This window comes from Peromyscus eremicus, chromosome 12, assembly GCF_949786415.1.
Source record: "Peromyscus eremicus chromosome 12, PerEre_H2_v1, whole genome shotgun sequence".
Taxonomy (NCBI): Eukaryota; Metazoa; Chordata; class Mammalia; order Rodentia; family Cricetidae; genus Peromyscus; species Peromyscus eremicus.
This window is the reverse complement of record NC_081428.1, coordinates 3,082,295-3,154,383: the sequence shown is the minus strand read 5'-3', so window position 1 is coordinate 3,154,383 and position 72,089 is coordinate 3,082,295. Positions and strand designations below refer to the sequence as shown.

Genomic DNA, 72,089 nt, shown 5'->3' with positions numbered 1-72,089 from the left:
TCTGGCCTCTAGTGGCTGTTCTGTTCTCTGACCCCAGATAAGTTTATTGGGGTACACAATATATTGGGGAACACAATATCACCACCTACCCCCTTTTTTCCTTCTCATGAAAAGGCCATCAAGGACCACAGAGTTTGGGGAGATGGCTCAGTCAGAGAAATGCTCGCCATATAAACAACAAGCACCCGCGTCCCAATCCTTAACACCCATGGAAACAGCTGGGCATGTGCACCTGTGCCTCCAGCATCAGAGAGGCTGAGACGGGAGGATCCCTGGGACTTGCTGAACTCAGTCTAGCTGAATAGGCAAACTGGGCTTAATGAGAGACTCTGTCTCTAAAAATGGGGAGAATTTGAGGAAGATGCCCATCCTTGACCTCTGCCCCCTCCACATGTACATGCAAACACACAAATGCACACACACACACACACACACACACACACACACACACACGCACGCAATATGGACTTTGACCGAGGCATTGCAGATGGTCTCTCTCAGCCTCTGAACTTGTCAAAGTCTGCAAAGGACACAAACAAGGAGGAATTTGCTGGATTCTCAAGTTGAGACCTTCCGTAGGGGCAGACGACCGGATGCCAGTTCACCCGTCCAGTTTCCTGGTCTGAAATGGTTAAAGAGTAGCTCGGCAGGTCCAAGAAGCCAAAGTGGCTGTGGTAACAAGTTAAGCATTAGGGAGAAGCAGCACTTGAGCTTGAGTGCCCAGGACTGTCTGCTCCCAGGAGAGACCTACACTGTTGTGGACTTTCCTATCTGAGATGAACGGAAAGTTATTTTCAAACGCATCCGAGCTGCTGAAGATTCATTCTGCCAGGGGAAACCATTCCTTTCTGAAGCAGTGTCCGTGTTTACAGACTCTGACTTTAAACAGAAACATTTATTTTCTCACTAGCTAAGTTCCTGGCACCCTCTATGAGGGAAGTTTAGTTACATTTTTTTTATCAACTAACACTTGACTAAACATGAATTTCAAAACTGACTTTTCATTTTTATTTAAAAAAATATATTTCTTTTGCTAGGGAACATCATATTTACGTGTTTGGTTCATAAAACTCAGTTTATCTGAGCTGTCTTTCAACTGTAGCTTTTATAAATGGCTTCCACAATCAACAGGTGGGACCAGCCACGCAAGTTCTGCTTACTAAAAACATCCTACATGTGTATTATCACTGCTATTGAATTTAATGATCACCCCAAACCTGATGTATTCATTTATATGATTGATGGATTCTCTGCAATTTACTGGAATTAATGAGGATAGAGACACAATTTTTTTAAGTGCCCAGGATCTGGAACATCATGGAACATATTGTACCTTATTGTAAAACAAAAATAGCCTTGGACAGACCGTGGAATGTGCTCTCGCAGGATAATCAGTTCTTTACTGCGGCTTTCCTGCCAGCCGGGGAGCCCTGCGTCACACAGAGAGGATGCCAAGTGTCTGGTTTGCACTTTGGTAAGACATGTTTTTCTTGCTGTGAGTTTTCAGGTTTGCAGTTTCCCCCTGAGTGAGCACAGAGCCCTCGGATCACCTTCCCATGCACTGGGTGCTTTGCTTTCGTTCCAGGTATTTAAAAAAATGGTCGGTGTATTGGAGTTCCAAACACAGGTGGGCAGGAGGCGCACCCAGACTTGGGGTGTTGCCTGCTGGACGCTGTCGATCTGTGGGCGGACATGGAAGTCTGGGGCAGCTTGGCGGAAGTGAACTTTCTCCTGGCTGAGTCCTCTTCTATCAAAAACAAATTTGTTAACATCTTAAATGAAGTGTTGGAATGACGCCTTTGATGAACTTGGGTGGAGACATGTTTCTGATCTAATAGTGGGTTTTTCATCCTCCACAGATGGGATGATACCTCCTTGGAGTCAAAAGATTTGAGTGAAAAATTTGCTCTCTGAACCCCTTGTCCGCTTGGTGCCCATGGTTGCTGTTTAGTAACCTATCTGCAGACAGAGATTGCAGGACAGTGCAGCCGGTTGATGACTGGCAGGAGCCCTCTGGGGTCTGGTGACCTCTCACTCACTCTGTTCACTCCTCACGCTGCTTAGTGCAGGCAAGACCGTGGCGCACTTTCCTAGTTTCTCTTGGATGTTTACCCAAGCAGAAAATGCAGTCAAAGACCGCATTAGGCATCAGGTCGTGATGGGCTTTCCAGACTGATTTGAGGTTGTTCCCAAATATACACTCTTCTCACACATCCTTCTCTGATGCTGGTTTCTGCCACATTAGCGCTAGTCCAGGTCACTCGTGAGCCAGGATTTCGCATGTGGTCACTTGTGGAAAAGCACTCTACAATCACTGTTTCACATACACAGTTATTTCCTCATCCAAGGCCAAGCTGGGAAGACACCTGGGCTGAAAGGAAGGACTTTGATAAGGAGAGGATTTGGGGTGGGGAAGTGGCTCAGAAAAAGTCAGAAAAAGGCTTGTCACACCAGCTTGAGGATCCACATCTGATGTCCCCCGAATGTTTAAAAAAAAAAGCATAGCCACATTCCTATAATCTCAGTGCTGGGGAGGCAGAGACAGGAGGATTCCTGGGTGTGTTGTCCAGCCTGTCCAGCTGGATCTGTGGACTCCAGGGTCTCTGACAGACCTTGTCCCAAAAAAAAGGTTAGAAGTGACTATGGAAGACACCAATGGCAACCAATGGCTACTCTAGCCTCTGAATACACATACATATACATATTCACATACACACACACACATACACACACATACACACACACACACATACACACACATATACACATACACACACACATACACACACACATACACACACACATACACACACATACACACACACACACATACACACACATACACACACACATATACACACACATACACACACATACACACACACACATACACACACACATATACACACACACACATACACACACATACACACACACATATACACACACATACACACACATACACACACATACACACACACATACACACACACATACACACACACACATACACACACACATATATATCTCCACATACTCTTACTTACATATACAAATTCACACATACATTCACATCCACAGACATGTTCACACACACACACTCTTTTGCTGAAAGCCCTCCCGACTCACACAGTCCAGTCCCCACATCAGGCTTCCCCACTAAGGCTTTCTCTATGTCTGCTGGTTAACTGCTCCACCTTGCAGGGCTCTGACAGGTCTCCAAGCAAAGGCGACTGGATACCTGGTTGGTTTTATTTACTGCTGTCACCGTAACACAGGAAGAGTGTCCATAGATGCCTGACTAAAGCTTGGTGGATGCTAAGTCAATAAAATTATGTAATCAAACATTACAGTGCCCAGGAAGAGGCAAGCTATGAAGACTCCATCCTTGTCTTCCTTGTTTAGACTCCATTGACAGCTGAGAACAATGCATTTTATGCTCTCTTGGCAAACTTTTATCTAAAAAAGGCCAGCTTGCAAATATTTTTAGCTTGTGATACTGTTTCTTTGTCAAAACCATGTAATTGTGCCATTTTACCAGGAGAGTCTCAGTAAACAATCTGTAAATATATGAACATGGTCACTGTTGCGATAAAACTTTACTGAAACAGGTGGCAGGTTGCATTTGGCCTGGAGAGTGGGGTTTTCTGGTCCTTTGACTAGACTTTCATTCCCACCCAAGAGCCATTTCCTAAGAGCTGGAGTGTGCTGTTTCTGAATCAGGAACACGCGACCACTTCCGTTTAGACTGTTGGTCCTCAGTCCTCAGATAAAGACTTGCTAAGTGGCTCTCGGTCTTGACTCTTTTTCATTCTGTCTTTAGATTTGATACCAAATTTAAAGCCCGACCCACATAAGAAATGGTCTAAGCATTCTCTTCTTTTTCCTCATTCCTCCTTCCCGCTCTCCTCAACTCACCCTCTAGCAGACAGGCCATGGCCCATGCCAGCCTTAAACTCCTGTAGAGCTAAGAAGGACAGTGAAGCTCAGATCCCTCCCTTGGCCTACACCCCTGGAGTGCTGGGATGACAGGCATGCTTCTGGCAGTGCTGGGGACTGAACCCCGGGCTTCAGCATGCTGAGCAAGCACCCTGACCAACTGAATGCCAACTCTGGCCTTTGTTTTCCCTTTCTGCCTCATCTTTTAAAAATAACACCCATCTTTGTGAGCATCTTGTTTACTTAAACTACAGAGACAGGGCCTGTGGTGTAGAGTTCCTGAGCTCTTTGTGGTCAAACTGGTTTTTCAACCACCAGATTCTAGACAGGAAAAGAAAGGCCTAGGGCGGATTAGAGACCTTTGCCAAGGGACCTGTGTGTGGAAGCCAGGTTGTGCCTCCTTCAGCATTCCCTAGCCTAGAGTAAGTGTTCTCTGTGGAAGTCTAAAGGCATTGACCCCCACCCCTGCTGCCAATTGGCTGGGCAAGGGTTCTTTTCCTTTATGTGGACAGGGCTAAGCTCTTCAAACACTGGCCACAGCACTCTCCTCCCCTGCAGTGCCTGACAGCAGACAGAAGCAGCCCTGGGGAGACAGAAGCAGCTGCCTATGCTGCTGTCCTGTGCAGACCTCAGCCTCACAAATGTCAGAGTTTCACCTTGCAGGCCTCGGGTGTCAGGACTTTTTGATCTGGGCCAGTGGCCAGTGTAACATCTCTGGGACTGAGGACTGAGATCTTCAACACTGAAGAGCTGACAGTTCCCTGCAACTCTTCAGGCGACCAGCACCTGCTGGTTCTCCTCGCTGGCTCCTCAGACTTTCATGGGTTCCCCGCTGTCCCCAATCATCTCTCTACCTCCCCTTCCTTTCTTCCACCCTGGCACCTTCAGACTATTTAGCTCCTCTTTTGGTTGTCAGCTAACAGGCAGCTAACAGGCCTGGGGCACTGCCTCTGTTGGAGCAACATGGGAGTGACAGACTGCAACTTGGGTACCTGCTGTTGCTAAGGGTTAGGGTACCCAGGGGGCGAGTCAAGGTGCAGGTGGTTATTTGAGAGTTAAGGCTGCAAACAGCTGGTCTAAACTGTTTCCAACAGCACTGACTGGGGCTGAACCTTCAAGATCCAGGACAACCAATCACAGGTTTTTATATAGTTGTCTCAAGGTGTGTCTAAGGAGCATTGGATACCTGGTGCTAGCAGAGCATGGTCTGACTGTTAAACTGTAGTCCTTTTGCTCAGGGCAGCTTGGGCAGTTCAGGTGAGCGCAGCAGCTGCCGATTAGGCATTATTTATTGCCTCTGCTTAAAGAAAAATGAACAGCAGAAAGAGTGCTTACAATCTGAATTTACAGAACTTTTGTTAACAGGGGCATTGATTTTAGCAGATCTTCACAGCGCTTTAACAATGCTCTATCCAGGGACCAGAGACACACGGCCCTCTCTATCTCACCGCCACTGATGCTAAAGTGAGCAAGGGAGCAGAGTCCGTACTCCAGGCTGAACACAGACACCGAAGCAGAACTGGACCTTAGGACCCCAGCATAGACATGCTGTCTGTCCTTAGTCTGTGCTGATCTCAGGTTTCCTCTACAAGAACAGGAGTAGATTTCCCTGGCAGTATGGGACGCCTTGAATCTCTCCAACTTTCCAGCTGTTCTTGCTAGGCAGAACAGAGTCTAACAGAGATCGCTATCTCTGGTTCCATCCTTGCCTCTGTATTTTGCCGAGTTCAGAATTTCCTGGGAAAAACTGTTCATTTCAGGTACTGGGGGCAGCAGTACAAGTGGGAAATGACAGTGGTGGTCAGCCTTGTGCTGCTTTTTATTTTAAAGGTGTGTGTGTGTGTGTGTGTGTGTGTGTGTGTGTGTGTGTGTGCCACTGTGCATGGTATCAGATGTCCTCTTCTACTACACTGTGACAATTCAGTTCAGACAGGGGTTCTTCTGGCCCTGAAACTGACATTTCATTATTTTTCTCAGCTGGTCTGGAAGCCAGCAAAACCCCAAGATCCACTACCCTTGGACCTGGACTACAGACATCTGCAGGATGCCAGGCTCAGATACTGGTATCCAAATTCTGATCCTCATGATGGCTTAGCAAGCATTCTTAACCTTTGAGCCAACTCTCTGGTCCCAGGCTTGTGACTTTTAAGGTATTTATTTTGTAGAATAGATAGCTCTAAGTCCTCTGGACCAATGATAATCTTTTTCTTCTTAAGAAAAGATATTCTAAGTAATTGGATTGTGTGTTGGATGCAGTCCAGATGGCTAGCTCAGGAAATGGGACATATCCTGATACAGATAACCACATGGGCACTGTTGGCCTAATACGCTCTTTAAAGGGTGGTAACTGGCCCAGAGCCGACAGGAAAAAGCAGAGTGACCTCCATGGCCACAAGAGGTTGCTATAGGTACCATCATCACAGAGTCTGAAGACAGCAGAAAGGCCAGGGAAGGGCATAAGGGGCCCAAGACCATGAGAAGGCTTGGGGACAGGGGTAAAGCAGTCAGAGACTGAAATCCAATTTCACCCTATCCCTGTTGCTGGTCACTGTCAGTATACGATGATAGATATTAATGGCATCTTTCTACAATGTGAGGCAGATCATTCTGGGCCTGCCTTTGATTTCCTTGGAGCTCTTGGCCATTTGTATGAGGGCTGTGGTTCCTCTTAGGTTTCCTACTCTGCACTAAAGGTTTCCACAGATGACCTGGAGGGAGTACATTAAAAGTCCAGTAAGGAAGGGAGACGAGGCTATGAGTGTTATACCTGATAATCAGAATGAGAGTATAAGCCTCAGTCTACAAAGTTAACATCTGAAGTTCGTTCTTTATAATACCATAAATGCACTCTTGGGACCCAACTGGAATAGAGACCTTCTGATAGGAGGTTTACACGTCCGACATCATCCTTAGCTATAATTTTAAGAGCAAGGCCAAGTCAGATGATAAAACTAGAAAATGAAAGATATATGATGTCTACATGAATGCTGTCATAATTTGAATAGGAAACACTCTTGACAGATTCATGCTTTGAAGACTTGATTCTCCTGCGAGTGGTACATTTAGAAGGTTCTGGAAACTTTAGATGGGACCTAATTATAGGAAGTAGGCCACTGGGGCTAAGGATAGATCCTCGGAGACCTCTTGTCCGTGGCCCCTCATGGTATCATTCTCTACTTTCTGCCTATGGAGAGCTGAAGGGGTTCCTGGGCACACATTCCCTTTGCCATAATGTTCTGCTCAAGTGCATGAGACAACAACTTGGATTGACCTGTCTAAAACCATGAGCCAAAAGTCTTTCTCCTTCAGATCGGTTCTGTTGGGTATTCAGTCACAGTGGTATATAAGTACATACAGGTAGACAGACAGAAGGAAAGACGGAGACATTGATGGAATGATTAATGAGAGACAGTCACTGGCAGGAAAGTCAGCTCTGAGTGCTCCTGTACTCTTCATGGCCACTTGTCAAGTCCACCTTATGATGGAAAGTTGACTCTCCTCTTATCATTTCCAGTTCATCTTCTACCTGAGCTCTTTGTTCTCTCACAGGCACATGGCCAGCACGTAGAACCGAGAAAAGTACTTTCCACTTCCTGCCTCCTTCACCCTCTCTGCTCCCTGAATTCTGAGGAAGAAACTCAATACCCAGCAAACACTCGAAAGTGCTCTGCTGACGCAGACTACTCTCTTAACTAAAAATTCCATCTCTAGGACTCAGTGAACTGTCAAATGTCATTACTCATAAATGTGGGCCATGCTGGCTCTACCCATGTGAATTTCTGTAATTCAAATGGCAGTTTGGACGCAGAGAACAGCAAACAGCATTATATATACACACACCCCACTTGCTCAGATCAGCACACTGTTTCTATCTGTTGGCTGACTCAAGGTTGGACCGCATAAGCACTCTGTCAGCAAATGCACAGAAAGGCTGTTCCAAGCACCATCAAATATTATTTTAGATTCTACAATTATGATAGGAGATAGATTCTCACACTTGATTTCTGGAAATGCAAGCACATGATCAAAGTCAGAAAATAATGCTAAATAAACCAAGTGGCATAAACCCTACAAATTACTGTCACAGCACAAGGCACTCCAGGAAAATTAGCTTGATTAAATCCAGTTTCCTAGGAACAAGTTAATGAAATCTATTTATTTGAGTAATATAACTTATTTAAACACTCAAATGATTTTACCCTCCCCTCACCAAAAGAAACAGAGTAAGACACAGGAACCCGCAGGGCTCCCCACTACTCTTTTTGGAGAAGCTCTAGTTCTTTGAAAGAATGCAGATTTTTTTGGAAGTATTTTAAGGTAGCTCAGAGTCACAGAGTACAAATGGTGAACACACAGATCTTGAAGGTACTGGGGTGTGCACAAATGAAGAAAAACCTGTAGATTTGCACAGGGAGGTTCCTAGGCATGAGCTCAGGTAAACACATAGCAAAGGACTTGCTGTGGTGATGAACAGATGAAAAGCAAGGAGTGTAACTTGATTTTAGCCACTTTCACTATAGAACTCTGATTCTTCATGTCTTCTGACAGAAGACACACAGCATGGGGTCACCCCCACGCTCTCCTCCATGTGCATCCTGCAGGAACCCTGGAGGTGAATTTGTTGTACTCAGTTGACTAGTGCAAAAAGCAGTTCGGATAAGGGGTTAACTTTTCCCAGGCCACAATTCACAAGCAGCATCTCCAGACTCTGATCCAACGGCTAAGAGGAAACCATATTCCCCTCCACTCTCCCGTGTCTACTCAACTTCTTGTCAAAAAGGACTAGTGTGTCCGTGATCTGGGCGAGGACCGTAGCGCTGCTCTGTGCACTATAGCCGAGACTTGACTCATAAGACAAGCCACTGAGCAACTCAGAAGTCTTGCTTGCCCAAGACATTAAAATGAGGTGAAATTGGTAATCCAAGTACTCTGGTTGGAGTGCATTCTTCATGGAGTACTATGAATCCTTCACTCATTCATAAATCAGAGCCCTAGACCCTTGGAAATACCACTGCCTACCAAATACACACAGATTTCAGAAAGGAAGTCAGCTGAGCTGAGGCAGTCAGAGATTAGTGGAAGTTCCTCAATGAAAGTCATTTGAAGAAGGGAAAGTCATCACTGAACTCCCACTGTGGGTTAGGGTGACCGCAACAGCAAAGCCACGCCAGTGGGAAGACACGAATGACAGAGGCAGAAACTTTCCCCCTGCGGGTGACCAGGAATGAACACAGCAAAGAGGCTGGGGGGATGGCTCTGTGGGTAAAGTGCTCGTCATACAAGCGTGAGGACCTGGTCTCAACCCCCAACATCCAAGTAAAAAGCCAGGCCTGGTAGCACATACTCGTAATCCCAGCACCCAGGAGGCAGAGACAGGCAGATCCCTGGGGCTTGCTGGCCAGCAAGTTTGGACTAACTCGTGAGCCCAATATCTCAATGAGAGACCCCATTTCAAAAATCAAAGTGGATGGTCTGAGAAAGGATCCCTAAAGTTGACTTCTGGCAACCACTCACACACGTGCCTGTACACATAGGAACACATGTGGACAGACAGAGAGAGAGAGAGAGAGAGAGAGAGAGAGAGAGAGAGAGAGAGAGAGAGAGAGAGAGAGAGAGAGAAGAGAGAATTAACACAAGGTGATCTCTTTCTTAATGGAGAAGCTAAATAAATCCACTGATTTCCCCTTTTCAGTCTGTATGAGTGTCAAACACTGAGATCAATGGAGTCTGATTAGTTTTTGGGAGCTTGACCCTGGGTCATTTGTAACTGTTTAGCTGCTTTAACATTCCACCATGGCTTCTAGAGGAAAAGGACAGTCCAAATGTATCTCCAGGGTGTCTCCATGTGCTCTTCATTCAGATGGACATGTGGGAGTGAGTCCAGTGAGGTGACCATGGATTTGGCCCCAGAGCAAACAGCCAGGTTCAGCCTTGCTTTCAGCTCACCTTTTCATTTGCCGTGTGGGCATGGCTTTCTAGATAATGTCCCACCAGTCCCCATCGTGACTTAGCTAAAGAAGATAAGAAGTGGGTAGGGCTTGCAGCCAGGGATCTAGAGTCAGAGGCACCCGCTTTTCCAACTCCTATTTCTTCTTCAGCGCATTCTTGGAGACCTTAATGACAGCTTGGCTGAGCGCTGTCATTTGACATCGTTTAGCTAATTTTCATTGCTCAGTTTTTCCACAATAACTGGAATATTTGGCAAGAAGTGACAGTTGTGCAATGGGAAAATTTCCAACATCAAAACCCAAAAGGCACAGGTGTTCTCCCTTTCCTGCTCATAATAATGCTGAAGGTGTGCTTGGGGGCGTCTAAGCTTTCCTGCCCATGTGCAGGGTGGGCACAGGGTGCTTATGAAGAATTGGGGTTACTACAGGGAATCTATTAGGGTGTTTCAGTGAAGCTCGCAACATAGTTGTACCACTAAGTGCTATAGTTAGATAAAATAATGGCCCCCAAATTGCAATATGAACCCATAGTCTCTGCTGGAAGCCAAGCACTAACTCTGAAAAAGTAGTAAAGAGGCCTTGTCTGTGTTCAGGAGTGGAAGTATCATCAAAAGGCATATAAGAATTGGTGAGACCTAAAGGAAGGAGTCTTGGTCAACGTGATGATTGGAGGTGACAGAGGACAGTAACTGCACTCAGCAGACAGAACCAAGTGCCTCCCCTGATGATGGCTCTCACCAACCCCAAAGAGAGGTGCCCCAACACAACATCCGGTTTATCACCAAGTAAGGACCCCTGGGGAAAGAGCAGAACAATCTACACTCGTCTTCTCCAGTTGTCTTTTAAGTTTCCCAGGCTGACCATCACAAGGTCTGCAATGTTCCATTGCAATATGTGAAAAATAGTCCTTGGAGTGTTGGGCTGAGAACCAGCCTGCTGTGCATAAAATTCTCTGCTAGGCCATCTGGTGGAGACATGCCAGGGCATCTCACTGTCTGGCTTAGGTAGTTGCCCATCTATTAGATGCAGTTAGATAACAATAAGACAGACTATAAGAATTAACATAAGCCAGCCCGCCTTCAAGCACATCTTCAGATGAATGCCCAGGTTAGGATATCAAAGGAAGGAAGGGTGGATATGGTTGCAATGGGCCAGACCTGGTCATTCTACCCTGCAGGCAATGCTCAGCTATTTACCAGCTCACAGTGTCAACAGTGAAAACTTGTCTTTCACCTATTTTTATGAGAACTGCTAGGAAACGGTTCCATTGCTGAAATGTGTTTGAGGTGAGCAAACTGTACATTGAACATAAGTTGTAAGGTTGCCCCAACAGAAGCTACAATGATAAAGTCTAACTTGATTGAGACAAAAGGAAACATGGCCACCACCCAGCCGGGCCAGCGGGAACTAGAATCACCAAACAACTCAGGAGGGGGTTGAAGAGTGAGCAGTTTCTGAGCAGAGGCCCACGTATCATGAACTTAACATTTTAAGAACTGGCCACTGTCTACTTAGTGTGACCATATTAGACTATTAGAATAACAATTTTTATTTTCAAATTAATTTTTAATATTAAGTAGGTAACTTCAAAAAAGAGAGAGGGTGACCGGGTGTAGTCATGTATAGTTTTGATCACAGTTATCTAGGTTTATCTCTGTAAGTTCAAGGCTGACCAGGGCTACATAGTGAGACCCTGACTGAAAAAAACAAAGGAAAAGAAAAAAAAAACAAAGATTCACCCTGGAATAGGGTGACTCACGGTGGGAGTTTGCCTGGGACTAAGGGGGTTTCTTAGCATTTTCAGTGCTAAGCCCAGGGTTGTCCATCACCCCACAGAGAAGAGCTTGGAGGCACTGTTTCCACTGAGTCTCTTTCCTGTTGTTGATTTCATGCCATTTGGCCAAAGGAGAGTTGGAATGAGCCCTGAGGTTGCCTTGCTCCTTCTTTCCAGAGGGGAATCCTTCCTGCTGCAGATGGTGCTGGGACCTCAGCAAGCCTTCTCTAAGAGGCCAGTGGTTGCCATCAGTCCAGACAGGGTGTTCTGTAAATAAAGCCACTGTGTGTGTGTGTGTGTGTGTGTGTGTGTGTGTGTGTGTGTGTGTGTGTGAGAGAGAGAGAGAGAGAGAGAGAGAGAGAGAGAGAGTCCTGCTCTGCTCCACGTCTAACCTGACTCCCAGAAGCTGTTCACAGGTAAACAGATATTTGTCTCTCTCATCACACTTCAAGGCTCTTCATGCTTTGATCCAAGTCAAGAGGATCGAAAGCAGCGAAGCTTTATTCCGCCCTTTTCAGGATGACTCTGGGGAGCTGGAGCTCTTGAAAAAGCCAGGTACAAATGCAGATTTTAGATTATACTCTATGCAAATTAGACACATCTATTGCCTTCATTTAACAGAAAGGAAAGAAGAAAGGAAGGGGGAGGGAGGGAGGGGGGAGGAAGGGAGGGAGGGAGGGAGGGAGGGAGGGAGGGGGAGGGAGGGAGGGAGGGGAGGATGGATAAGGAGATTATTGACAAATCACTCTTCTTGGGTTTTAGGCTAGCAGACCAATTACTTTAACCCACTCGGATGACAACAACCAGTTGTGTTGTACCGTGCAGCCAATCCCAGGCCCCGCCATTTAAAACTCTGCACCTTAACCCCAGGACGGGGAGCAGATTTTATTCACTGGATAAAGAAAGAGACAGAGTGACACAAGGTTTTTTTTTTTTTTTTTTTTTTGGCCAGGATTAAAATGTTTTCCTACTAACTTCAGCCTCCAAAATTTCCAGAAATACCTAGCCGAGTCACTCAGCTATTAAGTCATGCAAAACAGTGTCTGTTTCCGGTGACTGAAGTCTCGTGGAGGGTTCTTCTAGAATTTTCTTACTTCCCCTGTGAGCACTCAGTTGTGTATTTTTAATGCCTCACTTTATTTGGTGAGTTCTTGTCAGATCTGCAACCACAGAATCTAATTATTGATACATTACCATTACAAAGAATGAAAAGGTAAACATTACCACAATGAAGAATATTGTCTTAGAATTTAACTTTTCAAAGGTGTTTGTACCACTTTTGACTAATTTTCTTCTTTCATTGTCATTATTATTATTTTATAAATTATTATCATTTTCTTCATTTATATAAATGAAGTTTGGCTCTACTAAACATGAACCTGCAAGAAACCAAACTTCCAACTATTTAAAACTGCATGGGGTATATTATATGCTGCTCAAAGGAACCTCTGTACACGCATGTGAATATCCCTAGTAGACAAACAAGGAAAATGCAGAGCAATGAAATACACACAGGCTGAGGGTGCGGAAAGGGCTGTCTTGGGAGTTCTTCTGCACCGTGTAGATCTGGCTTTGGGCAGATCAGCAGCTCTGGCTTTCCTTTTCTTCCCCATAAGCAACAACTAATCATCTGCTATCCTGGTCTAAGCATTGAACAGGTAAAATTTTTGTAAGAGTTTTATACTTTTGGGTAAGAATATTCAAATAATTGATGCCAATGCTGGAAATATGCATCAAATCCAGAACTGAAGCTGTGTTGTGTTAACTATACCCTCCAGTCATGGCCTTTCAATCTACTTGGCAAATACATATGGATTATATATCCTGATACATATAATAATACCAGTAACATGTAAATATGTGTAAAATCATACAAGGAGTAAGGATACTTATATGGACTTACGCTGTGTTAGATGCTCCTGGAAAGTCACATCTAATATCCAAGACAAGTGAGGAACTTGAAAATGGAACACAGACAGTAAATGCTGGAGTCAGGGCAGTTTCCAGTGGTGATAATTGGCATATTAAATGTCAAGGAAAATGGAGAGCCAGAGTTGGGATAGGACTACATTAGGTACGATCACCCTGGGGACGCATGCCATGTGGGCCTAGACCCGACTAATGGTAATGACATGGGTCTTGAACAAATACAGAGGTGTAGGCACCTGGCAAAACAGGGGTGGGGGCGGGGCAAGTATGGCATCATGTTCTTTGTGACTAAGAGCCTTTGCTCCTTCTGGTACTTCCTTTGGACCAGCAAAAGGCATCTCTACTCAGGAAGCTCCATGGGAAGCTCATCCCTCTCTATATACACTGCTATAAGGCGGCCGAAGGGTACCGAGGCTGTGGACTTCCCTCCCTGGACTTAGGGGAAGTGTAGGAAGGACGCAGACCCACAGATGGGTTCTAGAGTACACTCACTCTGTTTTCACATCCCAGAGCTCTCCCTTCAGGGGTTGCTCCCAGTATAACTGACTATTTCTTAATAATAATAATAATAATAATAATAATAATAATAATAATAATAATAAACAAGACTCTGAGCAAGAATGCTAAAACCCTAATTCTAACCCAGAACCACAGCCCAGCTCCCACAATCTTGTCCTGAAGAACCCAGCTTTACTCTTATCTTTCTAACTACTTGACAGGAAAACAAAATCCGTCCGAAGAAAAAAAAAATCACTGTGGCCACAGAGGGCAGGACTACAAGCAGCAGTTCCCTCCTCATGGTGACATTCTCCTTGGGCATAATCTGGGGTAGATATGCTCTGAGTGTGTTTGCTGTCCCCTGCTTTCCCGGCAGCCAGGGTGCTGATTAGTTTTCACTTGGGGTGGGGAGAGGGAAGAGGGAGGGAGGGAGACAGGAGATTCAGGCAGGCTCCTTAAGAAAGATAATCTGTTTGTTTATAGTTTACTTAGGCAAAGAGACCTTCGAGAAGGACTTTGATAAGAGTGGACAAAGTTTCTCCAGAAATGAACTGGTGTTCTTTAGTAAGGACTTCAGTTTCTCTTACACACAGGTGCCTGGAGAGCCCGGGAGTCAGTGCCATTCCCAGCCGCCCTGGGCTGGTCTGTATGTTTCCTTAAGACCTTAAGTCACGCTGACGTCATGGGATCCTTTCTCAGATTCCTCTCTCTCTCTCTCTCTCTCTCTCTCTCTCTCTCTCTCTCTCTCTCTCTCTCTCTCCCTCCCTCTCTCTCCCTCTCTCTCTCTTCTCTCTCCCCCTTCTCTCCCCCTTCTCTTGTCTTCCCTCCCTCCTTCTCTGTCCCTCCTTCCCCACTCAGCCTCTTCCAATCTCTTTCTTTCTCTCTTCATTTCCCTCAGGTAATTCCTACAGAAACTTGTACCAACTTGTTTTTGACTGACAGCGAACAGCGAGAGTGTTTCTTCACTTTGAAAAACCTTCAGCACCTATCTTTCCAAGGCACCCTGCATGGACTGATCATTTCCTTGCCTGGTCATAATTTCCCATCCACCCAGGAGCCTGCACTGGGCACTCTCTGCAGGTAAGAGGCAGGCGCCTATGTCAACATGGGGGCTCTCAGCTTTCTGGAGATGTTTCTGAAAAACTTGACTTCTAAAGGTAATGAAAACGTTGTCATTCTTTTAAAACTTTCTTAAATCGTTCAAGCCGGCCAAGCTTATCTGGGGAAATTTACAAGTGCTGTTTACATGCGGGAAAAGGGTTTTTCCTTAATGATGGGGCAAAGTCGGGGGAGAGTGCCTTATCCTTGTTTGCAGGAAATAAAGTAAAATAAAACACGCAGATGCTGCCCAGCATGCCGAGGGTGTAAGGGGTCTAGAGTGTGAGAATTACTGAGTGCTCCTAGGAACGTTTTCCTGATCTGTGTCAGAGCGAGCGTGTTACTGATTTTCAGTGACTACATAGTTCTTTTTAAGTCCCCTGGCTGTCACTTTCTTCTGTCACCGGAGAAGTCAGTTTAGGTAGAAGTAAGACAAGTCCTCAAGCACACATTTAAGTCTGTCACCCACCCTAAAAAAGAGAAAGGTCTCTGTTAGTTTCTGTGGTAGGTCCAGGAGGGGAAGGGGTCTGATGTGAGGAACCGCTCTGTTCACGGCCCATGGAGAAAGCTTCTCTCCCGCATGGACATACAATTTCATGTGGATTCAGACTGTTTTGAGCTAATGAGCGCATTGCCGGGTGACGTCTCCCACCGGCCCCTGCAAAGCTTTCTTTTGTCTACACTTCCGCGTTCAGTCACCTGAAGGAAGTAAGAATTTGTTTCTTAGACATTTCATGACCCCACGGATGCTTGAAGTCACAGGTTTAGAAAACTCACAGGAAATGCAGAAATTAAGTTTGGAAAACTGCAGTCCAAACCTTGCCCCGCACAATCCAAATGTTCAGCTTCCCTTCTTTTTATCTGAATGTGTACACCCCTCCACCCCAAACCCCAGCTTACTGTCAAGGTTATTAATGAACCTCCAAGTTCCTTTTTGGCAATCTCAGATCACAGGGTCACACTCACAGAGCAGCCTCTGTGACTTCAGACCCTTCTCTGCTCTGCCCTTTCTCCTGGAGGTTTAAACAAACAGGTCACCATCAGTAACAGCCTTGGGTGACAAATTCTCTCCAATTTACAACTGTGCTTTAAAAAAAAATCAAAGGAAAGTGTCACATAAAACTGGAATGTGCGTTTAAATGCCATCCACGTGTGAACACAGCACATGGGGGTAACTTAAGATGAGGAATTAATTACAGACTCACCTCACACGTGGGTCCCAGGGCAATGCTCTTTCCAAACCTTCCTGGGGCTTGATTTCCCCACAGCTCCCCCCTCCTGAAGTAGAATAAATGATCATGGACCGTGACCCAGAGGTCACGTGTGGGGCTTCCACACAAGGCTGGAGACTGACAAACTTTAGCCGGATCGCCTGGAGTCCTAACCTCAGAAACATGAGTCAGTAACAGATCGAAGCCTTCTCCTGGGTTACACACGTAAGTACTGTGAGGGTCTTAGGGAAACAGATGTAGCTAAAGCATGTGATTCCGCTGGCTTCGGGAAAATGCATTTCTAAGAAGCCTTCTCTCTTACCGCTCCTTCCTCCCGCCAACATCCGTGGCCACTTTACACAAAGTGCCATTCCCCCCATTTCCTACCTCACACTTGAAACCAGTGTGGACAGCTCACATTTCGGGGGGCAGAAGAGTGAGTCCACGGCCATCTCATGCCAGCAGGCTCAGAGCTAACAAAAACAGGGTTTTTTTTCTGGCTTCTTTCCTCGGGGCTGAGGGCATGCCTCCTCCCTCTCTTCAAGGAAGAAATCTCTAAAGGCTTCTGTGCTTGTTGTATGTATGTTGCATGTACATGTATCTATGTGTTTGTGTGTGGATGCATATATGTGTGTTCTTGTATATGCACATGTGGATATGTGTGTATGTATGTGTGCATGTGTGTTCATGTGTATGTTTTATTATATTTACCCGAATGACAGAAAGTGCTGAGGACCAGAAAGCCCACCCATGTGGCTTTAGGCAGCACAGAGGAGTCTTTCTCTACTTTACACAATCAATGTCAGACACCGCCTTTCCTAGGCAGTGAGCCCACCCGCTTGAGCCCGTGCATCCCTTGAATGTGCCCCTTTAGAGTGAGGCTGGAATGAATGTGTACACAGTCCCAGGATGAACACAGCAGCAGCGGTGAGGGGAGGAGGTCAGAGCGAACTCCAGTGCTAGCCCCGGGAGCATCTGTAGGAGGCTGTAGATGCCTCTGGGGGTTGCCCTCTGGTTTTCTTACAGAAGCAACAGTTTTCACTCTCCTCTGTGCAACATGCAAGGGCCTGGTTTACATCCTCTCCAGTGAAAACAGTTACTCTCTCGACTGCAAACATAGTCAAGAGGTTCCTGTAAGGATTAATACTGGTTTTTACACCGGCAAAGAGGAGTGGCTTGTGGGTCGTCAAAGGCTCTTAAAGAAGCAACGCAGAAGGAGGTTATCACCTGCTCTCCCAGCCACTCCGCCCTTCACATTTCTCTCCTCAGAGCTACTAACTCCATTTTCCTGGAAGGAGGGGGTGGCAGAGAGAGCACAAGAGTGAGGCACAGACAGGCCCGGCCCTGTGCTTCTCAAGGGCACGGTGCCCTGCAAAGAGGCAGATGTGACTCAACACTCCTAGCTCCTTGCTGCTGCTCAGGTAGCTTCCTGGTGCCAGTAGGTAAGAGAGAGCTTTGCGATCAGAAGTTCAAAGCCAAGCAACTCCAAGAAAGCAGATTCCTAGAGTCCTCACTCTTAGGGGAACGGAGGGAATCAGCCTTTTCCTTACTTTCAAAGGGCACACTGAGAGCAGCAGAAAACAGCTAATGTGTGTAAGGAAAGGACGCCCGGGCAGAAGTGTTATTGACTAAATGGTGCTTTTTTTGGGTAAAGCATGTGCTTAGCAGGCACAAAGCCCTGGGTTCTGCCTCCTGCATGGAGGAAAAGTCAGGAGAGAGTTAAACTTGAGAAAGGCAATTGCGCCAATGTGTTCTCTGGATTCATTAAGACAACTCCAGGTGACTGTCCTCTTGCAGTGCGGCTAAGACCCTTGCAGATGGTTACACACATCCCCAGGATGTCGAGTCACACACATCTGTGCCTTTCTTTAACAAGCGGGCCAGACAAATGTAGCAACCTGCATTCCCTCTGATAGTGGAAGGCTTCAGCAAACCAAGGGTTAACGAAAACCCAAGCACAGAGCCCTGTGTGCTTCTCTACCCGATGCTCTGTACCACAAATCCCAGCTATTTCAGTCACACTGAGACAATGAATCAAGGTTGCCTGGTCATGCTTACATCAGAAGACACACAAGAAGAAAACAGGGTTCTGATTTCGGGCATTAAAGCACACAGGTACCAGGAGCTGGTCTGTGCCCAGTAAGAAACAGTTCAATAGAAATGCATGTGTGTGCCCCATCCCAGCTGAGGACATAGAGAGAAAACCATGGGGAGAATTAGGGGCAGAAGGATCTGGGTCTTCTTGGATGCTCAACCTATGACCCCACAGTTCGCACACCCTAGGCTGCCATCATCCACACCAGCAGAGCCACCTTTGATACTAGGATGCTCAAAAATCTCAGTGACAGCCCTGGATGCTTCCGCTTTGTTCAGGAGTCAGGGGTTGGTCAGGGCAAATAGTATCTCAAGTCTACCGAGCTCTGCGGTGCTCAACCATACGGATCCACTTAAGTTCAAGGTGGGTGAATTTGACACAGAGAAGGAGCAGGCCAGTGAGGAATGTTCAGAGGACCTTGGAGGTCTGGCTTGAGTTCATCCTGTTTCAGTCAGAGCCATCTTGGTGTCAGGCTGACTGTTACAGAATTCTTGTGCATTTTTCCCCACTGCTCCAAACAGGGGCTGGTCAAGACTTCACAGAGCTCAAAGATGATACAGTACAGGGCTTCCTTTAAAGAGCATAAACTCAAAACCATGACTGTAAAACCAGAAGGAGGTTTTGGAGAGGGTTTGTGCATGTAAGGAACCACACAGCCAGAGTCCCATCAACTCATGATAAGTCCACTCTGGGTCTTATGTCATGAAGCCTCAGTGTGATTCCTGGGTGAAGGGACAGAAGAGTGTATGCAAATGGTAGTCGCTAGCTGCCTGATGAGGAACTCTGGGAAACAGGCAGAAGTATGGACCTGTGCCTCTACATATCTACTCACCAGTGAGATATGAAAATTCAATCTCATGATGTCTGGAATGCTTCTTATGTCACTGGCAAATGACCACGGACAGATTTCCATATGTCTGGCCCTCTTGGTCACATTTAGGCCTCAGGGTAAGATGCAATCAGTGTATTCATTCCTCTTACTATAGAGTACATGCATCGAGTCCATGATGTACAGTTTCTACCCAGAAAGCCCTGACTTACGACATAAAGAACAGTTTTCGGGTCATGAGCCTAGAACCCAGAATGAAGCCAGATTCATCAACAAGGCATGTCTTTTCCAAACAACTCTGAATAGCTGCCTCAGTGAAGGCCTGTGTGTCGGGCTAGGGCCCTCCTTCCCCTCCCTAGTTTCTGTGAAGGGGTGCTGTTTCTGATTTCTTATATAGTTAACTATCATTTCTTGGGATGAATGCTTGCTAAGCTCATGCTGACCAACAGTGCTCTTCCTCGTTGACGTTTGTGCTTGCTGGTATTTGTTGGTCCATATCTGCTCTGTCCGTATCCCCTTCACTAAAGAACACAAGGTCAAGGTCCACACCTTGCTGTCTTCATTTACCTTTTCTATATATTCCTGTACTTAAAAAAAAAAAAAAACCCAAGTTCACATCTGCTGAACCCACCTGGCCATCATTTCCACAGACCTGCTGGGAGTTAGGAACATAAGAGTCTGGACACACCTGGCTGTTATGTAGTGTCAGACCTGCTGGAATACTATGTAAGGGTCCTCCTGGGTTCCTTGCATTTCATGAAGTCTGTGGAAAGAATTCATAAATGGCTAGCAGGCTGCACCACACACACGCGTATAGATGCAGGTGACACACTGTGGGGGCTTTTAGCAGAACATTAGTAATAAAACTAAAATTGTGCAGGTCTGGTCTATTCTGATGCCAGACATGTCAACACAGCCACACGTTTTTCAATAACTTGTTCAAGACACTTCAAATCTGAATTTTAAAAAGATTTTGTTTTTATTTTATACTTAGGTGTACTCAGAGGCCAGAAAATGGCATCAGATCCCTTGGATGTAGAGGTTCAGATAGCTAATATAGGGGCTGGAACTTAACTCTGGTTCTCTGCAAGTGCTTTTAACCACTGAGCTGCCCCTCCAGTTTCTGTATTCTAAGAGGTCTGTCCTAAAGGCTAACTGTAGCTGATATCAGTTGATAGAGTGCTTGTCTAGCAAACACAAATCCTTGAGATGTATCCCCAGCCCCACACAAACTGTGTGTGGTAGCCTAAGCCTGTAATCCTACCTTTCAGGAAGCAGAGACAGGAAAATCAGGAGTTCAAGGTCATCTTCAGCAACACAGTGAGTTCAAGGCCAGTCTGGGAAACACAGGACTTGTCTCAAAAATAATCAATAAATAAAGTATCAAGGTTACCTGTGAAGAGCCAAGTCCTCTCTGCTGATTTTTAAGTTCTCCTATTGCATATGTGTGGTACTAAATGATTCCAGCCCAAACAGTGCTGTGACCCTCCAACCAACAGATACTCAGGAACCCAGGTTCTGGCCCTACGCACTGAAGTTTCACTCCCCTGGGATATTGAGAACACTCTTAGATACTAGTTCTGTTTCATCTACTATCACATAAGGAGGTTCCTGGTCTGTTACACTGGTGTGCAGAGTCCAAGGAGGGTCCCATGCCACTCCAACTCTACAGGAAACAAGAGAGTCTTGCTCTTCCAAGCCCTTCCAAGCCTGCAGGTCCCAGGCATTAACACATTAAACCTCCAAGCTCCACAGCGGAGCGGCCTTTAACGGGGACACCCTGCTGTACACCTGTGCTAGGCAGAAAACTCACCTCACCTGTGACTGTTTACTCTTCTGACTCATTTTCATATGGCTTCACTGGAGATTAGGGGGACAGTGATTAGTGTGGAATGTCAAGGAGTCATGTGATCCCTCTGAGAACATCGTGTAATGACCTCACAGTAAGTTGTGTCATAGCGGCCTACGTTGTCCCTGCCGGTGACTGCAAGTGATGTGCACCAGGGTACAGAGTGGATCTGTTCAGTCAGCCCTAGAAAACGTATTCTACCTTTGTCTCAAAGCCAAATGTCATTCACTTCTCTTTAGCCACTTGGTTCCAAAGTTTCAAAGAAGCCGTTTGGTTGAATCTCTTACACAGACATTTTTTACAAATCACAGCTAAATGCACTAACATCCACAGTGGCAGAATCTTGTTAGCAACTTTGAAATTAAACATAGCTTTTAAACATGCTTTGTGTTTGAATCCGGGAATACACTGGGTATTCGCTAGAGCTAGTTTTCTGTTTTGTTTTGGTGGCTCTTCCTTTTCCTTCCTTCCTTCTTTCTTTTGGGTATGAATGTGTGCGTGTGTATACATGCATGTATGTGTGCACACACACGTGTGTGTACCATGTGATGTGTGTGAAGGTCAAAGGTCAACTTGCAGGAGATGGTCTATTCTTTCTTTTCTTTTTTTGGTTTTGTTTTTGTTTGTTTGTTTCGAGACAGGGTTTCTCTGTGTAGTTTTGGTGCCTATCCTGGATCTTGCTTTGTAGACCAGGCTGGTTCTTACAGAGATCCGCCTGGCTCTGCCTCCCGAGTGCTGGGATTAAAGGTGTGCACCACCGCCTGGCCTGGTCTATTCTTTCAAGTGGTCTCTGGGGATCAAACTTACGTCTTCAGGCTTGGTGGCAAGTACCTTTACCTGAGCCATCTTGCAGGCCCCGTGAAGAATTGGTTTTGTGTTCACTATTTTATAACCCTTCTGAAGACACTTTCCATTCTTTGCTGTGCGTGTTTTAACTTTACCCACTTCTTTACATTCCTCTATGTATCGTTCAGTTGCTGACACTGATGTTGTGAACTTTCCCCACTGGTTTACACTCAGATCTAGCCTCAGCATGAGGATGCCATCTCTGGCTCACAAGACTGGGGTTAGAACCTTCCAGAATTTCCTCCCATTCCTGGATATAGGTATTCCATTGACATTATAATAGCCTAGTTACTCCTCCCTGCAGTCCTAAAGCCCCTTTGGCAATGGAGATTTTACAGCTCCTCCTCTGTGCTGCCCACCTTTCATGGGGAAAACCCTCAAGCTGAGCTGATTGCATCTGCATGTGCACCCACAGGAAGGTAGAATTTCTCATGTCTTCCTCTTTGCTGGCCTTCCACATCTATCCCAGCACAGACCTCTCCATTGAAATGTTTTGAAACACATTTCTGAAAACTAGTAAGTGAAACTTGATCTCCTTTGGTGAACAGTGCAGTACAATGGCCTAGCTGCTGGAACTGGACTGGTGGGGGACGTGGGAGGAAGGTGTTTTTCATAAGTGAGAGGACACCAACATCATGTGACTACAATGCAGGGATGCTCCACATCCAGAAAGGGGAACTGGGAAACACTCAGAGCGTTTTGGGAGGGAGAACCTGGAGAGACTTGAGGAAGAGCAGAAAAGAGCTCAGAGCCAGGAAGGCACAGCATGGAACTGAGGGCTGCACATCTGACCTCAGGGAGCCAAGAGGAGCAAGGTGCAGCCTGGGGTGTGGAAGGGTGATTCGATCCACAGCAAGGCACACTCAGGAGCCTGCTGAAGTAGCATGTGTTGGCCTCCCTCAGATGCTCTGTTTGATAAGGGCAGTGCTGGGTACATGGCATTAAAGGTATTTGATTCTCAGAGGTTTTCAGGTTTTAAGTCAAAAAGAATTTTCTAGGTTTTCCCATTGAGAGCATGAAATACTCTTTCAGACCCAAAGTCTGAAGAGCTGTACTGTGGGTACAATCAAATGCATCTTGTTCCAGCTCGGAGAGGCCCGGCCTCTCTAAGCCTTCGTGAGAGTATGCATATTTAAACATGAATTCTTGTAATTATGGATATTAACTTGTCTAGTCCAATATCCTGGGGAGGTTTCTTAAACTATGCTTTCCATGCAGCCGTTTGTTTACTTTTCAGTATCTGTAACTCCTATGGTTGGTAGAAATGTTTGCTAAATGAGATTGAAATCAACTTCCCTTTGTATCTCGACTACTTAGGCCCTGACCTTCAGTTACCTTTCCCCAGCGGGTTCTTGCTGAGAGCTTTCTCTATTGGAAGTTAAGCAATCTTTTTTATGTAGCCAGATGATAGGATTTAGCCCTTTCAATTAATATTTTAAAATTGCGTTTATTTGGGGTGTGTGTTCCTATACGTGTGTACCCCTGTGTTCATATTGAAGTTGAAGGACAGCTTGTAGGAGTCAGGTCTCTCCTCTACCATGTGTCTTCTGGGGATCAAACTCAGACTGTCAGCCTTGGTGCCAAGTGCACTACCCACCAAGCTCTCTAGCTGTCCCCACAACTTAGGTCTTGAACTTAGAGAAATTCTGGCTGTTGCTGAGGGCAGGTGTGGGTGGGAGGGGGATGAGAGAAGTGCAGACACTCAGGCCTGGGAACAGCTGTGGTGCCCGGCAGAACATGAGAACTGAATGAGGGACCTTTGCAGGGGGCTGGGGAAGTCAAGGGGGAAAGAGTGTGGAGAAGGTATTAGGGCATTTGAGACAAGGCACGAAGAACAGAATGGACTCCAAAAGTGAAGGTAGGAAGGCACCATCAGAGGCCAGAGAGCAATGGGAATGAAATAAGGCTAGCCAGGCAGTGCAGGGTGGCTGCCATATGCCCAAGGTTTGGGTTTGTTGTGGGGAAGGGGCAGGAAAGAGATGCTACAGTTAGCGTGCCTGACAGACTTACCACGCACAGAAGACTGGACACCGGGCTGAGCACCTCCAACCCGAACAGAGAACCTTATCATCAGCCCCATGGAGGTCAGGGGAGCATCGGACAGAGGGTCAGGGGAGCAGGGACAGAGAGTCAGGGGAGCATCGGACAGAGGGTCAGGGGAGCAGGGACAGAGGGTCAGGGAGCATCGGACAGAGGGTCAGGGGAGCATCGGACAGAGGGTCAGGGGAGCAGGGACAGAGAGTCAGGGTAGCAGGAACAGAGGGTCAGGGGAGCATCGGACAGAGGGTCAGGGGAGCATCGGACAGAGAGTCAGGGGAGCATCGGACAGAGGGTCAGGGGAGCAGGGACAGAGGGTCAGGGAGCATCGGACAGAGGGTCAGGGGGGCAGGGACAGAGGGTCAGGGGGGCAGGGACAGAGGGTCAGGGGGGCATCGGACAGAGGGTCAGGGGAGCAGGGACAGAGGGTCAGGGGGGCAGGGACAGAGGGTCAGGGGAGCAGGGACAGAGGGTCAAGGGGCAGGGACAGAGGGTCAGGGGAGCAGGGACAGTGGGTCAGGGGGGCAGGGACAGAGGGTCAGGGGGGCAGGGACAGAGGGTCAGGGGGCAGGGACAGAGGGTCAGGGAGCATCGGACAGAGGGTCAGGGGAGCAGGGACAGAGGGTCAGGGGAGCAGGGACAGAGGGTCAGGGGAGCAGGGACAGAGGGTCAGGGGAGCAGGGACAGAGGGTCAGGGGAGCATCGGACAGAGGGTCAGGGGAGCAGGGACAGAGGGTCAGGGGAGCAGGGACAGAGGGTCAGGGGGGCAGGGACAGAGGGTCAGGGGAGCATCGGACAGAGGGTCAGGGGAGCAGGGACAGAGGGTCAGGGGAGCATCGGACAGAGGGTCAGGGGGGCAGGGACAGAGGGTCAGGGGAGCAGGGACAGAGGGTCAGGGGAGCATCGGACAGAGGGTCAGGGGGGCAGGGACAGAGGGTCAGGGGAGCATCGGACAGAGGGTCAGGGGAGCAGGGACAGAGGGTCAGGGAGCAGGGACAGAGGGTCAGGGGGGCAGGGACAGAGGGTCAGGGGGGCAGGGACAGAGGGTCAGGGGGGCAGGGACAGAGGGTCAGGGGAGCATCGGACAGAGGGTCAGGGGGGCAGGGACAGAGGGTCAGGGGGGCAGGGACAGAGGGTCAGGGGGGCAGGGACAGAGGGTCAGGGGGGCAGGGACAGAGGGTCAGGGGAGCAGGGACAGAGGGTCAGGGGAGCAGGGACAGAGGGTCAGGGGGGCAGGGACAGAGGGTCAGGGGGGCAGGGACAGAGGGTCAGGGGAGCAGGGACAGAGGGTCAGGGGAGCAGGGACAGAGGGTCAGGGGAGCAGGGACAGAGGGTCAGGGGAGCAGGGACAGAGGGTCAGGGGGGCAGGAACAGAGGGTCAGGGGAGCAGGGACAGAGGGTCAGGGGGGCAGGGACAGAGGGTCAGGGGAGCATCGGACAGAGGGTCAGGGGAGCAGGGACAGAGGGTCAGGGGAGCATCGGACAGAGGGTCAGGGGAGCAGGGACAGAGGGTCAGGGGAGCATCGGACAGAGGGTCAGGGGAGCAGGGACAGAGGGTCAGGGGGGCAGGAACAGAGGGTCAGGGGAGCAGGGACAGAGGGTCAGGGGGGCAGGAACAGAGGGTCAGGGGAGCAGGGACAGAGGGTCAGGGGAGCAGGGACAGAGGGTCAGGGGAGCAGGGACAGAGGGTCAGGGGAGCATCGGACAGAGGGTCAGGGGAGCATCGGACAGAGGGTCAGGGGAGCAGGGACAGAGGGTCAGGGGAGCATCGGACAGAGGGTCAGGGGGGCAGGGACAGAGGGTCAGGGGAGCAGGGACAGAGGGTCAGGGGAGCAGGGACAGAGGGTCAGGGGAGCAGGGACAGAGGGTCAGGGGAGCATCGGACAGAGGGTCAGGGGAGCAGGGACAGAGGGTCAGGGGAGCATCGGACAGAGGGTCAGGGGAGCATCGGACAGAGGGTCAGGGGAGCAGGGACAGAGGGTCAGGGGGGCATCGGACAGAGGGTCAGGGGAGCATCGGACAGAGGGTCAGGGGAGCATCGGACAGAGGGTCAGGGGAGCAGGGACAGAGGGTCAGGGGGGCATCGGACAGAGGGTCAGGGGAGCATCGGACAGAGGGTCAGGGAGCAGGGACAGAGGGTCAGGGGGCAGGGACAGAGGGTCAGGGGGGCAGGGACAGAGGGTCAGGGGAGCAGGGACAGAGGGTCAGGGGGGCATCGGACAGAGGGTCAGGGGGCAGGGACAGAGGGTCAGGGGGGCATCGGACAGAGGGTCAGGCAGGCAGGGACAGAGAGTAAGTCTTAGTTGCAGACTCCAGGAGGGGCAGTTGACTTGGGAAAGGCGACGCCCGGGAGAAGTGAGTGAGTACCTGGCTTTTGCCAGGGATGTGCTTCAGTTTTCCAAGACATCGAACAAACTACAAGCCCGTTCTTGAACGCGTTTCCAATAAACTAAAAACAAAACAAAAAAGACGAGGAAAGGTACTGCCGGGTCCAAATTTGCTAATTACTGCCGAGATCAAAGCAAGGCCTTTCATGTCAATTCTTTCATAAGATCTGAGACCTTGGAACACAGACAGGACCTGAAAGTCAGTAATGCCAAGACAGCGCGAACAAGAAAGCCACACCAGTTTCCCATGGGCCCCGGGCCTTCTTACCGCTCCCAGTTCCTGTTTCCGGGTCTGTCTTCGGGGTTTTCGGAACTGTGCTGTGACGACGCAGAACCGCAGGAGAAGTTGTGGTAGTAAAGTTGAAAACTCCATCCGTCACTTGAAAAAGTCATCACAGCTTGTTTGTTTTAGAAAGAGTGGAATGAGATCCAGGTGTGGTCCAGAACCTTCCCCAGCTCTTGGGAGACAGAGACAGGTCTGTAGGTTCAAGGTGTGCCTGGGCCACATGCTGATGGGCACCTGAAGGAAGGGGAGCAAGAAAGAAAGGGAGGAGGGAAGGACAGAAGCTAATCCAAGGAGCAGCACACACCTTGGACGTTTGTGTGACAGGACAGAGACTGCAACGGCATGATAGGAGTGTCTAGAATTGTGAAGAGATGAGATGAGAGAGGTGGAGAGAAGAGAGAGAGGTGGAGAGATGAGAGAGAGGTGGAGAGATAGAGAGAGGTGGAGAGATGGGAGAGAGGTGGAGAGATGAGAGAGAGGAGGAGAGATAGAGAGAGGTGGAGAGATAGAGAGAGGTGGAGAGATGAGAGAGAGGTGGAGAGATGAGAGAGAGGTGGAGAGATAGAGAGAGGTGGAGAGATGGGAGAGAGGTGGAGAGATGAGAGAGAGGAGGAGAGATAGAGAGAGGTGGAGAGATAGAGAGAGGTGGAGAGATAGAGAGAGGAGGAGAGATGGGAGAGAGGAGGAGAGAAGAGAGAGAGGTGGAGAGATAGAGAGAGGAGGAGAGATAGAGAGAGGTGGAGAGATAGAGAGAGGTGGAGAGATGAGAGAGAGGTGGAGAGATGAGAGAGAGGTGGAGAGATAGAGAGAGGTGGAGAGATGGGAGAGAGGAGGAGAGAAGAGAGAGAGGTGGAGAGATAGAGAGAGGTGGAGAGATGGGAGAGAGGTGGAGAGATGGGAGAGAGGTGGAGAGATAGAGAGAGGTGGAGAGATAGAGAGAGGTGGAGAGATAGAGAGAGGTGGAGAGATAGAGAGAGGTGGAGAGATAGAGAGAGGTGGAGAGATGGGAGAGAGGTGGAGAGATAGAGAGAGGTGGAGAGATAGAGAGAGATGGAGAGATGGGAGAGAGGCAGCCCCCTAGGGTGTGGAGGAGGAACTGCTGAGGGTCACTCTGATGAGACAGCAGCCTGGCCCCACGCCGTTTCTGGTCCTTGGAGTCCAGGCATCCCTGATGTGAATTCCAGGTGTCAGAACTGCAGGCACCAGTCAGGTGTTTCAGACATGGTGGAAGTGGTCCACGAGGATGGATTTCCCTCAGCACTCTGGGCCCCACCCTTCCCTTTACCCTCATCCTCTTCCTTCCCAGCAAGCAGAGTGCATGCTCCTTCCTTGGGTTAGTGTCAGAGAGAAGGTGTGACTTGGAGAAAGAAGGCCTGGATGGGGTCTCCACCCACAGGACAGCTTCGTCGGGGTGAGTTATCTAACTTTCCCTACTGGAAAATGCCAGAGAAATGTCCAGCCCAGGGGTGACGAGAGGCGCATGGGATGATTTTAGTTGAAAGTGTTGGTATAAGTCTTGTGTTATATGAACTGATAGGGAACAAATGTCCTCACATGACCGGAAAAATAATTGCTAACTCCCCCCTCTTAGGACCCAATTCCCTTATTAAACAGTTCTGCCTTTTTTTTTAAAAAAAGTATTACACAAAGAAATTCTAAATTATTACTCTTACAAAATGTTTAAGACGTGTCCTTTAACCTGTAAAGGGTATCACAAAGCTGGGGACATTAACCTGTAAAGGATATCACAGGGCTGGGGACATGGCGTTTTGGTAAAGTGCATGCTTTGCAACATGAAGACCTAAGTTTTACCCTCAGAATCCATGTTAAAACAGTGGGAGACCCTGTTTCAAATGATAATAATAACGATGAGCCCGAGGAAGGACACCCAAGTTTGTCACACACACACAAGGTATCATGGCCACATCGCCACCGAAACCGACAAACAAGACTGGAGATGGGAGAGAACTGATTAGCTGGCTTCTTTCCGGAAGCGCTGTTGTTTTCCATGCAAAAAATGAGTTAGCTATTGTTCTTCTAATTCTTCGGGAGCCTTCTCTCTTGTCTGCGAAGAACACACAGAGGCCTTCGGAAGGTAACGCGCCTGTGTTTTAGTTGGAGAAAGGAGTGACAAAGAGTAAAAGTCTGAACTTGGCACGCAAGTGAGCCGTGCTCTGGAATCCGGGTGGGTCTAGGAAAAAGCACAGACCTCAGTGGAAAACAGAGATGGGTGTGCAGGAAACCCCCATAAACTATAAACTGGCTGCATTCTGCTCGCGCTGGGATGGAGAGAAACCTCAAGGCTGTTAGAAATGAGGAGAAAGAACACCACGTACCTCCTGCTCTCCAGGAGCCTCTCTGCTACCCTGGGAATCAGAACGAGGCTAACCACCAACAGTTTAGACACATCCCTTGAACCTGAGCACCCAAGGCACCTACCATTTTAGCCTAAGCAGCTGGGAGTATGGGGGAGGGGAAGCTGGCCCTTGAACTCACCCTCACACCGGTCTCACTTCTCCCTGTGAGGTCCTACTCATTGCAATGCCCCTTCCTTCCGGGAAAGCCAGTCTTTGCTTTTCCTATTAGCACCCCATTATCCACTTCCCCAAGACTCCGATTTCCCCAGACTCTGATTCTCCAACCCCATAAAGCATGACCAAGTCTGTGTTCCCCAAACCTCATCTTCTCGAGGCCGAGCAAGATCTCAATATGTCTGTGATGTATCTGTGACTACTGGTCACTGGTCTGCATCTGAGTGTGTGTTTGGGGTAGATACCTTTACATTCTCAGGAGACGACAGGCCCTAGAGGACTGATGACATCTTGTGCTTGGCTACATACAGGGCCTGCTATTCTTTGCAGGGACTAGCTCTGCATCAGAGTTAGGTGCACATCAATGTTTACCAACAGGTCTATTTGGCTTACAGATAATCCATCATGAAGGGAAGCTAAGACAGAAACCTGGAAGCAGGAACTGAGGGCCACCTGCTGGCTGGGTCATCCTAAAAATGGAGAGACCTACTGGGAAGGGGCTGGGGTAGTGACTCTGGACAAGTCTGGCTTTCCTTCTGCTCCATCCTTTGTATACAGTGCAGTGGGGAAGGTTTACTTTCACTGAATGGAGTGAGCATACTGCCTGTATGCTATCCATGCAGGACACTGTGGGACTAGACATGTAGAGCTCATGAGAGCCTGGTTAGCTTTTATTTCCTATTTTAGTGTTTATAAAGATATTTTATTCTATATGCTTGGGTTTTGTGATGGTTTGAAAGGAAATGGCCCCCAGAGGGAGTGGCACTATTAGGAGATGTGACTTTGTTGGAGGAAGTGTATCACTGTGGAGGTAGGCTTTGAGGTCTCATATATGCTCAAGCCATGCCCAGTGTCTCAGACCACTTCCTATTGCCTGCACACTCTCAGCTACCTCTCCAGCACCATGTCTGCCTGCACACTGCCGTGTCCCACCATGATGATAATGGACTGAACTTCTGAACTGTAAGCCACCCAATTAAATGTTTTCCTTTATAAGAAATGCCATGGTCATGGTGTCTCTTCACAGCAATAGAAACCCTAAGACAGATTTCTTGCCTGAATGTGTGTGTAGTGCCTATGGAGGCCAGAAGAGATGTTGGATCCACTTGAAATGAAAGCACTCACAATTATCAGCTACCACATGGGTTTAATAATTGGAATTGAACCTGTGTTCTCTAGAAGGGCAGCCAATGCTCTTAATTGCCAGGCCATCTCTCCAGCCCTTATTTCCAATATTTGAGAGAAATAGAGGAGGAGGTCTGCATATTGCTCTGAGTCCATCTGAGCCCCTGGGGAAGAGGCACATTACCATAGCATCCTAACTCTAGAGAAGCCCAATTTGCTCTCAGTTTTCATCAAGAAATCAGCCACTTTGCAAGTACTGGGGACTTAAAACATTCTTAATCATTTTCTAGATAGTCTGTGTCAATGTCCAATCCATCGTCTACCAATTACCAGGAACAATTCTCCAGACCCCTGGAGATTCCTCCCAGCAGAATTTAGATTGTGTATTTTCAGAGGGCAATTTCTTTTAAAATCAGGTAGGTTCCTAAAACCCAGAGCTTTGAGGGTATAGATCTGGCACTGCATTTTTGAATATGGATAGCTAAACATTCGAAACAACCGTTAAAGATGCCAGTGGACGCTCAGACTTTTCACCTTCTCCATTCACCAGGCTGGAAGAGAACCCTGAGGTCATTTCACCCAAACCTCTCATTTTACAGATGAGGAAAACGGGGCTAATTGATAGCCAGCAATGCTAAATTACAGCTCTTCTCTAGCCAGATCGCAGAGCCAGCGGGCTCCTCCGTGTGTTCCGTTAGTTTAGAGATTGCACAAGCTGGCGAGTGAGCTATGACCCTAAGAATCCACCTTCTGTGGCTTGCAAGTGTTTATGTTTCTAACGTGGGGCTTGCAATCTCCTGCTGCGGTGACCTTTTGGGGCCTCCAGTCAGAGTGACTCATTTCTTCCATACTCAGGCAGCATTTTCAGGCTCCTCAGTATCTATGAAGTATTACAGGTGGAACAAAACACAAGTTCACGCTTGGGACCATTACAAGACCCTGATCTTGGCCAAAGCCTTTCTTCACACTTGTTGCCTCCTACCTGTGATTCAGGGAGCAGCCTGTTTGTCCAACGTCCTGGTTCCCTTGGCCCTCTTCCACCAAAGTACCTGTGTTCACACCCTGGAGTGTGAGTTGTTGTCCTCCTTGTTTGTTTCTGGGCAGGATCTCAAGTAGCCTAGGCTGCCCTCAAACTAGCTATGTAGTCAAGGATGACGTTGAACCTCTGAACTTCTTCCCTCCACCACTCACGTCCCAGAACCAGAGACATGGTACCAAGCCCAGTTTCTGTGGCATTAGGAAGGAAAGCCAGGGCTTTGTTATGCTGGGTTAGGACTCTACTAGTTGAGCTATGTTCCATCCCCATCCCTCTTCAACGTGATCCCATCATTTCACATGAACAGAAACCCCATGAGAGCAAACATCTTGCCAGTGACTAAGCTGTACACCACTGTGCACGCAGTGGGTTTATTCTTTGAAGCAGGTGACTCTTCCTGTCCAACACTTACCTCTGTGAGCATTAGTGCCTCTTCATCTTCCATCAAACCCTCAACCAAGTAGCCTTCTTAGTTAGCTATTTGGGTAAACTTTCTAACCATCTGGTGGCTTCCGTTCTGATCCCTTTCTGGATAGTTCTCCTTCCTGTTGGTACAGCTGATCACTGGGCTTGTCTCACCCTCAGTACCCTTTCTCTGTGTTTCTTCCTGGTTTCTCCATCAGATCAGCAAGTCCAGAATCCTTCCCACTTCCAGTCACCCATCACCTCTTCATGTATAATATTCTGTGTGAATTTTACCTGATGGCAAACCAAGGGGAGGGTCTACCTGGGCTCCTGCACTGTTCATCCAAGTTCAGAATCCTCCAGATGATCTCCCAAGGGCACTCTCCTGGCCCTCAGTCCACCCAGCTGTGAAAACTATTCTTTCTGCCTGTTGAATGATCAAACTCCCCAGTCTGGCCTCCATCTCCTTAGAAAGGCCATTACTAGTGTGCCATGCCCATAACCTGGCCTTGTTCTACCTTTGCTTGTGGTACCCCAGTGATTCTCAACCATGGATGCACATTAAAAACAAATAAGAGCTTTTTTTAAAAAATGAGCAAGACTCAGGTCCAACCACATGCTCCCTCCAGGGGATTCTGATTTGATTGGCTTGTGATGGTGTTTGATGAGCCCCCTTACCAGCCAATGGAGAACACTCAGCACATTCTTCACCAACCCCAATGTTTGCCTGGGTGATCTCTTCCTTGTGGCAAAGCTCTTTCTCCTATTTCTTCTTTGCTGTAAGAAATTTGCCTACACTTCTTTGACTCTTTGAGTTGAAACTAATCTGACTTTTTCCTGGAAATCCCCACTCTTTTTTACTGATCACATTCATTCAATCGTACACAGCCAACTCTGTGTCAGATATAGGCAATGTGGAGGTGAAGACCAGATCCTTATCCTTGTTCACAACCTTTTGAAATGAGTGAGACATGTGAACCAGGGAATGTTGAATTTTATCATAGAAATGGATAAGCATCCATGAGTAAATGGGAACTATTTAGAATGAAGGGTCTGTTGTGCTAGGTATAAAAACAATGTCATACAGGGCATCTCCTCTACCTGATGGTGTATGTTTGAGTGTTTGAACCTTATCACATTCATCTTTAAGTACTTGAAAGACCAAAAAACTGTTAAATGCTTGCAGAATGAATGAGCAAACAAATGAATAATGTTTTGGAGGTGAGGCCTAACTGGGAAAGAAAGGAATTTATGAGAAAATAGCACCATAGTTCAGAGTTTAAGGCAGGGGTAAGACGTTCCACCAAGGCTCAAAGATTCATACCATACTTTGCAGTCCTAAATCGTTATAAGATTTCTACTACCCTCCAACCTTCTTACAGTGTTTTTAAAGTGAGAATGAGAATAGCACATTTAAAACTAGGTCCCATTTCTAATGACTAAGAAGTCAAAACCCCCCTTGACATTAGGAAATAAATACTGGAGATGAAAAGTGATACTTAGGTGGATAGTGGAAAGAATTGAGGAGCAGTAAGAGAAACCCACCAAACAGACCCACAGGCCTTCCCTCCTTCTCCCTTGACCTTGACATGATTCCCAAGTTGAACTCTTGGGCTTCTTAAAAGTGTTATTGATAAGGCTATTTTAATGGTCACCTATGAGTGGAGCAGTATTTTCGGTGCTAATTTTCTGTAGGTGTGCTTTTTGATTCAGCATGCAAAGTAAGTGAGTGATGAGCTGGTGTGCACGTAAAGGTTGATGTTTTCCTCAGTCAAAAGCCCTGATCAAACACACCCTAAGAAAGTACTACATTCTTAGGGAGAGAAGCTGCCTCTAAATGTTCCTGTGCTCACTCTTTCAGAACACCAATGACACCTTCAAGAGTGTCCAAGTCAAGATGGATAAAAATACATGCTTCTTAACTCAGAGGATATTGGCACCATGAAAACTCATTTCTCAGAGAGACATAGCAATATGCAAGCACAGGACATTTCAAAGTCAGAAATTTAGAAAACTTTGCACGCAGTGATAAGGGCATAGGAACCACTCATGTGTTCTTTGTCATGCTTTCGATGGTAATTTATGTTTCATCTTATGAATTGACTAATAATCCATTTCCTGGTTCATGTGTTGACACATTTCTAGAGTCATGAGTCATAAAAACAGTTTTGGAGACCAATCCTATGCCAGGGTCTGCTACTGAGAGCACAGGATGAACTCAGCCTAACCCATGTCCTTGAAGGGTGGGTCCCCAGTCATCCAAAAGGAGGAGCACAAAGCCCTAGAGCATTAGGCTGCAAGAGTGATGGTGGTGATGTCACACTCCCTGGCGGTGAATGGGAAGAGAACTCTTTACTGAGTCTGCACTGGGAGCCAGGGGAAACAAGCCCTGATGACAGCTGGAAGGGACTTGATATCAGAATGGTTGTCATTTCACACGGGGAGACTGCAGGCGACACAGCAGGATGAAAGAGATAAGGTGACTTGGACTGCGAGAGGCAACTCCAGAGATATGGCCAAAATGGTAGGGGGCTAGATGAAAGAGATCTGTAATATGGGTTCAGAAGTTGAGAGTTCATAAAGTAGGATATGAGGAACAATGAGGTTGAACCAGGGTAGAATGGGATGGGAGGCTACAGGTCCTTATCCACACAGAGATTCTCATTTTTGAAAAACTGTTTTTGCATTTTAGAAAAATTAACTATAAAAGGGGGATGCCATGAAGAGGATCAGTTGAAGCCAGAGGAATAGCAGGCAACATGCTAAAATAATTAGCAGAGAAGACACATGGGGTCTGCACCAGGATAGTCTCAAAAGAACAGAGAATCAGGGATGGAAACAAGATTATGCAGGAGGTAAAACAAGATTATAGGGGACCCTAAGGAGGGGAGATAAAGATGAACTTCTGCTTCTGGCTTGTATGACCACGGGGCCGTTCAAAGAACATGGAACAATAGTAGGTTCAAGGGAAAGGTTGATGACTTCACACCGTAGCCTCCAGGGAATGCTGACATCTTCCATCAGCAAAGAGTACGTATGGTACAGAAACAGATATCAGTCGTTCCCTTGTCTCAGCTCCTAACTGTAGTTGATATGTAGACGCATTCATTATGAGACTCTGAGCTACTTCTCCACAACTGGCAAGTTCAAGTTCCCTTTTCTTTTATTCATTCATGCACACACTCTACATACACTACAACCCTGCTGTGTTCTGGGCCCAGGCACATATAGTATCAGTTGTTGACACTCCAGTGAGAAACTCGGACCTATGGTGGAGGTAGGGCTGGCTTTGGAGACAAACAGACTACAGTCAAGACATGATCTCAAGTCAACTCTTAAATTTATCTGGGCTTCCATTTACATATTTTTATCAGAGTTTCACCATTCATTCTGAAATTTGGAGTTAGAAGTATCTACACTGTCAACACAGTGTTGGGCACATGTACATTCTCACCTCTCATGTTGCTAATTACCTTATTCTCTGTAGTCATGAAAGCAAGCAATTCCACATGCTGAGCTGAGGGTTCTTGGAGATAAAAGCACAGTCAAACATGGAGGGAAGGCATTGAACACATCACCACAACTAAGGAAAGCACCTGCCTAGAAAGATCAATGTCTCAAAACAGAATCTGAAAAAATTGGGGGGGGGGGGCAGGAAGGAGGAGGGCTTTGCAGAAGGGAGACCATGGTGAAAGGGTGAGAGGCATTGTTAGTCAACAGGGCCAGCTCATCGGGACAGCCGTGAGTCACTCAGCTTGTGTAGGCAGAGGGCTGAGGAATGGTTGGTGCCAAAGCCAGCAGATGGGGTCTTATATCCGTGTTCAAAAGCCCAGGAGTGAGGTTTTGATTGGCAGATGGTGGATGCTGCTGAGCTGGACAACAGATGGCTTTACAGGGACCAGTGAAGTTGCAGAATGCAGAGGAAGATAGCTTGAGACAAGAACCTCAAGTGTGAGGCTATTGTCATCAAAGAAGTACAGAGTGCCGGGTTTTGCACCAGAAGAACCTACTAACAGGGGACTTAAAATGTTCAAAAGTGTAGAAAGTTTCAAAATGCAAAACTTGAATGTGCCCCACATGCCAAGCCCTGTGGGAAAACTATGCTAGTGAAGAGAGGTGTAACCACACCCTGCTGAAGGTTGGAGCCTCCCCCAGCTCATAGATGCCAATCTTTGGCCCACACAGCCTAAGCTTGGTTCTCCTTGAATCTTCTCCTTATACTATGTGCTGAGGATAAAGTGCTTCCTTCTATGCTTAGCCTATGTTTTCTCCTTGTCATAATTCCTTTAACAATCTAGTACAACTATTTTCTAGAACCAAAGCCAGGAGAGTAGGGCCAGCTACAGATCCATGTTCAAAAGGTCAAGAGTGAAATGTCAACTAGCTGCCTTAACCTAGACATTTGTGGGCTCTAGAGGGATCACTGCAGCTTCACTATTTAGAACATTCTAGAAGGAAGATGACTTGAGACAGGGACCTCAGGTATGCGCCTGTTGGAGTTTCACCAGAACTAACACAACCAGAGATGACTGGAAGTATGCAGAACTGTAAGGAGTGCTGGCATTTGTCTGGGAGATTGCCAAGTTCATGCTGTGAAGCAAACTAAGAGTAAGCAGCTGGAAAAGACAGAAGACTGATCTGCAGAGAAGGTGAAACAGCTCCCTTCAGGACGGGAGGCAACCCAGAGCTGAGAGTCCATGAAATGGAACCTCTGTTGAGTGTCCTATGGAAGACCCACAAGTCCTCCCTTTCCCTTATTGGTAGTCCTCACAGCCCCAAGACAGGCATTTTGGGTTTTATTTTCACCTCATAGTCTGTTGGTCTAGCAATGGTAAAACCAACGGAAGAAGTGGGGCCACCAGAACCATTGTGAGGGCATTGCCAAGGATTGCCAACCGCCGTCCCATGCCCAGATCCACCTCCAAAGTGGGAGCTCTCATCTGCAGATCCAAGCAAGAATATGGGCACTGACCAATTAGCTTTTATAAGAGTCAACTCATTTCAACCAGTAAACTTCATGCTCCTCAGCCACTTCCATCATTGATGGTCTTCTTCCGTCTTAATGTCATCCTCCCAGACACCGAAAGATTGGAGGGTGGCACTCTTCTGCTTTGTCTCAGCTTCTGTGAGCTGTGGACCTAACTTTGGTGGTACTCACTCCCATATTGTTTTATTTTCCACTACATCCAGTTCCACAGTAGGGCATCTACAGTATTTAAAAACTTATTTTCAGGTCTAGGGCAATAGTTCCGTTGCTCAAGTTTTTGCCTTGCAAGCATAAAGACCTGAGTTTGATCCTCCAGAACCCACCTAGGAAAGCAGGTGTGGTGGCTCATTCAGTCTCCACAGTGGGAAAGCAGAGACAGGGGCATCCCTGGGGATCTGTGTAACCCACCTCATCTATTTGGCAAGCTCTACACCACTGAGAAATCTTGTCTTAAAAACCAAGGTACATGGCACCTGAGGAGCAACAAGCAATGTTGTCCTCTGGTCTCCATGTATACCCGCACACAAGTGCACATGCATCCCCACACATGTAAACACACACACACACACACACACACACACACACACACACGCACACACGCACACACGCACATGCACGAGAACAAATCTCCTTTCAACTGCTTTTGCAAAATGCAAGCTGGCTCAAAAGTTAAGAAGTACATATAAAACAAAACAAAAGTAATCTTTGGAAAGCTGTCATAGGGTACACAAACGTGAATTGAGAGTTGATTCATTTAGTCAATGGTGTTGGGTCTGTGTGTGTGTGTGTGTGTGTGTGTGTGTGGTGCTTCTCCTCTCTCAACTGGATGAAGAGAACCTGTCTTCCCTCCCTCACAATATGAGTCTCATCTGGTGACTTCTACAGCCAGCACTAGTCAGAGTGACTGAACCAGAGCTGCCTGTCCTGGCTCAGCACTCCCAGCTTGGTGTGATCCCCACAGGAGCTGCATGACCAGGAGTGGTCAAGACCTCAGTCTCCAGCTATGTTTCCCAGTGGGAAAGCTTTTACATTAGAGCTAGCCCTGGGAAGGAGTTGCTGACTACAGGATCCTTATATAACACGGCATAGTGATATATAAATGATGCTTTCAGCCTTAACATTCTCCAGAGGGAAAGCCTTCTGTTTAAGCAGATTTCCCTCAAGGCCCTTCCTTATAGGGATCTGTGGCAGAGCCATCCTTTGTGTCTCTGTGCCCTAATTTATGGTTGAACTACCTTCCCTTTTGTGCTTGGGGGTGACACTAGTATCTGCCACCCACAGGAGAAATGGGAAGTCAGCCACTCAGGTCCCTTCCTATGTCATGTGTGCTGTGGTTCAGATGGGGACCCAGGACCACCACTACGCAGTGTGAGCTGTGGTCCTTCAGCCCTAGCTGGCATCATATGGGGTTAGTGGGAGCCGAAGTTCCTCAGGCGTCAGCCAAGAAATTCCGAGTAAGAATTTTCATGCTAAGGGATTCCCAGGAAATGTGTGCATATTTTGAAACTCAATGATCATTTGTGTCTAAAGCAATGGATTCACCAGGCTTGGTAGCTCATGACTATAATCCCAGTATTCAGAAGTCAGACGCAGGAAGGACACTGTGATTTCAGTTCCAGGACACTGTAGGCTACATAGCTAGACCCTGTCTCAAAAAAAACAATATTAAATACACATACACATGTGACTGAAATATTTATGATCATTCATCTCCCCTGACCAAGATTTGGGATTCTCATATATAATATATGAAGATTCTTATCTTAATGAACTTATATGTCCACTTAAAACTACATATAATGTCTAAGCATTTAAAGGACTAAAGACTGAGTGGGAGTCATTCTGTTATTTCATCTCTATATCCACCCGCATTCCACTTCTCCATGCTAGAGACACCTGGGCTAAGCGGGCAGAGCACAAAGTAGAACCCCAGCCCTCTGGGTACACAGATTGACACTCTATGGACGTGCTCTTCATGGAACACAAATCGGGAGACTTATCAGGCTAAGCTGGATGCACTTATGCCAGTCAATTGGAGGAAATATACAAATAATTTTCTCTCCAAGCATGTGTTAGCACTGTCACTCAGTGTATGAAATCTAGATCTTTGTTTCTGGTTGATCTTTCCAGTCAGTGAAGGGTCCCCTGTGTGCTTAGCTGTGGATCCATGTTCTCACTGAGCTGGAACACTGGGTATGGTTTCTGTAATGAGAGACCTGGTTATGAACCAGGGATCTCTTGAGTTCACTCAGACAGCAGCTCTGCCCACCTTGGTCTTCCCTTAAATGTTAAGTCCTTCATGTGTCAAGTTTTATCTTTAGCATTAGTGATTTGAAAAGGGATTAAGGACTAGTTAGAGGTCTCTCTCAATAAAGTGTTTGCGACACACGCACAAACACCTGAATTTGATCCCCAGGACCCACATAAAAGTAAGCTGGGCTAACGATCTGCATCTATAATTCCGGTGCTGGGAGGTAGAGACAGGTGAATCCCTGGGCTTGCTGACCGGCTCAGAGGGCTGACTCAACAGTGTGCTTCCAGGTTCAGTGAGAGACTCTGTATCAAGAAATAAGATAAGCAGTGATTGAGGAAGACATACAACATCAACCTTTGGACTTCATACACACGTGCACACACGTGCACCCGTACACCTGCATGTGTATACACACACACACACACACACACACACACACACACACACACACACACGTACAGAAGATGAACTGAACCCCCATCTATCCAGAACCCATCTTTTAGTGTTAAAGACACATTCCAGAGCAGAGTTCTACAGCAGCAGGGTGAAGCCCTCATGAGGTACTGACAACAGGCAAAGGCAAAGAACAGGAGCAAGAGAAAGTCTGCCTAGAATCAGGGGTGTTGTTTCAGCGGGGCTGTGAGGAATGAATAGGAGTTTGCAAGAAGCAGAAAGATCTCTGGAGTAACTGACCTGCCTGAGCAAAGGCCTGGAGCAGGAATCTGCTTTATCAGCAACGCCTCTGGGCCAAGTGCAGACTCCTCAGCCAATTAGAGGATGCCTTAAGCTAACATAAAATAATAGTCCTCACTGCTCACTGCAAACTAAGCTCTTGGACTTGAGCAACTGGAACATGTCTGAGAGTAAATGATTCCACAGATTTGGCTATAGCAGGGTGTGGAAAGTTTCTCAGCTGGACACTGTAAGTACATCTCGTTTACAGTAATATCTGGACAGACTGAGAATGAGCCGTGCCGGGGAAATTGAATTTTCAGATTAACGGCATAAAATGGAAAGTCTGGTTGGAAATCCTTTCTAATTGTGTTTCCTTTGAAGAGACGAGTGCTGTTGGCGTCGTAAATCCATCTCACTTTAATCTTACCTGGAGAGGCAGAGAGAGTGTGAGCACACTGTGTATTCAGCCCTCCTGATTGCTTTTCATAAGACGTATTAGAACCAGACACAGTGGTGCGTGCCTGTCATCCCAGCACTGGGGATATAGAGGCAGGGTGATTACTACAAGTTAAGACCAGCCTGGTCCACCTTGTCAGTTTGATGCCAGCTACCTCATCATCTCTGAGACCCCATCTTCCTCATTCTGTGCCCCCAGCTGTGCCCCGGTCACCCCCTGACTCTATGGGAACCCACAGCTCACAGGTTCTCATTTCTCCCAAGCAGCTAGCATCAGCTTGGTCTATACATCAGTCATTTCAGCTTGAATTACTGGGAGTGCTAATTAATTAGGATGTCAGTATCTAGGTTTGCCAGACCATTCTCCATGGTTTCAAAAGCAATCACCTGGTGAGCATGTTAAATCTTGTCTTTCCTTTGACTAAAACTTGAGAAGTTCCTCATTCTCTCAAGATGAAGACGTGACAGTCCTCCATGAGCTCCCAAGGCCCTGACTTCTCACTTGGACCCTCTCCCCTCCCTGAGACTCACCTTCTTTCTGGAAGGTGCCAAGCTTCATCTACCAGGGGCTTTGCCATGGACACGTAGTTCTCACTTGTCTGGAAGTTCTTCCATTTCTTTACTCCTCCTTTGGAAACTTTCCAGGAACCCCAAACTAGAACACACCCTATGCCCATGCTCTTTCCTGTCTTCCAGCACAACCATGTACATCTTTGAATGGAGGTCTAATGGCTTATGCAAGGCCTTACTTCCCTGTCTTGTTCTAGAGAATGAAGACAGTGACTTGTATTCACTGCTGGGTCCCACGAAGCATTCAGCTCATAGTGGGTACACAGTAAGTTCTTGCTGCAATGAACAAATAATGAAGAATTGAAATGTCTTTTCAGTCTGTCATGTGTTTTGATCTGTGTGTTTTTAGATGCTATAGATGATGGGTTCTTGTGGACCTCTGAGAACTTTGCAGACAGAATTCTCTACACTTCCTCTGTGGTGAATGTGATTTCCTTTTGGCCAGTGGTCTTCTGTATGTTTCTTTTACTGTGAGTCTGTAAAAGTGACAGTCAATTCTCTTGTGATAATTGGTATAGCAGATAGATTTCAACCTCTCACAGTCTCTGAGGTGCAGGAATTATCATGATCTCCATCCTGTACTTGAGGACACCAAGCCTTAAAGGGTTAAGCATCTGTCCAAAGTCACACAGCTAGTATCGACAGGAATAGAGCACTCTGCCCTTCTTTACACTACAATGCTCAATGCATCTCTAAGTATGGAGGATTTATGCTCAACTTGACTTCTGACGGAGAAGTGGGATGAGCCAACAGCGGAAGAAAGGAGAACCTTCAGGGAAGAATCAAGTGTTCCCAGACACGTAGCCCTGAGGGCACTGAGCTATTCTGGAAGAGGCAAGCACAAAGCTGGAAGCCAGGCTCATTCTAGAGAGAACAAAGCTGAAGAGTGAGCGTCAGTGAGGGCTGAGCATCAGGCACAGTGCCCGGCTGCCAGGGAGAGCCACTGCAAGATTTGTGAAGAGCAGCCCCGTGTGCACCAGCGCTCTGTAGGAAGAATATGCGTTCTCCTTCCTGGAAAGAGCTTTGCTGCAACCATAGTCATCTAAACCTGTGTAGGACTCTGTGGTACTTTAAAACTATGGCTCCCTGGTTCTTAGAAACACCAGGTAACGTTATGAAGATCAATGATGACTTATGTATCTCAGCTGTTTTCTGTCATTTCCTCCTTTGTTTCCATGTCAGAAGAAAGAGTACCATGACTTCTGGAGCAGCCGGTGTTGGACCACTTCTCTTGGGTGTGAGCCCAACATATTGATGTAATGTCCAGGCCTAACATTGTGTGTGCCACCACGTTGGAAGTGGGATTAATTTTGGTTATTTATTTTAAAAGTTTTTGTTACATTTCATGGTGTGTGTGTGTGTGTGTGTGTGTGTGTGTGTGTGTGCAAGTGCCCTAGCACACGTGTGGAGGTCAGAGGACAACTTGGAGGAGCTGGTTCTCTCCTTCTACAACGTAGGTCCCACAGGTTGAAGCCATATCATCACACCTGGCAGCAAAGATTCATGCCATATTTATATAAAATAAATACTATATTAGATACCTGTCTGTGTCTTTGGGGAAAGTAAATCATGAAGGCTGGGGTAGTTGACTGATTGACATTATCAGAATTGTTGCATTTAGAATGTATATCTTAATTTAAATCCAGATCCATCATGCCTGGTGAACTAGAGAGGGTCTCAGATGAGGGAAGAAAGGAGAACTGTTTTACTTCACATGAATTTCTGTCTTCTTCACTCTCAATGTGTGCATCAAGCTATGGCTGCATTGGCTCCAGCAATGCCCTGTCGTAGTAACAGTCACACACCACCACTCGGCTGGCTTCCTAGTGATTCTGAACGACCATTTCTGTTTACTGCACTTCAGAACAATAGCTTTTACTTAATGACTGTGAAGATGACTTTTACACAGTGACTTACCTCAGAATTGTAAGGCATGTGTTTTAACAGTGATGCTGTTGTTTGTTGCTGGAGTTTTCCTGCCTGGCCCACAGTCAGGGCAAATCTCTTTCACCTGCCAGTCCCACAGCCTCTCAGACCCGACCAAGTAAACACAGAGACTTATGTTGCTTTCAAACTGTATGGCCGTGGCAGGCTTCTTGCTAACTGTTCTTATAGCTTAAATTAATCCATTTCCTTTAATCTATCCCTTGCCACATGGCTCGTGGCTTACCAGGATCTTCACATGCAGCTTGTCATGGTGGCGGCTGGCAGTGTCTCTCTGACTCAGCCTTCCACTTCCCAGCTTTATTCTCCTCCTTGCCCCACCTATACTTCCTGCCTAGCCAACGGCCAATCAGTGTTTTATTGATTAATTAGCAACACATTTGCCATACATCCCACAGCACTTCCCCCCCCCCTTTTTTTTTTCAAAAAGGAAGGTTTTAACCTTAACAAAGTAAAATTACATATAATTTGGGAATTTGGGCGTAGCTTCTCTTACTACTTCCTGCTGGAAGGGGGCGCTGTATCTTATGGGGAAACAAAGAAAATTTTAGAATTATGGAATAGTCCATGAGGCTGTATCATCTGAGCCAGATGCCTTCAAACCATTCTAGATGTTGTATCATCTGGGCCATGGTGTCTCGGAGACCTTTCAGGGGGTCTTGGCTGGTCAAACCTGATGTATCTTAATCTTGAACAAATCCATAGCCTCTGGCTTTCTGTGGGAACAAAAGCAGAGTCTCCTTTCCAAAGTAACATATCCTTACATTGAAATTTTGAAGTCAAGATATCTTTAAAATATGCATATTGGTTTAACTCAGCTTCCTTTACAATCAAATATCTCTCTGCAGTTAAAAATCCCAAAGACAACACAATCCAGATTCTCTGTGTAATATTCATCTTTACGTGGCTTTTTTTTATATTACCTTTACTGTCTCTTTAATGACTTTATTTTTTAAAACTATGTATTTGTTTCTATAACTCTATATATCACCTTTTTTGTCTCTTTCAAGCCTACGTATATTTTACACACATTGTAAACTATTACATCTGAATCTGTCTTATTGTGAATCTATCACTTTAAACTGCAGCAGCTGTGGTTGCTGGCTCCGCCCACCTCAGCTTCCCAACATGGCTACGTTTACCACCAGCTCTGGGAGCTATCGTGGGTCTATGCATTTATCCAAGCAGCATGTAGCCCAGAAACCTCTTTTTTTGTTTTGTACTAGCAAAGTCTAAATCCATCACACAGCTTAATGTGCCACTTGCAGAGGCCTCATTCCCGCCATACTGCAGGTCGAGCACGCAAGCTAGGAACCCACAAGTAGCTCAAACCAGCAGCTGCCGCTCATTTGAGAGAGACAATTAGGAACTGTTTTTAGCTCCGTTTTACAATCTTTTTTCTCAGTTTTTAGGTGGAAACTCTTGCCACCACGTTGGACGCCATTTGTTGCTGGAGTTTTCCTGCCTGGCCCACAGTCAGGGCAAATCTCTTTCACCTGCCAGTCCCACAGCCTCTCAGACCCGACCAAGTAAACACAGAGACTTATGTTGCTTTCAAACTGTATGGCCGTGGCAGGCTTCTTGCTAACTGTTCTTATAGCTTAAATTAATCCATTTCCTTTAATCTATACCTTGCCACATGGCTCGTGGCTTACCGGCATCTTCACAAGCTGTTTCTCATCGTGGCGGCTGGCAGTGTCTCTCTGACTCAGCCTTCCACTTCCCAGCTTTATTCTCCTCCTTGCCCTGCCTATACTTCCTGCCTAGCCAACGGCCAATCAGTGTTTTATTGATTAATTAGCAACACATTTGCCATACATCCCACAGCAGTTGTTAGTAATCTTCATAGTGTGCCTTTATCTACTTAAATGTTATATTCCAAGAAGGCAATCGTGTGTCTACCTAGCTCACCAAAAAAAGACCATAATACAAAAAGTGGTTCAGAACCAGGTGCCATGGCACACACCTTAATCCCAGCACTCAGGAGGCAAAGGAAGGCAGATCTCTGTGAGTTTGAGGCCAGCCTGGTCTACAGAGCGAGTTCCAGGACAGCTAGGGCTCTTATACAGAGAAACCCTATTTTGAAAAAAAAAATGTGGTTCAGAACCCCTGAACCAAATTGTCAAAACTGAGAACAGAGCTGGGGAACATGACTCAGTTGGTTGGATGCTTACACAGCATGCACATAGTCCTGGGTTCAATCCCTAGCACCTCACAAACCTGGCATGGTGGCACATGCCTGCAACCCCCCAAACAAACAAAAGAGACTCGATTACCAGCGTACAGGCTGTTTCTGAGAACCGTGCAGAAAAAGGCTGCATCCTGACCCCACAGTGCCACAATGCCCGCATTTGTTTTCAGAGTTTCTAGTACCAGGACGCTGTTTTTCCAAGAAGATAGTCTATGTATAAAACCTTGTTTTTACGTGTTTAGGCCTTCTGATCTACTCTGGAGAGTAGATTTGTTCTTCCCTAGGGATATGAGATTTAGCAAATAAAAATAAGGACCTGTGTGCTATCTATATGTCTATACGCAGCACATATAGGGAGAGTACGTATGCATTTCAGAACAACCATGAGTAATTTTACTATATGCATATTATTATTAAATATTAAATATTACCATAGTTATAACAAAAAGTATTTGCTATCCATCTGAAATTCAAATTTAACCGAGCATCTTGTATCATATCTGGCAATCCTAACATGACCAAAATCGAGCCAACCGCCCTCCAGCTAATTAACTACAGATGGCTTCAGTGTATTGTGTTTCCCTGTTTACTGATGCAGGTTAGTTAACTGCCAAAGGGCTAAGATTTTGATTGAACATGAAGGCATTTTGAAATTGGAAAACGACGCTGTCACTCAGAACTCACACATGACTATGTGTACAAGAAGCAAACAGTTCAGACATACCCCTGTTCCTATCATCTTCCTCTATGTTAGACTGTTGGTATGAACTGTGCTCCCCCGAGACCTGAGAGTTCCAGTTGCTGTGTCACAGACATGTGGTCAAAGCATGGACCGAGAACGAGACTGGGTTGTGAAACGTTTTTGACACGGGTCCCGCTTCTAAATAACTTGGTTCCCAACCAAGCAAGAGTCAGTCATTTCCTTTGTCTGGGGTACGATTCCCACTAGGATAATAACAAGCAGGAAAGTCACCGAGCGGGGGGTGGGGGGGGGGACTTCAGGCGCAATGGCAGGTGAGTCACACTGAAATCCACTCATCACCATGTCATCACTCAGATCACAATTCCATTTTTTTTTTTAAGAAAAAGTATGCTGAAGCCAGAAGAAAAGGACACCACATTTACAAGATGCTTCCTATGTTTCTATGCCTTTGTCACCTTAAAAGGGAAATAGACGCATGTGGGTGGTAAGAGGTTCTCTCCACCCAGCGACTTCACAAGGGGGATTGCTTTAGGGGAATCAGTCTGAAGTGTTGTAAATTACATAAGGATGCATGGTGAGAGGCAGCGCAGCCCGCCCAAACGCCTTCTGAAGTCATCAGAAGAGCTGAGAACTGAGGAGAGCCGTCCCTGGTCTGCCTCACACTCGCTGGCTTCTTCCTTGCGAGCTCCAGACTGCACCTGGTTTGCTGTTTCATTAAAATAGACGATATAAAATACTCGTTTCCCCTACAGGGCTGTCTGCAAAAACAAATGCCTTCCCTCCACCATACTCTGGCACACTCAAGTCCAATAGTCCCCAAGGTTCTGCCTTTCTCCTTCCTTCACCACACAGCACTGTATTAATCCATCTTCTTCCCCGTGTTTGAATTGATCCAGACAGAGCAGCCAGCGAGACCGACCGTGTGAGCCTCTTGGAGAAATACGTTCCCTGAAGAGAACATTTTGGGAAGTTAACACAACACTGTTTGCCTTGGGTTTTTTTTTTCCCCCAGACATAAATTTTCCTGTTTCGCCAATCACCTCACAACAATGCATGTCCAAGCCATGCTGTGATTAAAGGGGAGAGTATGCTTATTACCCACGTTCTTCACATGTTGGAGCAAGTGAGATGGAGGGTGGTAAACCAAAGGAAATTTCCACTTGCCCTTAGTTGTTGCACGTTCCGAGTCTATAAGAAAGCCTGCTGTTATTAAGAAAGAATGTTCAGCTGAAGTTGGTCACTCGTAACAACAGACAGATGTATAATGTTTTATTTGGGTTAGCTAGCTCTCCTGCAAATAAAGAGCCTAAAATTAAACCGTCCTTACAAAAATACACAGCAAATGATAGCTCTGACTTACTCTAGTGCTCAGATTCTTTGCCATGGAAAAATGGAAAATGAGCCTCTGCTGAACGTGGTATCCGTTCAGACTTGTCCCTGCTGGGGAGAGAAGAGGTTGATGTGCTATGGAATGAAAAAAAAATTAAAAGGAATCTGCATTGAGGAGTAAGGGTACAACTATGCAAACCACATTTAAGGATGGAAAACGATCTTTTTTTTTTAGTACTTACGGAATTTGAAAGAATAATTATGGAACAAAGACATAAGGAGAAAGCTAAATATTTGACCACAGAGGCAAATGGGTTCCTGACATGGTTACATGGGATGCAATATTGGGTATCAGTCATTGAAGCAACATTTGTCACTCTCCCTGTGTGTCACTGGGTAAAGGATAAATTTCTCCAAGTCACCAAGCCACGCCTGCAATCTTTTGGGAAACTGAGTTCCCTTTAAGGCTCAAGTTCATGGGAAGCATTTCCAGAAGTTTGGGCTTATTAGCTCAGGGGTGGGACCCACAGGAGGAGGGTGAGTTCCCTGAGGGAAGCTGATGTTACAGTTGAGGGGTGCACACTCTTCAAGGCCTCCTGTGTTCTCCAGTGAGGTGGGCAGCTCATCTCGAGACATGTCATCTTAACCAGGAGTGACATCTGCTCGTGGGAAGACTTGAAAAGCACAGTGTTCTCCAACCCTAAGCCAGTTAGTTGCTGGCTGAAGAACCTTCAACAAATCATTCACACTCTTGGATCCTCTTTTAGATCTGGGCAGTTTGGACAAGATCAGCCTTCCCTCACATGCTCCCAAATGTCAGATCAAGGCTGGACTCTTGTGCTCAGGTGTGGTATGAGTAACTGCCACACACACCCCTTGTGGTACAGGAGGTAACCCTTGGCCCCACAATGGCAGAGCAGCAGAAGGATGCGGAGGTAAGCATATCTCTATGTGATTGTGCAGCATTCTTGACTAAGGACTTGTAGCAGCCTGTCTTAACTAACAAAACATCCAAGCCAGTCTTCCACAAATGCCTTTAATGCTACTTTGCCTGTGCCATGCTTGAGTCAGATGATGCTTGGGTACCCATCTCTGGAGTCCTGCAATCTCTGCAGGTCAGGCCTCCAGAGTTGTTATCCAGTGTGGCACTGAGGGCCACTGAAGGATGGTGGCCATGCAAGGAAGGCACTTGGAGTCATTTTCAATGGAGTGCTCCCCAAAGCTCTTCAAGCTCTTTGTCGTTGTTTATTTTCTTTTAAGACAGTCCACTTGAGCTTCTGTTCTCTAGGAACATTTCCGGGACAACTGCCCCTTCCTGGCAGTCCCACTTGGTATGCTGAACCCCATCAGCTCCCTGCTAGTTCCCCACCGTGGGTTCGCCTTCCCCATATTCTCTGTAACTTGTGTGTAGACTCTGTTCTCCAAGTGTAGCCTCAAAATTTGCAGCACTGGCACCACCTGGAAACTTTGACCTTTGGACTTTCTGGCTCCACACAAGCCATTCTCCTCCTTCTGATCCCCTCCAGGGGCTAGAGGGCTCACAGACACATACCTAGGGTCTTTATCTGGAATGTGGGAGTGACAGTAGTAACCATGTTAGACGGTACATAAGGGTTAGATATGGTGCCTATACGCGGCCTGGCAGGGCCTAAGTGATGAATCAATGATGGCTGCTTACTCTATGGTGGGTGTAATCATGCAGTATGTAGTAGTTTCATCACAAGCCACTGAGAGAAGACAGGTATCACCATGTCACTATGATGGTGTAGCTAGGAGTCCAGTGCCAAGGGCAGACAGACCTGGTTCTCTGGACAAGGTCTTCTGTTTATTGGCTTTATGTATAGGCATAAATTACTTAATCTCTCCACTATTAAGCTCCTCACTTAGAAAATACATTTTTTTCTTCAGCTGGTAAAGAGAACGATAAAATGAAAAATGATGTTGCTTTGGAAAGTCCCCCTCCTGAAATCAAAGCTGTCAATAGCACAGAGGTAAAGGCCTGGGACACTTAGTGTGTCTGTAAGATTACAGGTCACCACGCCATCAAATCCACAGATCAAAGGAAGGTTGGAAAGGAAGAAGGGTCTCCCATGTGCTATGCTCTGAAGAGACACCCTGTGTCTTGTACCTAAGTGCTGACTTTGAAATGACCTCCTCCTCTAGGCTGTACTTAGATCAGACACACACATCTTCCTACTGACGTCTGCTTAGACTTCCATTGTTTCTCTGCTCCAAGTTCTCATCCTAGACCAGTATTTGTAGTTCCCATTAGGACGAGTTCAGATTTTTATGTCTTTCCCTTAAATTCCATATCTTATAGGCTAGCATAGAATCCGATACCAAGTCTTGAAGTGAGGGCTTCTCTGGTGCCAGTTTTCACCAGGCTTTGTCTCTGGAACCCAGAACTCCAAAACCTCCATGATTCACACAAGCATCCCTTCTCACCTGTGACAAGTTAGCAGCGGCTCTGCTATGGTCCAGCTCTGGGCATCTTCTTCTTCCTCCCCCTTCCCCAGAATAAGGAGCCATGCAACTGAAGAGCAGCCCAGCAGTATCACAAGACCCATGTGCAGAAAAGTCACATGACCTTCCCACGCAGGAAGTAGAAGCACACTCAGCCCAACAGGGCAGGCCTAGGTAAGGATCCTTTGCGGGATCCAACAGAGAAATGCTGAGAATAACTGGAATCAACATCTAATCACACACAGTAATCAGAACATGCTTCAGTTCCACCTGTATAGACCACTACTTGGGGAACCAGCTCGTGAATATGCTGGTGTGTGTGCACAAAGCCACTGGTGCCCTACCCCATGTTGGTAAAGTTAAGAACTGGGTTCAGAACTCAGCCAGCCTTTGAAGTAAATGGTAGATGGTTTTGAAGAGGAGAGAAGAATTTGGTAGAGGACCGTAGCAAAGATCTCCTGGTGTGTGTTTGTGTGACCTGCCACAGGGTCCAAAGAACAGCAAGCCTGGCTGGTTTTATTTTCAATTACTTTTAAACCCTTTGAGCTCAGTGAACCCTGAACAGATTCTTGTTAAGCACTTTGTCCTACTTAATATTTAAGCCTGCGTATACTTAACATGAAATTTAAACTGGGTAATCTTTGGACTTGTAGGTCATCAAAATACAAAAAAACAAAAACCCAGTGTGTCAGAAACAGCTAATGTCCGAGAAAGCTTTTCAAGCAACTTTTCATATCCACAAGAGGTTCTATGTGGTCACAGTTTAAGTCAGACCCTTTGCATTTTGTTAGTCCGGAAAAGCAAGGTATGAATTGAGTCCGGTTTTGGTTCCCGGCACTTCCCACCCACCCTTCTGTGAGCACATGGAACAGGGACACCGGAGACCTGACTGAACAGCAGGCCACTGCCTCCCCGTAAAGCGAAAGCTGTGTTTCCTTTTTCTGCTGGTACACCCACCTTGTTTGTCCGCCATGGAATACAACAGGATGGTTTCCTGGGATAAAGACACAGAAACCTTACAAAATTCAATTAAAATAATTTCAAACCTTTAGGAAGTCCCAAAGCTATGCTAACTAGGAGGGGGAAGTGAATCTTAAATGAGTTTATTTTTCTTAAGAAAGTATCTGTGGCAGGTGGAAGATCATATTTTTGAGAATTAGAAAAAAAAGTACTGTGTAAACAGGAGTGGGCTAGTGAAAATGATGGGTGAAAATTGTTGTTTGAGTTAAAAATATCTCTGTATTTAATTTTGGCCAGAATTATTTATATTATAACATAACATATATTTATCCCAAAATATAAATAACATATTTACATAATTAGTGTAGATTAATTTTAGCTAGAATTATTGGTACTGCACAAATAACTAATATATTTTGATACATATTTAATATAAATTGCATAACATACATATTTGGTATACATTTCATAATACATTATACATATACTTATAATCTATATGTCTTATAAATACTTGTAAAATAAATTATAAATACTATGTCAGAGTTTTGACTAGGATCTCTATGTATTTTTGATTTTAAAAGTTTTGTCCCTGGTTTTGGACACCTGGGAGGTGGCATTTTATCTACAGGGATGGTGGAGTTGGACATGCCTGAAGAAGTATGCAGGTGTATTCAACACCCGGGTGATATAGTATTAGTCAGCGTGCTGAGAAGAAGCAGAGAGAGCAAGGCTCATCCTAATCGAGGAAAGCAGTGTGTCACACCACGGTGGAAATAGTGCATGATCCCAGAGCAGCAGCTGCACCATGTGGGGTTTCATTAGACATACACAACGTTAGGCTTCCAATCCTCCAGGTGGTTGGAGGTCTGAACCCAGAGCACTCTGTCAGGCTGGTAAAAGATGTGGTTCAGGAGTACAGTACTGCCATGAGTCAGTGTTGGGAGCGTGGATGAGTTACTTCTCCATGGCCACTCTGTGTATCTAGGTGTCTGGAAGGACAAATGGCAGCACTCACCTTGGAGGAATACAGTGATGCGCACTAAGGGCTCCATGTAGAAAGCACGTGCTGAGGCGTGGCTGCCATGCCAGGGTGTTCTGTCGGTACTCCCCTGAACCACTGCACTATGGTTATCCAAATTTTCTGACTTGATGCCTATCACTACATTATTTTAATCTAATCTGTGTCTTCTCCACTTGGGATGCTTCTAGCCCTCTTCCTGCCTCTTATTTCCTTACATGTTTCTTCTAAACAGCCCACAGCTTCCTGGCCCTGCACAGGTTGTTTGCTTGCAGCAGGGATAAGCCCCAGTGCGCTCTGCTTGGTTTCCCAGATCCCCCATTCTCACAAGAGCCCCTCTGTCAGGAGATGTTTCTTCCTGACGACTCTTCCCCAGTTCCCTGCCGTCCTCATCTCATCCCCAGAGCCACCAGACCAGCTGTCCTCCGTGCTTCATGCAGCCAAGTGCCTTCTGTACTGTACCTACTGTTTAGTGCAGTCCCAACCTGGAATTCTCTTTCCTTTATCTTCAGCAAGGAAATGGCATACTGCAGAATGAACTAACAAATTCACGCCCTGTGTCTTTCCTGGCTAGAAGTAGGAAAGGGCAATCCTGACTTCTCTATTCAATATCTTGAAGGACTCCAGTGAAGATATCACAGTTCTGAGAATTATAATCCCAACCTGTGAGCTTTGACAGCATGAAAAAAAAAACCTGGGAAACTAAATGTTATTTCTGGAGACTAACACTGTGCGTATGGTTTTAGTAGGGTATTGCTTATCTGGAGGATTAAGAGAGAATTAAGAGAGATATTTCCATATCTAACTTGTGGAAAACTATTGATGTCTTAACAGAAGATAAGCCCTGTGGATTGCAGAACCACTAAGAAAAAGATCAAAGGCTACGGCATTAAAATGTATAAAGTGAGAGCACAAGAAGCGATTTCTTTTTTAAATGTTATATGTGTATTTAATGTGTATGTGTGAGTTTGTGTGCACCACTGTGCATGCAGTGCCCATGGAGGCCAGAAGAGGGGATCCAACCCCCTGAAACTGGAGTTACAGATGACTGTGAGCTGCCCTGTGGGTGCAGAGAATCGAACCTGGGTCTTCTGAAATAGTAGCAAGTGCTCCAAACCGCTGAACCATCTCTCTAGCCCCAAGAAGCACACTCTTCAAAGGAGGCTGCAGAACGGCAGATAAAGGAAATCAAGCGCATGTTGTGAAATGTAAACGCCAGTGAGGCAGACAGCTGAACCGATGAGCACCAAGCAGATTACCAGTCTTAGCAGAGCAAGGAGCAAGGGGCTGTCCTCCAACCAAGCAGTGGACACACTGAGATCCGTCTGTGTGAGGCTGAGGGAGCTGACAGGAGAGAACATATTAACTATAAACCAGTAACTACGTAAATAACGACTGAACATGTGTACATGTGTACCTGAGTGAGGTGTAAAGATTGATAGAAAAAAAAAAAAGCATAGTAGGCAAGGTGGGTAAATGGAGGACATAGGCAGTAGCCAGGTGGTAGGTGAAATGTAGATAGATAGTAGATTAATAGGTTAATTGATAGATGCTGTTGCATAAGTTATAGATTGATGATAGGTAGTGGATAAAAGATAGCAAAATGATAGGCGATTGATAACCGGTTGATAAATGATTGGCAAATCACACACACACACACACACACACACACACACACACACACACACACACACACACACACAGTATTTCAGAAAAGAATAATGCACCTCGAGTTGGGTTTAGACCGGATCACATAGAGCAGAGGAGAAAGGGGGATTTGGTGCATTGGGAAGAACACTGGTGTGTCTTCCACAGGCTTGGCACCTCCTTCCTCTCTACTGCAGCTGTCTGTCATTCCCTGAGATGGTGTGACAGTCCTTTTTACCTAACTCTCTCTGAGTCAACAGGAGCAGTGTATTCGGCGGCGGTGGGACTATTCTGGACTCTTCCTCCAGTGTGTGCTGTTTACTTCCTCCACGCTTCCCCTTCCTGCCTCCTGCTCAGATCACTGCGGCCTGGGTGGGGGCGGGTTGACCCTTTCTCTCCAGCGCCTTTTGCCAATGAGCTCCCTCCAGGGGCTGGATTCCCAGCAAGGGCTGTGGTGGTAGCAAAAGTTTCATTCTTGAAAAATTTTGGCCATTTAGCCTGTACTGGGCACTTGGCCAGATGGCCAGGGATTCAAAGGTAAATGCCACACCCATTGCCTTGAGGGAATCTTCAGGGGCCATTTTTGGTGGGTGTTCTGGATCTACCTGTAAACAGCATGTGTCTGTCCCTCTTTCTTTCAGGCCATAGCAGAGGCCCATGGTAGCCAGGTGGGTGAAGGGGAGCGAGGACGTGCCACTTGCCCTGCAGAAGATTCCTGACCTACAGAGTGACTGATCAGGTAGAAAAGGGCTTGGAGGGCAGAGGGTTCCAGACTGGGGGCAGGGCTTGGAGGGCAGAGGGTTCCAGACTGGGGGCAGGACTTGGAGGGCAGAGGGTTCCAGACTGGGGGCAGGGCTTGGAGGGCAGAGGGTTCCAGACTGGGGGCAGGGCTTGGAGGGCAGAGGAGATGGGCTTTCCTGAGACCCATGTCCCTTAGCTGTTGTCTTTCCCTCAGACAGGGAACCACGCACTTTTGAACTATGCACTTGCAGAGGCCCTGGGTCCCAAACCCTGACTGCTAGGAAGCACTGCTCATGCCACTGACCCCAGAACCAGGTGCTCAGGCTTGGAGCCAGCAAGCGCTTAGCAGAAACAGGAAAGCACACAGTTCATCTCGAGCCAGGTCAAGTCCTCAACAAGGACAAGGGAGAAATAGAAGCCCCACAGTGCTACTTTCCAGGGAACAAGGCCACAGTCCCCAGAGTCTGGAGACTGCTGTAGGGCAGGCATCTCTTCTGTATGCAGGACACTCATGTTCCACAGTCCCCAGAGTCTGGAGACTGCTGTAGGGCGGGCATCTCTTCTGTATGCAGGACACTCACGTTTCACAGTCCTAGAAAACTTAAACCCTTGTTTTGGTAACAGTGGACTGAGTGGCATGTATGTTCACCGCCGTTTTCTTTCCTCTGTCTTCCTCCTTAAGTACATCCCGTCACTTGCACGTAAGCTGTGTTTATCTTCAGCAGGGCTCTGTCACCAGCTTGTCTCCACACTCAGCCATGCCAGCGTGCCCTTTCCAAGCCTCAGTGGGGTTGGTTTTTCCTCATTATGGACTAAGAAGTGTCGTTCAGGGTACAAGAAGGGAGGCCCGTTTTCCCTGAGATGACCCAAAAAGGGTTCAGCAGGCTCCAGGAAACTAAAGCTCTGAGTACACATGGCCTTCCTTTACAACGAAATCAAAACAGTGACTTTCCAAGAAAAAAAAAAAAAGTCATTTCAGTAAGGGTCATTCAGTAAGAGACATGCCTTTCATTCTGAAGCAGGAAGATTAAATGGCCCAGTGGCTCCATTTTGCATCCTGAGCAGGTGCTGGCCTCCAATGGGGACCATGACTGTTTCCGTGAAAGGATTTGCCTGCAATCATTCCAAAACTTTTATTGGCATAATGCCCCCTACCAGAAAGATTAGTGTCTGAATCATAAGCTGCTGCGTGTCCATCTACTGTTTTTCAAATGGGGGATTTTTTTCCTCTAATTCTTAAAATACCAATGAGGTAGGGTTAAAAAAAAAAAAAAGCCAGCCAGGTAGAATTACTCTGTAATCGCCAACATTATGTTTTTCACGGAATGTAGGGTCATTCATCTCAGTCAGCGGGCAGGTGCTATAAGATGCTCTGTGGTTTCTCAGCCAGCTCTTCTCCGGCTGTTGGGTGTTGAGACAGGGCGAAGCCTCCCTGGGGCTGAGCTGGGAGCCCAGTGCTGCTTCTGGGTAGGTTTTTTAATTTTTATTTATTTAGGTTTTTTTTTCTGCTACTACATTAGATACCCTACATACCCTTTAGTTTTTAAATATGCTACACACCCCTTTGTTTGCTCTTAAAATAGACTCCTCTGGCTGGTTCTATTTTCATCTAAAGAACAGGGCAGAATTTTGTGTATACCTAAATATCACACCTCAAATGACATTGGTGGTGCTCGTCTAAGAATAACCTGCACAGCAACTGAGACATTAAGAAAGTTTAATCACTTGCTGTTAGTGGGAGTTTAGTTGCTTGATAATTTGACTTTTCCCAAATGTCATTAGATCCAAGAGAAACCATAGACACTACATTATTCATTGGATGGGGGAGGCAAATGAATTGCTCTAAAGTATGTGAGTTAAAAAGAAGGTCTAAAAATGTATTAATACTACTTTGGCTCTGCAGATTTGCAATAACATTCTCTATTGCTATACCAAAACTATTTTATAGTGGCTGATCTAACATATGTAACATTTGACCAGCTCTGGATCTGGTCACATAAGTTTTAAGTATTATCATGGTAAATCATTAAAGTTGACTATAAATACATGCTGGTAACATTTTGTAAGACATTTGCATAACCTTTTGTACAGTCAAGAGAAAAGTAACTTATTTCGTTTTTAGAATATGGCTTTGTTTCGACGCTGACCTAGCCACTACAAAACCTTGTGATGTAAAGTAGGACTGCCATAGTTCTTGTCCACTTCACACAAATACAATCACCTGGAGGAGAGCAATCTCAACTGAGAAACTGCCTCCACCAGACTAACCTGTAGGTACATCTATGGGGCATTTTATTGATTGATGGTTGATGTTGGGGGTACAAGCCCACTGTGGGCAGTGCCATCCCCTAGGCAGGTGGGTCTGGGCTGTGTAAGAAAGACAGCCAAGCAAGACAGAGGAAGCAAGCCAGTAAACAGAGCTCCTCCATGGTCTCTGCTTCAGTTCTTGTCTTGAGTTTCTGCCCCGACTCCCCTCATGATGACTTGTAACCTATAAGATGAACTAAATGCTTTGCTCCAAAAGTTGCTTTCCATCAGTGTTTTATCGCTAAGCAAAAAAAAGTAAACAAGGACCGAAGCTGGTTCTGAGAGTGGGCTAAAAACGCACACATGCAAGCATTAAGGACTTGTTCCCACTTAAAAATTAAAGAGTTGAGGTCTAGAGAGGTTAGAGGTTTGTGCTGACTCACACAGCTCATCAGCTGCAGAATCAGTGTCTACCTCATGCTAGCTCTCCCACAGAGCCTCAGTCCCTTACTCAGCTGCCCTCACCACGTTGGCACAAGTCAAGTAGTCTTACCTTCAGTTCCACTTTCTTACTTCTATCCACACTCGCCTTTCCTTCTACCTCCTGAGTTCTCTACCTGTAGGTCTGAACTACTGAGGGTTGAGATACTGGGGACAGTTGCACCTGGACTGGGCACATGCAGACATTGTTCAAGTGGACAGCACAGTAGCTGCTTCTCTATGCATTATGCACATCATATTAAGTTTTATAAATCATCTAGAGAAGGTTTAATGTACTGGGAATGAGATGCACAGATGACATGCAGATACTTTGTCATCTACATAAAGGAATCACGATCCACAGCAGAGTTTTGTATCCACAGGGGGTCCTAGAAACAGGAGTCCCTGGAAACTGTCTTAGCCTTGCTTCCTGGTGCTATATGAAAAATACCCTGACAAAAAGTAACTTAGGGGGGACTCTGGAGAGATGGTTCAGCAGTGAAGACAGCTTACTGCTCTCGCAGAGGACTGGAGTTCAGTTCCCAGCACCCAAGTCCGGCAACCCAGGCACTCATAATCACATGTAACTCTTGCAGCTCTGGGGGATCTGATTCCTTTTTCTGGCCTCAGTTGGCACAACCCCTCAACACACATATATAAGCAAGTGGAGAAAGGGTTTATTTTCACTCAAAATTCCAGATTACAGTTCATAATTGAGGGGAAGTCACAGGGACAGGAGCTTGATACAGTTGGTCACATCAAGTCCACACTGGAGGAAGGGAGCAAGGAGAGCATGGCTGCTTAGCTCACTTTCTATACTCTTCTACAGTTCAGGATCCCCTGCCCAAGGAATGCTGCCACTTACAGTGGGTGGGTCTTCCCACCTCAATTAAGAAAATCATAAAAATCATACCCACAGACACACCCACAGGCCAATTTGATCTAGACAATACCTCACTGAAACACTCTTCCCATGTGATTTTAGATTGTGTTGAACTGACAATTAAAATTGACACAGATACCAAGGGACAACTGAGCATTCAATCTTATTACACATGGCAATAGAGTATAATTATTGCATGTGGCAGAAAGAAGGTCACAGCCAAAATGTAACCAAAGGATTCTGCTATTGTCTTTTCTACTTTCTGGAAGTCCCACCAAAAAAGTTGTAAGACACATCTTTGTCATTTCTTTAGGTGGTCCAAGGAGCCTGAAAATGGATGCCATTCACATCGGCATGTCCAGTTCCCCACTGGTGAAACATACCAATGGAGTTGGACTCAAGGCCCACAGACCTCGCGTCATGTCTAAGAGTGGACACAGCAATGTGAGAATCGACAAAGTAGACGGCATCTATTTGCTGTACCTTCAGGACCTGTGGACAACAGTCATTGACATGAAGTGGCGATACAAACTCACCCTGTTCGCTGCCACCTTCGTGATGACCTGGTTTCTGTTTGGAGTGGTCTACTATGCCATAGCTTTTATTCACGGTGACTTAGAACTTGGGGATTCCAATTCTAATCACACACCCTGCATCATGAAAGTGGATTCTCTCACAGGAGCATTCCTCTTTTCCCTGGAATCCCAGACAACCATTGGCTATGGGGTCCGTTCCATCACAGAGGAGTGTCCTCATGCCATTTTCCTCTTGGTTGCCCAACTGGTCATCACCACGTTGATCGAGATCTTCATCACGGGGACCTTCTTGGCCAAAATCGCAAGACCCAAAAAGCGAGCCGAGACCATCAAGTTCAGCCACTGTGCCGTCATCAGCAAGCAGAACGGGAAGTTGTGCTTGGTCATCCAGGTGGCCAACATGAGGAAAAGTCTCTTGATCCAGTGCCAGCTCTCGGGAAAACTACTGCAGACACACGTGACCAAAGAGGGAGAGCGCATCCTCCTCAACCAGGCCACCGTCAAGTTCCACGTGGACTCCTCTTCCGAGAGCCCTTTTCTCATTCTGCCCATGACCTTCTACCACGTGCTGGACGAGACGAGCCCCCTGAGGGACCTCACGCCCCAGAACCTAAAGGAAAAGGAGTTCGAGCTGGTGGTGCTCCTCAACGCCACTGTGGAGTCCACCAGTGCCGTCTGCCAAAGCCGAACGTCCTACATCCCAGAGGAGATCTACTGGGGCTTTGAGTTTGTGCCTGTGGTTTCTCTCTCCAAAAATGGGAAGTATGTGGCTGATTTCAGTCAGTTTGAGCAGATCCGGAAGAGCCCAGATTGCACTTTCTACTGTGCAGATTCTGAAAAGCAAAAGCTGGAAGAGCAATACAGGCAGGAGGATCAGAGGGAGCGTGAGCTCAGGAGCCTCCTGTTACAGCAGAGCAATGTCTGACCCCGGCCGGCCTCTGGGAAGCCCCAGAGCCGCTCCTGACCAGGGTTCCTTGCAAAAGCTATGGCTGCTGTGCACATGGGAGGGTGGACCCAATACCAAACTGCACAGATATTCATGACCCATCTTTCTCTTTGTTCTGGTGGCTGAACAAGCATCTCTCAATATAAAAGGATTTCTTCAGACGCCCTGGTCAGAGGTGAACACTCAAATTCAGATTCCTCCCCCCTAAAATGGAATTATATATCGAAGAAGTGAATGTAGAATATGGAGAGAATACCTGTTCGGGCGACAGACATGTAGCAATGTTGATAGCAAATGGAATATATGTCTGTAGAAGAACATCAGCCTATAATTCAAAGTATTTATTTAACCCACCTGTCAAGGGCATCATCAGCGGCTGATTCTGAGGCATGATTCGCTATCGGCTTGTATCACTGCTTAAGAGCCTGCTCAAGTGTGTAAGTTATACCTGCAGTGATGGCCGTCTGGGAAGGACCAGACAGTGCTGGGGAGCAGGGACTTCACAAAATACAGTCATTTGGTTTTTACATTTTTTCAGTGGATTAATTGTGTGGAGTGGAAGTAATCAAATCAGGATTTAAGAGTTCTGAACATATGTCCACATCTGGATTCTGTTGTCCCCATCACTTTCAGGGGAAGCACGCACTAGCCTCCTTTTCCTTCCAAATGCCCCTCACAGACAAGCTGGACAGCATCATTTAGCGACATGCTGGCAATACACGCAATCAGGTCCAGCCAGGCTTACGGAACCATTGGTATTGTAAGCTCTGCTCTGAGTAATAGTGTCAATGTCGTTTTTTTAGAACCACACAGAAAAATGGCCATGTGGGTTCCATGTCCTTACGGCCTCCAGATCTACCCGTCGGTCAGTGCTGTTAGTCCATGTGTCTCTCAGACATTTCAGTTTCCCCTGTGAACATACCTTTTCCACAGAGAAATTGCACAAAATTACTGATGTCTTAAGAACGGAGGGGCTCCCTGAGAGCTGTGATTGTCACAGCCATGATAAGTACGTGGCTTGATGATTATAGTCACTACAAAAGAAAATTGAAGCTGTGTCACCGTGTAGGACGTCAGCACAGATGCTGTGGCCCATGAGGCTGGGTGACAGCAGGAAGAGCAGCGGAGGGAGGGGCGTCTGTAAGCAAGAGGACCCCTTGTGCAAGAGCCCAAGCACATGCTTGGTGTCCAGACACACTTCATACACCTCAGTGTTACAGGGGGAACATTTCCCTCTAAAAAAAACTAGAGTTTAAGGCCTGCATTTTGGGGGAAAGAGAATAAATGGCCAGAAATGGCTAAATACGTAAAAGGTATGTGTGCTCCTTTTATTCAAATCAGGACAAACTGTAAATTCACTCAAGTGCCATGTGACCATGAATGTGCAGGCAACACACACACACACACACACACACACACACACACACACACACACACACACACAGTGTGCATGTGTTATCTTCAATCATTCAAAAGTATTTTTTCTGTTCTTGATTTCATGGCAGGCTATTTTAGATTGCCTCTCTTCAAAAACTGTTGGGTGCTTGCCTGTTTAGATACTAGTGCCTCTAGCTACTCATCCTATGTATTTGGGTTGTATATTATAGTAGAATCAATAGGAAAAATCACGTCACAGAGTTGTTTGTGGTGACTTTTCTATTGCATTATGAAATCCTTGATACAAAATCTACCTTGGTGCCCATCTGAATCTGATTGATACCAGTAACTCAGCTCGCTTCTGCTGTATACGGTACAATGGTGACATGTCAGACTCAATCATCTTTGTATAATCACTGGGGATATTATTTTCAGCCAGATTTGGAATATCTGAATATTTGATTTATTTTCAATACACACAAATATATGTAATGCCTTCAAAACCAATGTATGGGACAGGTGTGCTGGCACATGCCTGTAATCCCAGCACATGGGAAGTGGAGGTACAAGGATCAAGAGTTCAAGGACAGCCTTGATGACATAATGCCTACACTACATGAGTTCCTCTATATAAAAAACAAAAGTACAATAAATCATATTGTAACATAATATTTAGTAAGTAGTTCTATAGTTGACTGGTTTGAAACTTAACATTTTCCAGAATCTCTTAGCTAGTATTACTTTGAATCACATGTTCTCATGTTAATATGCTAACAAGAGAGTTAAGTGGTGGATGTTATCTAGGCAGGCTTCTGATGGAAACAGACTCATAAGAGTCATCAAAACAATGGAGTGCTTAACCTAAAGAAAGCTTTGTGATTTTCAGAAACCCAATGCATCAACCTTCTCAGTGGCTGTTCAAATGTGCTTCGTTTTGGAGGCCACAGGGCCAACAGCAGCAGATCAGTGCATACCACAAGCCACTGATTCTACTTGCTGTCTGTGACCCCAGACACTGGAGGAGAGATGCACCCTTTGACCCACACAATGAGCCGCCTTGGGTTGGGGGTCAGAGCTAAACATTGTTTCTCTTTTTTCTTTTTATTCATGGGGAAATTAATAGCACAGTTTTTGAATATCTAAAATAAATGCATAATGGTAAGAAAAATAATAATATTCATTAGTGGACCAAATATTTAGATAAATGTAAACACCCATTTTGTTTGATCTTTATTTGAATTAAATTTCTACTTTGAATTGGCTGTGGTTTTGATATCACTGAAATGTAAAATTAGGAAAGATATGTGTGTGTGTGTGTGTGTGTGTGTGTGTGTGTGTGTGTATTTGGGTGGCATTTCTATTCTGATGCAATTCTCTCTCACTTAGATCATTGTAACACAAGGAAAGAGGACATGGCAGACTGGAATGAAAGAAAATGGGAAGAGAAAGGTGAGGGAAAATGTGTGTGTGTGCGCGCGCGCATGTGTGCGTGCAGAACCTGGGCTTCTGTAGGACGCTCACCACAGACTCATCATAGGTGTTGATTCTGTGCCTGAATCACAGGATTTTCTGAGAAACACCAATGGACAGAGTCCAGGTTCTTTCCAAAGCTTTACCATTAACTATGTCACAGAACAAGCAGTAGAGAGGCTTCACCCAGCAACTTATGGGAGCAGATGCAGAGACCCACAGCCAAACATTAGGCAGAGCTCAGGGGAACCCCGAGGAAGAGGGGGAAGAAGGATTGTAGGAGCCAGAGGGGTCAAGGGCACCATGAGAACATGGCCCACAGAATCAACCAAGCAGGGCTCTTAGGGGCTCACAGATACTCAAGCAGCAATCATGGAGCCTGCATGGGACTGACCTAAGTCCTCCGCATATATGTTATGGTTGTGTAGCTTGGTGTTCTTGTAGGACTCCTAACAGTGGGAATAAAGGGCATCTCTAATTCTTTGCCTGCTCTTGGGACCCTTTTCCTCCTACTGGTTTGGAAAAGTATGTACTACTACATAGTCCAACCTTATGTGCCTAGTCTTATTGTAACGTGATATGCCATGTTTGGTTGATATCCCTGTGAGGCTCTTTTTTGAAGGGAAATGGAAGAGGAGTGGATCTAGGGGAGAGGGGAGGTGAGTAGCTGGGAGGAGTGGAGTGGGGGAAACTTTGGTTGGGATGTATGAGAGAAGAATGGAAGAAAAAGAGGAGGAGGAGGTAAAAGTCAAGCTCCAGCCATGCCACCTCACCCCAGCTACTACTTCCAGTCACATTCTGTGTCCTTGGCAACAGATGCACTGTCCGTCCAACTTAGGCAACTCATTTTCTGGGTTAAAAAAAAAAAATCAAACCAAACTAGAAACACTTCTGTATCTAAAACCTGCACATGGGAACTTCTCTTTTCCAGTTCTTATACTATAGGATGTTTAAAAATAGAACTGGGGTCCATAATCAATCGTTGATCACTAATAACATTACAAGATTGGAAAGTCAGAGGATGTAATCGATACATGAATATAAAAGCCTCCAATGAAGCTGAGGGTGTGGCTCAGTGGCAGAGCACGCATGCACTTAGCTTACACAAGTCCTGGGTTTGATCCCCCGTACTGTAACACAGAATTAACAAATGATGAGGCTGCCACAGGAAGGTGAATGCAGTATCATCCTTAACTTACAGAGTAGGGGATGCTAGGTGGACTGGACATCTTTTCCTATGTCCTATATCTGGTCATTTTTGTCCTGTGTCCTGTGAGGATGCCCTTCAAGTCCTGTAGTCAGCGGTTTTCATACATAACCAAACTGCCTAGTCAACTTTCTAAAAATCTTCAAATTTAGTGGCCGGAGAGATGGCCTAGCAGTCAAGAGCCCTTGCTGCTCCTCCAGAGGACCCAAGCTTGCTTCCCAGCTCTCACTTGGCAACTCACAACAACTGTTAAGTCCAACTCCCTGAGATGAGACACCCTCTTCTGGGCTCTATGGACACTTGCATTAAAGTGCACATAACTCCCTACATCTGAACACATACACATAGATACATGATTTTAAAGTAATATAAATTTTAAAAAATCTTCAGGTACAACTGGAAGTCTCTACTCGACCTGTCAAGCCCATGGAAAGCACTCACATAATGAGCTGGGCTCATTTCTAGAAAAGGTATAAATGCATGTCACTTTCCTGGAAGTTAGATTATTCACATTGCTACTACCACAGAAGTGGGTAATCCAAGAACATATTCCTCTGGCCCACTCAGTCAGCAAAAGTAGATTTCAGTGGAGTGTGAAGCCATTTATGACCCTCCTAGCCAGTGCGGAGCCTGCTTAGCCGGGAAGCCTTTTCAAGTCACAGCTCTAAGTCATGAGCGCCAAGTTCCCCTCTCCTGGATGTGGAGAACACCGTGTCCGGGGCTGTGAGTAGGCCTATGTTTCCAGTCTCCTCATCATCTCTTGAGGGGCAGATCTACAGAGTCAGCCTTCATCCATGCAAGACATTAAAATGTCACAGTAAAGCACTTTTATTTGTATGGTAACCAAAAAAATTCATTGAAACCTTGAAAAAGTGGGGTTTTCTTAAAATCCCGTAATAAAATTCCCTATGGTTAGCTACTTACTCTAGATGATATAACCCTTAGCTATCATTGCATTTTGACCGTGGGTCAAATTTTATTTAATAACCTTATCTCCCCATGCCTAGTGACATCTAATTTGGTTCCCTCCAAATGTACAAGTAAATAAAAGTTAGAAAACACTCAAAGTCAGTCTCCAAGGGAATAACTATTAATGATGGTACACGTTGTCCCTAACAAGCTAAAACTCAGAAGTTACTGTCTGCAAACGAAGAATGTACATCATCTCCTGGCTTATCAATACTATGAAAAGTAGTTACGTATCTGTCTAGTACTGTGGAAAAGTAAAGAGCCACCATGAAGGCTGGAGGGAAGCCCAGGGGCTATCGTGTTTCCATCCGAGTTTATCCGTTCTTCTATCTCCTGTCACCGCTGAGGAGCAAGGATGTTGAATTGGACCAAACTGTTACAGGAAGTGTGACTGTGTGGGAGTTTTTTACAAAAACAAGCCTCCAGATGACAAAAGGAAGCTCTGTTTGTGTGCAGACGGAGTATTAAAGAGCAGTCAGGAGAGGAAGGCAGGATGGTAGCCAGCCAGGTCTATTTTTGAGGGATTATTTCTGTAGGCTGTTAAGGAAGCCTAAAGCACAAAGAGACTTGGTACACAGACTCTGTAATCCAAAAGGATGCATTCCAGGAAACGGCTTAACAAAATTCACAGGCAGGTGTGGGGACCCCATCCCAAAGACTACTGATTTGGGAGCCAACAGCACACCACTTAGGACAACGGGCAGTGTACTGTCTTTCAAATCATCATGACCCAGTTTCTTGTTGTCTGTAGAAAGACACGTGACCTCTGCACTGTGCCCCACCCAAGATGAATGGCCCCACTTTCCCCCTGATTTGTATCTACTCTGACGCTGTCATTTACTGTAGCAGGGTAGCGATGCCTGTTTCTCAAAGTTGGACCATTGTTTGGGGCATGACAGAAAGACCACACTGACTTCCATGTGAGCGCATGTTATTCCTGAGCCCAACTACTTAATGGACGGACAAATGTAAATATATCCTCTAATACTCTATGAGCCCATTTCTGTTTGTCCCAGTAACTCAGTGCTGCAGGTCTATCCACAAGCAGCCTTGTTCTGTCCCGTTACCATGTGGACCACTGTTACCCTTGGAAGCCTGACGCTATAGGGTGTTTTGTCTGCATTCACTGGACTTTAAAGGTGTCGTGCTGATGCTGGCTCAGATGGAGAGAAGTCTATTTTGTCCTCAGAAATATCAGGAATAAACTTACTTGAAATAACCTGTCTCAGTAATAATAGTTACAGAAATGAGGAAGTGACTAGGTACTAAAGTCTATTTAAAGCAGGGCGGCTGTTGGGGTGTGTGTGTGTGTGTGTGTGTGTGTGTGTGTGTGTGTGTGTGTGCATACGCCCAATGCTCAGAACCAGGGTCTTGAGCATGCTAAGTGGGTTTTTTTGTTTTGTTTTGTTTTGATTTTCTGCCATGGAGCTCTATCACAAGCCCTGTTGTTTTTCCTTGTTTATTTTGAGACAAGGTCTTGCTGAGTTGCCCTGAGTGCACACAAACTTGCCAATCTTCCTGTGCAGTCTCCCTAGTAGTTGGGATTCCAGGAGTAACCCACCACATGTGCAAGGTGCTATTTGATATCTGAGCCTAAAGGAATGTGTTTACTGCCTTTCTAATCCTAGAACAGAAAGTGAAATCCCTGCCTCATCTCTTTCTTCTAATTCCTTTCATTTTTTTTTTCTATGATCAGAGATCCACCCAATTACTTTGTCAGGGTATCCTTTCATCCATGAGTCCTTTACTCAAATCTTTAACATTCCACAGCTCTTTGATAGAGTCAAAGAAAGACGCTTCTTGACAGATGTCCTAGAGTCTTGGATACGGGTGTGGCTGTAAATCAACACACCTCTTTAAAATCCACATGGCAGAGGTATGTGTCCATCAGACAGCTGCTTGATGTCTGCTGAGCGGTCTCCCATAGAAACTAAGCACACATACAACAAAGAGACCAACCGGGAGTCCCTCTCAGGAGCCTTCTCTCCAGGAGGCTTCGCTTGTCTAATGTGACTCCCGCTGACGAGGCCTTGTTCTTGGTGTGAATATTTGGAAATAAATAAGCCCGTGCAGATGGTAGGTTAAATTTGATGACTGTAGTCGGAGTGGGACAAAGCCTGTTTTACGGAACAAGGCAGGGCCATGAGGCTAGTCTGTGGACTTTAATTTTCACCGAGTTTCTCACTCTGTTTTCTACTCCACTATTCCACTGAGAAACCTCGGCTGAGAACTGAGCTGTCCCTGCCCACAATGCACAGAGTTCTTGCCTTTTTACACCCCTTCCTGGAAGACAGGAGATGTGGACTTTGTATGTGAAGTTGTAACTCTAGGGTAGCCATGTGGAAGCTCCATATTCTCCTGTCAGAAAGCCCTGATTTCACCTGACTTCAGCCTTGAAACATCTCACACAAAGGTTGGAAAGATGACCCAGGATGAAGTGTTGGCCACACCACCGTGGTAATCCCAGCACCATCCCCCAAACCCACATAAAGGAATAAGGAAGGAGACCACAAAGTTGTCCTTTGGCCTCCAGGAGTGGCTCCACACATGGCATGTCACACACACACACACACACACACACACACACACACACACACAGTCAATAATAACAATTAGCAAAATAAAAATCACAAACAGGTTGAGTTGTTAAATTTTTAATGAAAAAGTCCATATTTTCCCAGAAACACTTGACCTGTGAAATCTATTCTTTCTGAAGCTTGACTGCTCCTTTACTTGAGTTTAGTACTGTGCTATTATTTTTACATTCTTCTAAAAATTTATGTGTTTTTCTAACTATGAATAAATGCGTGCTTCTGGGTGGGTGGGTATGCAAGTCCCCTCAGAGGCCAGAGGTATTGGATTCCATGGAGCTGGAGATACAGATAGTCATGAGCCACTTGATTTGAGGGCTGAGAACCAGACTGGATTCCTCTGCAACAAGTGCTCTTAACCACTGAGCCACCTATCCAGCTCCCAATGTTTCAGGGAACTGCAGACATCCCATAGCCTGTGAAGGAGGTAGGACATGTCCAGCTACACATTGTAAAAGACCCTGGAGGTTCACTTGCCCAGAGTAATCCAGAAAACCAACAGCAGCCATTTGAGTCTTGCCCTCCTCATCTGTCATCCTAATGCATAAGTTTATCATGTACTTCTACTCATGGGGCAAATTTCCACATGAGGTGGGTTAAACCCTGGGCAAATGTGATAGCAGAATGGATTGTCCAAGGACTGCATGAGACTGGAAGCCAGATGGAGTCCTTGGAGGCCTTCTATTCTTCAAGGGATGTGTTATTCAGGAACTGAGGATATGGGTTAAGGATCCAGATTAGGGATGACACAGAGTGATTAATTAAAAAGCATACAGGAAGGTCTGGGTAGCTAGCTCAGTGGGTATGTTCCTCCCTGGGAAAACATGAGGTCCTGAGTTCAGAACTGTAAAATCCACATAAAAAGCTGGGCATGGCCAATGTTAGGCAAGTAGAGGCAGATGGTCCTCTGGAGGTCTGGCCCGTCTAGCTAACCAGTAATTCCAGGTTCACTGAGAGAAACTGTTCTCAAAAAACTAAAGAGAACAATTGAGTATATACACAGGTCAACTGCTGGCCCCCATAGACATACACACACACACATTCACAAATATACAGCACACAAGCAAAACAAAAAAAAAGTACATAGGAGTATGAATCCCAGTCACCAAGATCAAAAGAGAATACCCAACTCTGGTGCTCACCTTAGGCTGGACAAATGCTTGCCCAAAGACAAGTCTTGGGGAAACCAGAGTTAAGTAAACACCAGAGGAAAGGTCATGGTGTGTAGGCAGAGATTTTTGTCAGGACTGCAGGTTCCCAAATAACCACACAGAGTCTTATAATTAATTATAAATGATCAGCTAATAGCTTAGGCTTGTTACTAACTAGCTCTTATAACAAACTAACTCATATTTTTTATCTATGTACTACCACATAACTCAGTGTCTTTTTTCAGCAGAGCAAATTCATCTCCTGCTTCCTCTGTGTCTTCTGGTGACTCCATCCTCCTTCATCATCATGTTCTCTTTTTTCCCATCTGCAAATCCCACCTAACCTCTTCCTGCCTAGCTATTGGCCATTAGCTCTTTATTAAGCCAATGAGAGCAACACATCTTCACAGTATGACGACTATTCTGTAAAAATGATGACCAAGAGTATGTATCTAGCTTGATTCATATATCCATTATGATTAAATTGTGTCTCATCAAAACAGATGAGTGCTGTTAGGGCTTCACTTTTCAGATTATGAGACTGGATTTCAGAGAAGACAAGCAGCATCTCATCTCCAAGTTTACCCATCTAGTAAGCAGGGCTGGCTTACACAAAGTCTGCCTTCTATCCTGTGTTCTATCCTGCTACAGAAAGACCATGTCAGGATACACTGGAAGCAGCCAGGGGGATTTAGCAGTTGATTGCCCTTAGAGTGAGGTAAAATGTCCTAGGTTCTCCAGCACTTTATCAAACAAAAACAAAACTACGGTGGAATTGCTATCTCACCACAGGCATGCTCCCTAGACATTGCTTTCATAATAAACAACAACGGAAATAATAAAGAGTTTTACCAGAGTGTTCCCAGATGCAGATAGAATGGGTGAGCTCCCTGATGGTTCTGTAGGGGTCTGAAAACCAGACTTGAGAAACTCTTAAGGTCTTGGGTGATTATTATGTGTAGTGATAAACAAACTTGACAGAGTTAGCAGAGCCAGCTAGAACCAGATATCCAGCTCTGAACCTAATGAGGGCAAGTAAGCAGTCCCAGAACAGTGCTGCTATAATAACCAAGCAGGGGCTGGAATGATCCAGCTCCAGACACCAAAAAGAGCTAAATACACACGTAATAGAACAGGGGCATCTTCAGAAGCTGACTGAAATGTTCTGACAGACAGGTCATGGCATCAGGGAAGACCCGTCTAAGAATAGCTATGTTTACTGAGCTTTCTACCACCATAACAAAATACCTGAGGTTATGAACTTAGAAGAAGAGCATCATATTGGATCAAGGTCAAGGAGGCTCTAGTCCATAGATATTGGCTATGTTTTCTGGAGCCTGTAGTTAGGCAACAAGACAGGACAGGGGTGTGAGGCAAAGCAAAACCCTCCCCTTTTGGACAAGAAGTGAAAGAGAAAGGAACCATCATTCCTTCTGTCCCGTTCAAAGGCATATCCAAATGACCTAAAGGCTTCTCAACAAGTCCCACCTTGTTGAGACTTGACTGCCTCCCAATAGCACTAAACAGAGAATAAATCCTTTAATACATGGGCCTTTGGGGGATAGTCAAGAGTCAAACTATAGTGACTTGATGAAGGGAGGGGTGAGCAAGAGAGTAACATAGTACAAGTCCACAATAACTACTGAAGATCAAGAGAATGAAGCTCCAGAGCACAGGTTTAGACACAGCACTTCCAAATCAAGAGAGAGTCGACAAAGGATGGAAGCAAGTCAGAAATTCTATTGCTGGTCAAAACAAAATGAAGGCTGAACCTCTAGTAGCAAGAGGCTGGCTAAGACAGGAGTGGAAAGCAGCTGGGGAAAAGCTGGACTGGGTAAGGTTCCCAGATGTGCTAACGGGAAAGAGGGTTTGTAGGAGAGCTGGACCTGAGGAGGGTAGGCTTGGCCCATGGCACCTTTAGGTACCTCAGTGTAACTAGAGATGGATACAGAGCCCATTTCATGGTGGAAGTTGGAGGACAGAAGGAATAACCACACCGTAGCCTATCTAGTTAGTTTCAAATGTCAGCTTGTCTAAATTGATGGACTGTCAAGACCAGCTCAGCCTGTGGGCACAGCTGTGAGACATTGTCTCAATTGCTGGTGGATGTAGGAAGATGCAGCCCATTGTGAGTGTCTCCATTCCCTAAGTCAGGGGTCTTAAACTATGTAGGACAGGAAAAGGCTAAATAAGAAGCTGAAGTAGGCATCATGTGTGTGCTTACTTCTCCCTGTTCTTGACTGTGAATATGATGTAACCAGCTACTTCATGTTCATGCCTTGAATTCCCTTCAAAAATGGACTGCAACCTGGAAATAAGCCAAACAATTCCTCCTCCCTATTCTGAGAAAGGAACAAGTTCAGATCAGATTCTTATTCTTCAGCCCCAGCTGACCAGACACCACATGTAGAGTATTTGCTTCCCTCTGGAACTTTACAAGCCAGGCCTCCATTGTCGGCATTGTCCTCAATATTCTCATCTTCCAAGCGCCCACAGAATATCCCACTGAACTCTGATAACTCAATAACTTTTCAGGCCTACAGCTCAAATGCCACTATAGTCTTCCTCAAAATACATGGTTGGGTCTGTCACATCAATACGCCACTCCTGGTATCAATTTCTGTCCTGGTTAAATTTCTATTGCTGTGATAAAGACTAGGACTAAAAGCAACTTGTGGGGAAAAAAAGAGTTTATTTCACCCTATAGTTCCACATTGCAGTATGTGACTGAAGGCTTCCCTCCAAGGAGCACAATTGCCCTGGGTTTCCTCATCCTTCAGAACAGACAGAGGTGACTTCTAGCAGGGCCATCATGCTTTGATGTTAGTTATGCTAACGGACACTCTGAGACACACCTAAGATAGTTTCTGGTCACCTGAACTGCTACAGTTTAAGTTGTGAATATTCATCAAAGACCCACGTGTTGAAAGTTTCTCTGCTTCAGTTGCTGCTGACCGGTTCCTGCCCTGAGTCTTTCACTGAAGGACTGAAGTAGTAAACATTTTCATCCCCTAAGTTCTCTTGGATCATCGTGTTTATCACAACAACAGAAAGCAAATTGGAACAATGGGGCTTACATTATATAATATAATCATATACATTGTCCATACATATCTGGATAATATATGAGCATCACTGGAGTTGACCTTTGCAACTATGGTATGCCCACTTTAGAAGATGGCTCTACTCTAGTCCAACTTAAAGCCAATGGTGTGGAGAATAGCATGAGATTCTGCCATGGGTGGAACGTCTTGGGGGGGGGGGTGCTAAAATATCAGCAATCAAGATAATATCTTAATGTAATGTCTTTATATAAAATGAATGTAACATCTATGACAGACACAATCCTAAAATTTTAGATAAAAATGGGGTCAGTAAGAGTTTGGGGTGTTTATTTTAGAAGGAGGAAACATCTAAAATTTCTTACCTAAGCTACAGCTTTGAGGAGTTAGAAAAAGAATAAATTAAACCCAAAATAGGATGAAAAGAATCAATGAAATAGAAACTAAACCATCAAGAGCTTTTCTTCTAAGAAACCTACATCCTCCAGAAGAACAAAGGTATTAGAAAAGTACTTAAAACCAGCTTTCCAAGGACTCGAGAGAAAGAAGAAAAGCAAGCAAACTTTGGAGGGACCAGAATGTTCCTGAAAGCAGCTAGTTCACGGAAATTACCATGTTCCTTGGCTCCATCCTGAGGAAAACACCACTCAGGTGTTCTTATTTTTCTGACTCTTAAAAACAGGGAGGTACTCAGGATAGTGAAGGATGAGAGGCATCCAAGGATACAGACCAATCAATACTCAAAACTCAGAGCATCGCAACCACATCAACACCACGGAGACCAGCTCTGGAGCTCAGCTATCATCAAGTTTCATTAGAACAGGAGCCTAGATGCCCATTGGTAGATGAACTGATGAAGAAAATGTGGTGTGTGTGCACAATGGGATTGTATGCATCCACAATGGGCTTGTATGCATTCACAATGAAGGAGAAAAATAATCAAATTTGCAAGAAAATGAACAGAACTGGGAGAATTATATTAAAGTGAGGTCACCCAGGCTCAGAAGGACAAACCCAGAATGGTTCCTCTTGTGTGCAGAGGGTCCACGTGTGTAATCTTTGTATCAAGGTGGGGGACATGAGAAAGTGACAGAGGCCACGAGAGAGGAAAAGAATCTAAAAAAGAGGCTTTTGGAAAGTGTGTAGATGGGGTGACCGAGCACAAGATGTGACGGCAGAGGGGTACTGGGGCAAAGGGCATGAGCAGGAAAAGAGTGGGGATGGAAGAGGGGACGAGGACAGGACAGGAGGAGGTGATCTACCAAAATGAAGGATGAAAATGCAGAAAGGAAACCAGCTGCTCGGTAAGCTAACTTAAATACTACTAATTATTTTTAAGAAGAAAATAAAGAGAAGTCATTTTTAAACTATCGTGGGATCTTAATGGAGATGTTACTACAGATAAT

General features: G+C 46.0%; 1 protein-coding gene across 1 annotated transcript; it reads left to right on the top strand.

Moving 5' to 3' along the window:
* The first annotated feature begins 14,858 nt into the window (after nt 1-14,858).
* Nucleotides 14,859-59,281, top strand: Kcnj15 (potassium inwardly rectifying channel subfamily J member 15). The gene is made up of 3 exons (XM_059277530.1): nt 14,859-15,168; nt 53,665-53,762; nt 57,688-59,281. Exon 3 carries the CDS (start codon nt 57,708-57,710, stop codon nt 58,833-58,835), a length of 1,128 nt encoding a protein of 375 aa, XP_059133513.1. The 5' UTR covers nt 14,859-15,168; nt 53,665-53,762; nt 57,688-57,707; the 3' UTR covers nt 58,836-59,281.
* The last annotated feature ends 12,808 nt before the right edge of the window (nt 59,282-72,089 follow it).

Excerpts from the sequence above, each read along its gene's own strand:
- Kcnj15 (XM_059277530.1), top strand. The coding sequence starts at position 57,708 with ATGGATGCCATTCACATCGGCATGTCCAGTTCCCCACTGGTGAAACAT.